Here is a 72,089-nt window from a genome sequence, read left to right as displayed (position 1 = left end):
TTAAAAAGTCAATAAAAGTGTTGCTGAAGCTTGAGTAGACACTGAAAGCGTGTAACACATCGGTACCTATTGGCAACGATCAATGCATACACGTAAACACTGAGTCATCTGCTACCAGTAGGAGTTACCGCCTTTCAGTTTTATGCTGAAAGTGCATCTGAGGTATTGTTGTTTTGCATATTGTTACATGAGCAGGAAACACAAAGAAATTATAACATATAGTATAATATCTCTCTGCTAAATATCAGTGGAGATGGAGTTGATTTTTTTTGTACTCCAAATACATTTTCATGTAAATTCTAAAACCCATTTTATATCTTTACATCTTTCTTCTTTCAGAGTTCCATGAACTTGCCTCCAGATAAACTCCAGCTGTTGAGTCAATACGACAATGAAAAGAAATGGGAATTAGTCTGTGATCAGGTGAGAGCTTTTATTTGTTTTTTATGAGTGACATATGCCATCAAAATGGACACGATTCTTGCAGCGTTGGCTCCACTGGGGGCAGAGTTGATATAAAGTGCGCAAATACACAAAGGGGAGAGTCTTTGCAAACCTTGCAACATAGTTTCTGTGGTGGCAACTGATAGAGGCGTCGGCATGGAAACAGAGAGCGGTTTGTGCTCGTTGTGTTTACTAGAATAACTTCAAATGCAGCTTGCTGGTAAAATATGGTTCTGGATCAGTCATTATTTGGGGTCACTGCTTAAATTAATTCTACTTCAGCATGTGCTGACTCTATCCTCTGTAAAATATTCTCCCACAGGAGCGTTTCCAGGTGAAGAGCCCCCCATCCACTTACCTGACCAAGATCAAAAGCCTCTACCAGGATCAAGGAGGGGTGTCTCGTAGGGTCAGTAGAAAGCATTTTTGTTCTTTCAAATGTATCACCTCCATATGCGTGCATCATGTACCTGCATCAGTGACTTTAACCTCTTCTGCTTTTTTAGTTGAAGAAAAGGATCCAAGATGCCACCCAGGTCCTTAAAAATTTGGAGATATCCCTTCGGACCAATCACATTGGGTGAGCCTGTTTGTTTCATGAGCTTCTGTTTGGTTTATGAGTGTTTAAGGTTTAATGTATTTTATTTTGGTTTTTAGTGCGCCACAAGTATGTTTTCCAGATTTTTATAGCAGTTTCATGCAATCCAACCTGAAAATCTTTATCAATCATTAACGCTAAAAGATGATTTAAGGTGAACTTTAGTGAAACTGCAAACTGTCTGTGCACTTTACCTACATAAACCATTTAGCTGTTTTAGTTTCACTTGATATTTTTCAGCTGCTGATCAACAACTTTGCTGAAGTGGTTCTACACCGCATCAACAGTTATATATAGTTTATATACAACCTTTTACAGAAACAGTACTTAAAGCTTCCATGTATTGTTACATTTGTACATAAAGTGGAAAAGTTGATAAAGCCAGTGCAGAAATAGTCTGGGGTTTGTTTGTTTTTAGCCCTTTGACTTTGTTGCATTTTTTTTTCCTTCATAGTGCAACTTGTCAAAAAAAAATGTAAGATTGCAAAAGAAAATCACCTGACTGTGCTGGATTCCATATTTAGAGTAGGACTGTGTTCTGTTTTCTTTCTAAAGTTACAATCTTTGGCTATAAATCCAGTCTGGGCACAGAATCTATTACATATGGTCACTCCTCATGATTTACTTTTCTTTTTGAAGATGGGCCCAGGAGTTTCTCAATGAACAGAATAAAGGTTTGGATGTTCTGGTGGAGTACCTGTCCTATGCACAAAGTGACAGCTCGTGAGTACTAAGCAGACATGAATGCTATTTTAGAATCTGACTGTGTTTCGAAACGTAATTATTCTATTATAGATTATGTTAAAAAGATGTCTATCTTTACACGTTTAAGGTTTGAGGTTGAGGCTATAGAAAATGGAGGCAGCCTGTCAGACAGAGGAAAATCAGCAGAAAGGTCAATGGAAGACTTGACCAAGAGCTCCAGCAGCCATCAGTCACATGGCATGACCAGAGCAGCTCGTGCACTGACTGTAAGGTAAGAAACTCGAGACTTGAAAGGTTACTGAGGTAACCTTCAGCGATGGTTTCAGAGATGTTGCACCGTTCAAATCCCTTTGAATGAAGAATGAACTTTAAACATAAGCAGCTCTACACACTGTCAAAAAATAGACTCATGCAAAGCAGAAGTGGTGTGAAAACTCCACGAACTTCTGCGGTACTGATAAGTACCACAGTGGTTTCCACTGCTGTGAGAACTGTGCCATGCTACACCTCTCTTTCTTTTAAGAAGTTGTTGATGTATAAATATTTAGGATTGAATTTGAGGAAATCTGTGAGCCCAGAAATAGAAATACTGTCAAATAAAGTGACAGCTCTAACTGATATATAAGTTAGAGCTTATAAGATTATAACTCTACAATATGAAACATAGGTTTAGGTTTAGTAACTTAACCGAAACAGTGCTACAGCACAGCCTCCTCTTAAAAAAGATAACCCTTGACATTCTCATGCTCTCATTCATTCAGATCCCCTCACGTGGTCATCTAACTGTTTGTTAGTTCGTCTTTGATCCTTTATCTTCATTCCATGTTGTGCTACATAGCATCTGTCAAACACAGTTACTGTCCCAAACCCTAGAAGTCAAAGCTACAAGTATCTCACTGCATATCTTACCATATCCTGGCATCGACTTCAAATCATTTGCACATGCAGGAGATTCTCTTCCCTCAAACATGTATTCCAACATGTATTACTGCTTCACAGAATAAGCACCACTCTGGTAAACAAGATGCATAAGAAGTCCCACATAAACAACCAGAGAGATGATGTACATGTGTGCATAATGTGCCTGCGAGCCATCATGAACTATCAGGTAAAGCTTTAGCACACAGTCTAATAAAGTCACTTAATTCCTATGCTGTCTTTAAAATGGATTATCACAGTATATGACATGTTTTCTGGGTTGCTAAAAGAAACAGTTCTTGTTTCTTGCACATTTGATCACATTTACTCTGGAGTGAACAGCTGTTTATATATCTTCCGTCTGCTTTTAGTCTGGTTTTAATTTGGTGATGACTCACCCACGCTGCGTGAATGAGATCACCCTCAGTCTCAACAGCAGGAATCCCAGGTGAGCGCATTTGTCTGCGAGATAAAGTGTGTTAACTGTCTGCATCCACATCTCACCCATCCTCCTCTGTTGTGGCAGGACCAAAGCTCTTGTTTTGGAGCTGCTGGCTGCCGTGTGTCTCGTCCGAGGAGGACACGACATCATTCTCTCTGCCTTTGACAATTTTAAAGAGGTGAAATAAAAAATAATAATTTCTGGCAATTTCCTCATATTGCAAGAGCCCTATTTGACTTTGACTGTTCAGTCATCTAATTATTTCAGACTTCTCCTCTTTCATTGCTCATCTTCTGACTAACAGTCTACTGCTCACATGCACTATGGTCGTAATTTTAGCACATGTCTAGAAGTCATGCATGTTTATGTTTAAGACTGAACTCATGTACCGTACTTAGGTGCAGAATATACTCTCAGTATTAATGTTCTCTGAGGTGGGCTAACACATTATTTTTAATCCTCCCATATTCACAATAATAAAAATACATATTTAGCAAGCTTTTATTTGTTTTGTTTTTTTAGGTGAGCAAAGAAAAGAACCGCTTTGAGAAGCTCATGGAGTACTTCGTCAATGATGACAACAACATTGACTTCATGGTAGGTACCACGGCCACTGGATGCAGGTTCACCAAGAGATCGTGTGCATGAACGACATTTAACTCTCATCGTTTCTACCCAAAGGTTGCCTGCATGCAGTTCATAAACATTGTGGTCCATTCAGTGGAGAACATGAACTTCCGTGTCCATCTACAATATGAGTTCACTCACCTTGGATTAGACAAGTATCTAGAGGTGTGTATATATTTTGTTTAAAGTCCCTCATAAGACCAGGAAAGCTACAGCTAATAGAAATGTATCTTTTGACACTGTATCTAAAATGGGCTGTGTTATTTCCAGATAAACAGATTCAGCTTCATGAGATTTTCTTAGCTGGTGATTCTACATTGGTTTTAGGATTGATAGAGAGAATAGTTGTCTCTCCGTGTTAGTCTGCAGTACAATAAGTGTTAAATGGAAGCACAGATGCTGACCTAGTTAAAAGTTTGGTAGATAACTATTAAGTGATAATGATATACAGCAATTGTATTATATTTTTAGATTCACAAGAGGTCAGTCGCTTAACATCTTGTTAAGTTATTAACAAAGCCAAACAACTTTCATGACAGATACCATGTACTCTCTCTTTACAAGCTAACACCGCATGGAAAATATTAGCATTAACTGCTTTAATTTTACCAGACTAGAAGAAGCAGTGCCAGTTCAGTAGTCGAAGTGATCATTTATTCCTTTGCACTCCAACAGCTGTCCCAGCGGTAGAAAGCTTGTCAGATGTTTTTTCTTGTTTTGCCGATTTTATCATTTATAAACCAGACATAGTTTCTTTTCGGAACTTCATGCTGGTGATGATAAGGGTGCATGAATCATTGTTTGCCATCCAGTTCACTAGACACCTGTCCTTTTACAATCTGCTTCTTTGTTGGCGTTTCCACACCCCCTGGTGTTAACTGGAGGTGACAAAGACTTGCTACACCATCTTGTGGTACAAAAGGGGTATTAGTGCATGCACCAGGCCTATGGAAGTTTAACTTATGTGCACTGTGTTGGAGAAAGAATTCATAGGGGGTTTCTTTGCTTTTAATTTATAATGTCTCTTTCTGACAACTTCAAGCCTATAGTGAGAAAGAAAAATACTTTAAGATAGCACTTAAATATTCAGTTTTCTGATAAATTAACAACTTCAAGTATCCAGATGTTCAATTCTAATGCCCACTTTCTTCCTCTTTTACTCAGCTGTCGCCTCTTCATCCTGAATGACTCTATTTATACTTTTACTCTACTTTTTTGTCACACACTCACTTCCTCACTTCACAGTTAAGGGAAATGTATTCCTTTCTTTGATTTAAAAAAAACAAACAAAGTTTAATTAGTGCTAATATTAAGATAAATGGCATAGTGACATTTTGTTTTCTGCCATTAAGATATTAAATTTAGCCTTAAAACCTCATGTTTCATTCTCATAAATTACATGTTTTTTTTATTAAAACAGAATCATGTTCTGTGATATTTTGTAAGTGATAATTTATTCCTATGATGTACCAATAGTGTGTATCTTTGTGTATTAGACTCTGAAGCTAACAGAGAGCGAGAAGCTGCAGGTCCAGATCCAGGCCTACTTGGACAATGTGTTAGATGTGGGAGCTCTGCTGGAGGATGCTGAGAACAGAGGAGGGGTGCTGGAGCATGTGGACGAATTACAGGAGCACAACGTTCAGGTTGGCATAGAAGAATCTGAGTGAATACACGGAGGCAATGTTGTTGCACATTACGTGAAATCGTGCTGAAGCAGTGTTGCTTGTGTGGTGTTGCAGCTGAGTGCACGGCTTCAGGAGATTGAGAACCAGACAGCAGACAGAATAACTGAACTGGAGACTCAGCTCATGCAAGCCACAAAGGAGGCTGAGCTGCTCAAAGTAAGTGCTGCCTTCGAGTTAGCCAAGGAACATATGTAATCTTTACACAGAGTTGTTTAAATAAGGTTAAAAGCATGTAAAAAAAAAAGAAAAAAGGACTTGAATAAATGTCGAAATTACTTTTTTTTTTTGCCATGGTATGAGCATAACCCTGAGCATGGTAACACCAGGTGGTCTCCCCCCTTTATTTCAAACTACAATATCAACTTAATAACAGCTACAGGAGAAGATGACAAAATGTATCAAATGGTGATCATTTTTTATTTAACAGCAGTATATGGCTGATACTTTATTTTGCCCAGTAGTTATGTCTGGAAAAACCCCATCATTGAATTTGGATTTAGAATAAGTCAAAAGAAAATATGATGGCATAAAACCATATAGCAAACTGTCTTTTGTTTATGTTTTTGTCACCACTTTTTAAGGTTTAATCCAAAAGTATTCAATTAAACTTGACCATGCTACAACTCTGCGCACTTGTCCCTTGTAGGAAAGCCTGCGAGAGTCATGCTCCCAGGTTAGCACTTTGCAGCAGAGGGAAAGAGAGCGTGAGCTGGACAGGGAGAGGGAGAAGGACAGGGAGCGGCTGGGTATCACTGGCCCTCAGGGACCTTCAGAGCTAGAGCAGAAGATCCAGGAGCTGCAGGACAAAGGGCTAATCCGAGTGGGACGCACAGCCTCAGGAGGTCTGGACGTCCAAGTCATGCCTGTCACAGTCGTTGAATACATTCAAAGCCCAGCCCCAGCCAACCAAGCCAGCACTCCAGCCCCCCCGTCATCTAGCATCCCTTCGCCACCGCCACCGCCTCCTCTTCCAGGTGGCTCAGAGCAGACTGTCTCTCCACCTCCACCACCTCCATCTCTACCAGGAGGTCCTGCACCACCACCACCACCCCCTCCTCCTCCACCTCTTTCTGGCTCTGCAGCTGCCCCCCCACCTGCACCTCCTCTCCCTGGCACTGGCCCCCCACCTCCTCCTCCACCCCCTGGAGCTGGCCCCCCACCCCCACCTCCCCCACCTGGTGGTGGACCACCACCGCCTCCTGGAGCACCATCTGCAGACTCTGGTGAGGAGAATCCTGAATACCCCCCCCCCCCCCCCCAAAAAAAGAAACATGATGAAAGAAAAGTGTTAACCATTCCTCTTGTTTTTCTATTTTCTCAGGGGCTAAGAGCAGGAAGCCTATTCAGACCAAGTTCAGGATGCCTCTGTTAAACTGGCAGGCATTAAAACCAAACCAAGTGACAGGCACAGTCTTCAACGAGCTAGATGATGAGCAAGTCTTGGGGGTAAGAATATGCTTTCTGCATCTTTTACATACAGCAGAAATTATATCCTGAAAGAAAATGAAATTCTAATGTGAGCACACTCCCTGGCTCTTTTTTTGTCTACCTCAGGAGTTGAATATGGAAATGTTTGAGGAACATTTCAAAACTAGGGCCCAGGGTAACCCAGCTGACCTGTCCAAGGTTAAGAAGAAGATGACCTCGAAAGCCCCCACCAAGACATCTTTGATTGATGGCAATAAAGCCAAAAATCTGGCCATCACTCTACGCAAGGGGGGAATGAGCCCGGCCGATATCTGCACGGCCATAGAAATGTACGTGCTTACTTTTGCATTATTGACCTTCAGCAGATGTTTTTGCCATAATGGCATATTCTGTTCCTTCCTTCACCCTGCCTCTTACACTGTTTATTGCCTACACTAACTCTAACCCTCGTTTGTACAGGTACGACCAGCAATCTTTGTCCATAGACTTCCTGGAACTGCTCGAACCATTCATACCATCAGATTTTGAGATGAAGCTTCTTGCTAACTATGAGAAAGATGGCCGTCCACTGGATGAGCTGACCAACGAAGACCAATTTATTTTACGCTTTGGGAAGATTCCTCGCCTCAACCAGCGAATAAACACTCTGACTTTCATGGGCAACTTTCCAGACAGCGTCAAACGGCTGCAGCCGGTTAGTCTGTTAATAGCTTTGTAACTTTGGCTGAAAGGGATTATAAACACATACTTACTCACATACATACTTCTTTTTTTTTAAAACTCCGTCCACAGCAACTGAACTCCATCATTTCTGCATCCATGTCTCTCAAGTCTTCAACCAAACTAAAAAAGATCCTAGAGGTAAGTAAAACAGTATGAATGCTAATGAGGCATCTAACTGTAACATTTGGTTCGCTTAACCCATTTATTTCCTTTCAGATTGTTCTTGCATTCGGTAACTACATGAACAGCAGTAAAAGAGGTGCAGCTTGTGGTTTCAGACTGCAGAGTCTGGATCTCGTAAGTAGTGTTTTGTTTTTGTTTTTATTTTATTTTGTTTGCTTTTCAATTTATGGAAGCTCAATGACATTTTTCACCATCTTCATATTTCAGCTGTTGGACACCAAATCCACTGACCGCTCACAGACGTTACTTCATTTCATCACCAATATTATCCAGGAAAAATACCCAGACCTGGTCAACTTCCACACCGAGCTACACTTTGTAGACAAGGCAGGCCTTGGTACATGCACACACTCAGGCTGACCAATCAACCTTCTTTTTAATTTGCTAAAAAGTTTAAACTCACTTGTGTTTCTTTGCCAGTCTCTCTTGACAGCATTCTTCAAGATATCCGCTCTCTAGAGCGAGGAATGGAGATGACCAAAAAGGAGTTCCTGGTGCAGGATGACAGCCCCGTGTTGAAGGAATTCATTAAAACAAATAGCGAACAGTTGGACACTTTAATCAAAGATAGCAAGACAGCACAGGTTTGTCTGAAGTTCTTATCAAGCTCTCAACTCTAAATAATGTCTCATCATATTCTGAAACATATTCATCTACTGTTCTGCGTGCAGGAGGCTTACGGCTCTGTGGTGGAGTACTTCGGAGAGAATCCTAAAACCACGCAGCCCTCAATGTTTTTCCCCATGTTTGGGCGCTTCATAAAGGCCTATAAAGTGAGTTTCTGTGGTAGCGTTCTGATATTTGTAGTTTATAACTCGTGAGCTATATTTTAATCCTCTGTCCCTTGTCTGAATGCAGACGGCACAGCAAGAGATTGAACAGAAGAAGAAAATGGAGAGCGAGAGCCGTGAGGTTAAAGAGTCACCATCTCCAAACAAGGCTGGACCACAAAAGGTAAGAAACTATACATACTGCTAGTGTGCAGTCATCTATAGGTTTTTTTTAAAGCCTATATTAAATAAAATAGTGTAAAATATGAGTCATTCAGAAATGTACTTCAAAATATTCTTTAACTTTGTGATTTCTAAAGGGCCCAATGATGCCTAAGATGCCCCAGATGGACCTGATTGCAGAGCTGAAGAAGAGGCAGGTGAAACCACCAGTACGCGAGGGGAAGGACGGTGCACTGGAGGACATCATCACAGGTACAGTAACATGCTTCTTGCTTGAGAATCATTTTTAGTTTGTCTGCTGCAGTCTTGATGTTTAAATGAAGGGGAAATTCCACCATCACGTTTATGCACGTCTGTCTTTGTTTTTCATTAGATCTGAGGAACTCACCATACAGGCGGGCAGACGGTCGTCGGCCAGCCCAGCGCCAGGACACTTAAGCCAGTTTTTTCTTTTCTTTACAAATTTCCTTTTGTTAAACAATTGTAACTGGAATTACTCATTAAAATTCAAGCAGAAGACAAGTTTTAAACATTCTGTATATACAACTGTGTTACAATTAGCCATATGGCAGTGTGTATTAACGACATATTAGTGTCGTTTTGCTCTGTAAATATAAAGTTGGAAATATTTTAATAATAAACAGTCCATAAACTTTAATTGAAATGTTACAAAACATAACCATTTAAGTATTTCTAATGGATTTGTATTAAACTTGTATTACTGGTATACTGTTACCCATTCAGTAATAAAAAATACTTTGTTTTTAAAAGAAACCATTTTTTAACCATTGTGACCATAGTCTCAGAGGTCTGTGATTACTGGATCTGTCATATAATACAATATTTGATATTAGGTTGAGCAGGCAAGCCATATGCCACAGGACCATTGCAGAGGCTTTGGTCTGAACCCACTCAGGGGCATTTGTTGCCTGTCTTCCCTTTCTCCCAGCTTTCCTGTCATAATAAAGACTAAAAAGCTTCACTTGCTGACAAGTCAGTTTAAAGCAAGATCAGACACTACGACTGTACAAGAGAGCTGCACTTTATTTGACACACAATCACAGCAACTTATGTACAAAAGAAGGCAGGTTCAACTGCCTGCTGTCTTCTCACAGGAAAAACACACACATTTCTCACAGAATATCATGGCATCCACACTGATAAATTAGTATCTCCAGTATCAGTAGGCTTTTAAATTTATGTATCATTATATCATAGATCTATTTTCTGTATTATTTTTGTTCTTATATCACACTACTCTACAAATGGGAGAGTTACTCTGTGGAAAGAGGACACCATCACTGGTGACTTCTCTGGTTGGGGTGCGTTCAAGCATTCCTGACTCCTTTTCGCACTCTCAGCCACTATCATCATTGTCACATAACGTCACAGTAAGACTGAACATGCCCGTGTCACACATACCAAAATAATGTCTCATCCTTCATGTTTGTAAACCTATAACATAGAATCCTTCTCTGCTTTATTCTCACATTTCTGAGAAAACATGTAGACAACATTTTTTTTTTTAAATCACCGTGCGATTGCTTGAGACTATACATGCATTGTTTTGTATATACCTTTGTACCCATCGTCATAGTTTATTATTTAGACATCTTCTTTTGGACATAACAATTTGTTGAACTCGCTAGGAATGACTTGGCCTATTTACAAGTCAATTTTGTTTTTCTACTTTTGATGCCAAGAGTTTGGAACATCCACACATTCATGTAAAAATCTCATATACATACTATAGAATGTAGATTCATTATATTTAAAAAAAAAAGATACAATGGCAAAAGAAAAGATAAAAGGTTAAATTCATAAAACTCCACATAATTTCCTTATTAATCCAACTTTCTGGTTTTTTTACATTTATGGTTTAGCATAACTGCTATGTAAAGCCACTCAGAGGAACAGGTGGAGCAATATAAGCAACAAAAATGAACTTCCACCTGCCTGAATCTGTCTGCGCTGAGGATCCACATTCCTGCCATCCCTGTTCACAGCCAAGCATGACACAGAGATAAATTAAAGCCAAGTAATATTCCTTTTTTTTTCCAAAGCAGCAAGGCCTTGTATGACGCTTTCAGGCCCACAAACTCACAGTTACTACATCTGTTTCCGACCATCTCCAGTATCATTAATGCCAGGTCAATCATCACGACACAGAATGGGGAGAAACGAAAAAACAAAATTAAAAATAAAACAGAAACTGATCGCAGTTACAGAAAAAAGTACCCTTCCCAAAATAAAACAACAGTAGCAAAATAAGCCCAACACACAGGCACCGGTCCAGCCTCTTATATCTTAAAGTGACCTTTCACATAAAGAGGCAAAGGTGTACACGAGCTGGACGAGTATTTTCAGGGAAAAGCTTTTTTTTGTGTGTGTGTGTGTGTGTGTGTTTTCTTTACAAATTAAAATTACATAAAATCTAACTTGGTGTTCGTAAAGAAAAATTTAGAATTTAAAAATGAACTAACTTCAGAGTATATTACAGAGGCTAACTCTTATCTATACAGAGATTTTAAACAAATATAAAAATGTTCTGCATATGAATAAATAATCTCAGTGTGAAATGCAATATCTCTCAATGAATTAAAAAAAGAAAAATCTGTACAAAATGATCACTAATATATAAAACAGAAGATATGATGACATTTTACAGTATATAATTTAATCTAGGCCTATATATATATATTTATATATATATATATATATATATATCACATTTTCTTCACAATTATATTATCATACACAAACATCTCACTTAGATATATTTATATATGTATATTTCTTGTATGTTTCATTTCAAGTTTGAGTTTTTCTGATTGCCAGAGGCATCCACTGTGAGTTTTTTTCGACATGCCCTCTAAACCTCCAGCCATGTTGAAATCACAGCCCGCTAACACTTGTCTTGAAAAAAAAAAAAAAGTCCAGAGAGCACTGTCACGCAATTCTGGGAGGGTTTCATTTCAGACTTTACTTAGGGGAAAGCAGCCAAGCGTGCATGCTTCCTCCCCATTGCTCACCAGACGCAAATGCAGCAAATTTAACTTGGAGAGTTATGGATTTGAGTGTGGAACAGCATGAGTAAGTGAATTTCTTTCATTTGACTTCACTCAATATGAAACCCGGGGCTTGAACCTGCCTGGCAGAGCTACAGAGCACCCAGGGGTGAGACTTAATTCGCTGTGCTGCGAGCTTGCAGTTGTGCACACTGTTAGAGCTGGGGATTGTTTAGTCAAATGCCACTGCTGCAACCTGACACACTGCATTTCAAGTGCCGTTTTCTTTTATCTGCGAAAAATGGGAACAAACCAGCTCTCGCAGCTTCTTCTTTGGGTAAAAGGGTTATTCTGTCATTGCTGCTGATCTACTACTGTAATACAAGATCATTTGGGGGGTTCTGGCAGGAGCAACGTCTTAGAGGCACTGGGAAAAACATGGTTACAGGTCCTTGTAGATAAGCAGGCAGGAGTATGTCAAAGGCAAAGAGCACTGCCTTGGTAAAATTGCAAGAGCGCTAATTATATATTGCACACATTGTTCATAATTGAAGCTTGTCAAACTTTGTTCTTGGATAACATCAGCTGAGCACTTTTGACTTTCAGAGATCCTTCACACCAAAGAATGCAAAGTGAAGAGGGCAGGGAAAGAAGTGCCCTCTGGCTGTCAGACCCTTCCTCTCATCTCTTTGGGTCTTTTATTTCACAAGCGCTCTCAATGGATACAGGACGAGTTAAAGCCGGCCTTATTAAAGTATCCTTCAAACACATGTCCCCAAACTAATCCCCTCTCCTAAAGCTGCCTACTCTTTGACATGAGCCCCTTTTCACATGTTTTAAACCTCAATGCCACAAAGCATCGATTTCACACAGTCATGCTGGAGAACCACTGAGAAGAATCACTTTGTCGGTTACGGTCCATTCAGCTACTTCACATCCCCAGCAGGCTGCCTCAAGGCAAACACGCAGGACAGGCAGCTTCCAAAGAGGTTCCTCGTGCAGGGTTCACACTGACACACCTTTGATGTGCTTGAAAATAATCCCAACTTGAGTTTCTATCATTGAGAAACACTGAAGGCCTTCATTCATAAAAGTTTCATGACTCAAAATGCAGGTAATATAACCAAAGCAATACTTGGAATCTAATGTGTAGCATATCAAATGTATATGCGAATGCTTCATCCTTTGTGCTTGTCATAATTAAAAAGAATTACAAAGTTAATTCTCGTTAATTGGGGATTTTGTGTTTGAGAGTCAACTGTGCTTGCTTTAGATTTCAATACTTTCCTCTCGTGTCGCTCTTGGTTTGTAAGACTCACTTTTAGGCTTTTTGTGTCATCTGCTCGTTTACAGAATGTGTTATATTTTACAATAAGGCCTAAAGTTTGATGTGATTAATTTTGAACTCAAGTATCCCAAGAGAAAGAATCTATCAGTGTAGATCTGGTGAGATCAGATTAATATAGCATAATTTACCAGAGTGCTCTTTATAAGTGGTGAAACAGATGTGACCTACGATGATTATTCACATGAGGTTGGCTGAAAGAAAAAAATAAGTGAGTCTGTGCTGTACAGGTTGCTTTTTCAAGTGTGTGTGTGAGAGAGAGACTGTGTATTTGTGTGTTGTTCATCAGTGTGTGTGCTTAAGTCTTTGGGATGGGTTGTGATGTCAGGCTCTGTAATGCCAGAGCAACCTAGAAGATGCTACTGTGGAAACATCCTGATTGTCATAATTAACTAGTTAATACACACATATGAAAACCAACATTTGAATACAATTCATTGTTTGCACTTTTCCCTTCTGTTTGCGTAACCGTGCCTCTTTGTCGTTTCTTTAAAAAGACTTGTGCTATTTCAGGACTGCTGCCTTCTTTGCATTCTTGTGAATGTGCTGCAGTTTCCAGTTTTCCAATTAGACATCTACTTTAAATGTCCCTAATTGCTGATGCAAGTATTTCGTTTGTAGGGTTGTAAATCTAGATTAAAATGCAAAATTAAATTAAAGCCGACTCCGAGACAGGAGGGGGAGGACAATTGTGTAAGCTCAGTTTGTACAAACAGAGGGGAAAACATAGCACCAGTTTAGAGTTTAAAACAGGCGATTTAAAAAAAGCCACAAATGCCCTTTTAACACTAAACAGCTTGAAACCTCGTTCATCACCATGGCCACCTTCTGATTTTTTGAATTTTTTTTTTTTTGTTTTCCGAGTGGAATCACATTCTGTCAGGTGATGCAGGTAAGTCAAAACATTACTATCCTGAACACACACAACTACTGAACTCACTTGGTGATTATTGCAGCTCTTTTTTCTATATGATCAAAGTCACCATCTAGATATTTCAACTATGCCACTAACAACCCACTGAGAGTATGTATGTGAGAATGGTGCTGTCAGCAAATACAGCCAGACCACATCAGCTTATAGCAGGTAGCTGGTGGGAGGGGAGGCCTGTTTGTGCACTCTCTATCTGGGAAGGTGACAGAATGACTTTGTGGGAGAACTGCAGTAGATCTAAGGTACTGGATCAGAGTAGGACACTTGTCCATGAAGAAAACTGTGACTCCATTTACACTGTGGTAGACTGTGCAATAAAAGGAAGCAGAAAAAACAAGAAAAGAAAAATTAAAAAATCTTATAAGAACTGGAATATAAAGAATATTGTTCCATAATGCAGCTAGTTCATCTTTATGGTTCATGATGTGATGGTTGTGGTTGAGAACTGTATCCAAAGTCCTTATCCTCCTCCTATTCATCACTTGTTGCCAGGGTAAAGGTCCTTTTTCACAGGCTTGTTGCCACCATCCTTGGACCTGTTGAGGCTGGAGCTGTCGAGGCTACGCCTGCTGGGCTTGAGAACTCCAGAGGAGAAGGCAAAGGAACCAAAGGTGGGAGAGGAGGGAGATAGGGATGGAGTCGGGGTGCTTGACGAGGATGAAGAGGAGGAGGTAGCAGTTGGAGTAGGGGAGGAGGATTGGCTGCTGGGCAGGGGCAGGGAGGAGGCTCGCTGCTCACGTAGGAGGCGGTGATGACGAAGGGCGGAGGAAAGCAGCAAGGCCTCAGCGCTCAGGCCGGAAGCAGATAGGCTTGCCAAGAGGGCCTTTGCTTGGCTTGAGGAGGCTGTAAGTGCAGGCATCGCCCCCTCCTGGGGGTACTTCCTCAGACCAGGAACAAATGCTGCCGCAGGAGAGGCCACTCGGCCTGAAAAAATGCCCATTTTGATACCAGAGAGGTATGGCTCAATGCTGCCACTGGTGCTGTAGGTCCCTTTCGCCTTCAGGTAGAATAGGGACACAGAAGACAGGAGGGAGCAGAGGAGGAATGTAAAGAGATGAGGTTTTCAGGGGTCGAAGGGAAAAATCATGAAAAATGAAAGTCTTAAAATTGGTTGTGGTTGGGTACTGTGCCCTGCAGCACCTTCCCTTACTATTACACTCAAACATTTCTGCGCAAGCATGCTTGCACACGCACACACACGCGCTTACACAGACTGGGTGTCAGACCATATATCAGAGTAAACATTGGGGATATGAAAGTAGTTGATAAGGTACAGGGAGCAGATGGTTGTGTGTATCTCTGGAGTCAGGTGAACAGGAGAAGAAGGAAACTGAAGATGCTGGACACGGACAGGTTGCTCACTGCTGCAGGTTTTATAGGTAGGGTATAGGTAGGGTATAGGTAGGGTAGATGGGCAGGCCAGAAGGTGCAGGGCAGCACAGGTTCACACGGGGTGACGGGGTAGGTGAGGTTGCACCGCAGGAACAAGTGTCAGAAGAAACATGTAGTGAAGGGGAGGGGAGTGAAAACAGAACAGGAAAAAAAACACAGGAAATTGTTATTCAGGTTGATATCAGATTGTGTGATGCAAGCCACGACACAGGCTGCCATCTACACGTGATAAACAAAATCACTGATACCACTGAGAAGGTGCAACAGTGAAAGTGGGCAAATGACACTGTTGACCACCTTTATTTTGACACTTGTTTTATTAATGTTGACTCATTAAAAATGTACACATTCACTTTCAGTCCTTTTGTGTAATGCAGAAATGAGACACTAGATGGCACTGTTTCAACAGTAGATTGAGACTTGTGAGCAATACGTTTACAACATGTATTTGTCCGTCTTTGTTAAGCAGACTACATCTGAGAGAACAGTTTCTGTGTTTCATGTGCAAATCCATTTAAAAAAGTAAATACTCATTTTTTAATATATGGCAAAAAATGTATTTTTGTACTTTTCAGATGAAGCAACAGGAGAAAAGTTGATTTCTGTGGCTATAAAAGTTTTATTCTGTTTGTTTTGGGTTTACGGGAATTAGTTCTGCTTGAAAAGACAGCAGGTGTGCTAGTCTAGACTGCACTGCTGGGAGGCTTTCATCTGCTCTGTTGCAGCTCCAGATCCTGGGCTGCCAACCGTTCTCAGAGAGCCGGGCTGTTCCTTCTGCTCAAGGAACTCTTCTCAAGCCTGGTGGACGCATTTTTTCCTGATCTGCGAGTACAGGAGAGCACCCCTTCATCTCACGCACTCAGACCTGCCTGCCAAATGATAACCTCCATGGATAGTCCCCTACTAACCCCAACTCATGCCCAACACCTTTAACTAGCCTGCTTTACTGCCAGAAGTAATAAGTGCCCAAATGGGAAATGGAAATAGGGTTTTGCAGCGTGAAAGTGATTCACATTGTCATGCCTTCCTTGATCTGTGCCAAAGCAAACGGAGAGAAATTGTGGCTTTGAACTGTCTGTTCTTATCCAACACATTGATTTGAAGGATCCTCATGCCTGAAATGGTCTAAGTATGTCTCAGTATAGCTTTATTGAGCAAGCAGCCCGAGTACAGCGGCACGAGGCGCTATCAGAAAAGCTCTGTTAATTTTAACACCTGCAAATACACATAGATAACGCTAGAATTAAATCTAAAAAAGAAACTAATTCTCCAGGGGGAATAAAGCTACATTTTATACTGTGGTAAGGTGTAGCAAGTCCATTACGAAAATCTGACTGGCCAACTTTATCCCTACCCCATAATTCTAATTTATGGTGATTGAAATGCCGCAATGTTCAATCAGTATTTTTTCTTGAAACGGCAGGACCCGCGTTTAACGAAAAAGTGGTCTCGTTTTATCTTAAAAATAATAAACTATCCTTCCAGCTGGCTTTTAGTCATGACGAGTGAATGAACACCAGCTGCCTTTCATGCAATCTGGAGGAAAGTGTCATTGTGCGGTAAAGATATTTAAATGTATTCAGATATTTAGGTCTATTCGTGTAGTAGCTGGAGCAGGGGACAGCAGACCATCAGGAGACTCTGAAGTGCTGTCCTCGTTCCTTTGGTTTGGACCCTATTTAAAATGCCCCAGAAATGTCATTACGGTTTGGCAAGAAGAGACAAAAGAGAACAATCTAAAAACACCAAGGGGAAATGGAAGGAGAGGTAAAAGTTTGGGACCATTTAGGGAGCTACGAACAGCAGATGTTTAAGAGAATAGCCCATTTTACCTTGAGTTCGGTGCCAAGGAGCGAGATCACCCAAGCTGGGCACATCTGATTGTTAAAACAACAATATTTTTTAAAAATTAGCAGTGAGTTTGGTGGTGAAATGTTGATGGGAAGCACTGTGATTAACTGTAGTCATTGCCACATTTTACACAGTTCAAAAATATCAGCTAAACTTTAAGGTTTCATAAAATTAAAGAATACATCATATTTTTGTTTTTGCTTAGCAGCTGCAAGTCGAATTTCTCTTCAGAAAGATAACACGCCAGATGTCACTGAGGGGTTTAAAAAAAGATACCAGGTAAAGTAAAATGTGGATTAGGCAAAAGTTCTTAATTAGCTCTTAAAGGCAGTATGCAAATCAGCCAGCCGCCTTGATAATTTGATGAGATGAGCAGCAGATAATCAGCATGTTTTTTCCTGCCTAGTCTTTGCTCAGCTGTTTCATTATACTGAATTTAAAATGATTTAGTAGATAGATTTTGCCCCATCCATCTTTAAACTAAATTATCAGGTTCTGCACCATTTTCATTTGACATAAAAAGATTTCAAAAATATGTATAGAGTTAATGATGCAAGGACATTCAGACAGACAGATAAGTATCACTAGTATAGCCTTAATGCAATTATTCACCAATTTGAACTCTTCTTTTATATTTTTGTTGCTGTTATATCAGACCTTTTACAGTAAACACAGTCTGACAGCAAGTAGAGCAAAAACTGTGTTGCACTGATATCCATCCATCTATTTTCTTCTGTATACATAGAACCTAAGAAACCAAGGGGAGAACATGCAATCGCTACACAGAACGGGCAGTGGAACCCTAGAACCTTCTTGCTGTGAGGCAACAATGCTAACCACTGCACCACCATGCTGCCTTGTTTACTGATTACATTATTACAATGACAAAAATACAAAAAACCCCAAAACACTTTCAAGTAGCTGTTTTTTAAGCAATGAAATTTGGTTGAGAGTTATTTTGTTATGGTTGTAAACTACGCGAGGTACACTACACTGTACATGCAAAAAATCCATATGCAATTTTTCCACATTGCAGCATGAACTGGTAATGGTAACCTCACTTATAGGGATTGTCACAGTGCATAACAAGAGCAAGGGGTCACAACAAAGATAAAAAGTCCATTTTTGTGCTAAATTTCCCCCTGGCAGCTTCCTCCCACGGTCTAAAACAAGCAGGTTAATAAGTGTTTCTAAATTGGCCAAAGGTGTAAATATTAATGGCTGTCTGTCGCTCTGTGTTAGCTTTCAAGTAGACTGGTGACATGTTCAGGGACTACATCACCTCTCTCCCGATGACAGCTGAGAGAGGCTCCAACACCCCTGCAACCCTGAACTGCATGAAGAAAATAGACGGAAGAATAGATGGAAATTTTGGCTCTGCTAGGTAGATGAAGAAGAATGCTCGACAATGTTTATGAAGGAAACCGAGCAGATAGGGAGGTAAGAGTGCAGATGTATGCACAACTTTCACGATAGAGCTACTTTGTGACCAGTAGTAGAGGTCCAGATTACAAGTAGCCAGTGTTTATTTCCTCAATGATTGTTAACTGTGCATCAAAACTGTTGTCAAACTGCCAGTTTGCACATTTACGCAAGCCCGTTTGTAAATGTTCATCCATGAGGATCGCCACCATTAATGAATATTAGGATATTTAGGACAAGTATCTGACCAACTAACCTCTTTAGCCTTAAAGCAGCTAACAAACTATGGCAGCATTTTTAAAAATGGAGGCCTACCAACATTTTAACATCAATTTAATAAAGTGGCCAATTATTATATCAAGTGCACTTTTGCATTGAATAATTGTTTTTCACTTGTCTTTATACAACACCTGGAAATGTACAAAGGGACTAGTAGTCCCTCATCGTTAAAAATAATACAAAATAGAGTTATTGGCTGTTATAGCGCCTACCACAGCTGACTCTTTATTCTCCTACACTAAACCAGCTGGTTATTTGTTCCTCTTTGTTATTCATCACACAGTTGTGGTATGCTGCTACCCTTAACTGCTTGGCACCGACTTCCCACGCCGACAATTAGCTTTGAGTGTCCACCGTCCCTCGGAGGATAGCGCTTTCACTCGTACAGCATCTTTTCACAATGACTGTTTTGAAGTTTGTGGACAAAGAGACTGTGCTGCCTGTGAGTGTCATATTGAAATAATGGGATTAATTTTGCTTTCATTACACAAGTGTAGGCATCCACTCAGCTTCCAAATCTCGGGGAATGAGCGAGACTGACAGAGGAAGAGTGAAACGGAGAAAGGGCCAGCATGCATAAATTGCAGAGTAGAGAAAGCGGAAAGGGGAAGAAAAAGACATAAAGAAGAGGAAACCTGAAAGACTTTATGGTGGAAAGAGAACTGCCCTCTTCATAATGAATAATCGGTGATTGCCAGTGACTCAAGGGGTGATTATTACATGGCTCTGTAGAGATTCTTCTCAATCTTCTCTCAGTATGAGGCAACCAAACCCCTCCATGTCTCAAGTCTCTGGCTGTCTGCCTAACGCATTCATTTTTCAATCTTTAAGACTGAATTTGTGTCTGAATGCTCTGTCAAATTCTGTGGGTTATGAAGGTTTAGGTGCACTTCACTGCTTCGGTTATTTTTCAAATTACATTGACATTAAGCCTTTTTCCCCTCCTGTGCACCGGCATGCTGTAAAAATCTTCTCTTGGCTTTACTTGACCGACATGCTCCAACAGTTCAATTTCTTTGCCTCTAGAGGCCATCTAGCATCCTTATGTCCAGTCTTTTGCTGTACTTTAAACCTCTAAAATGCCAGCATATTAGAGACTGAAAAAAGAATGAAAAGCCAGCTGTCAGGCATATGCATAACAACAAATACTTAGAGAGAGAGTTTATGAAGTTTTATAAATTAAACTCAAGCGCTTTTAAGAGTTTCTTCATACCCAATTTTCTGTCAGAGTTCAGAAAAAAACAGAAGTGAAGACCTGTTAAAGATGCAAGCACGCCCATAATGCTAATACATAACAACACTTTAATAGGTTTAAATTATATAATTAGAAGCCACTTAAGACTTTCAGACATGAAACACTGCTTAGGTAATTAAAGTGCTAATCCTTCATCACTCTAACCTGTGTGACATGCATCTCTCTGTGGGACAGTGCCTGCAGAAAATCCTTTGATCCAATTGAGCATTCCTGTGATGATGAGCCTGTCACAATAATGTGACATTAAAAGGTTTATGGCAAAACTGGCTTTGAATTCAATTCATCGCTTCTGCTGTCTGCTAAGTTTGCATCTTGAATGTTACACAGACTGTAATACACAGAGGGCGAGGAATGTATCACGCTGAAAAGTGACAGTGGTTCTGCGGGGCACAGAAAGGATCCAGTGGCAGTGAAGAGTGGTAGTTAAGGCCCATTTAATCTTGATCTGGTGCAGAGTGGATTACGTGAATGGATGCACACACACTTGCTTTCGAGAAAATAACTCTGAACGAAGGCTTGCTGAAGTTGTTGGGGAGGTGGCGTAAACATTAACGCAAAATATGTCTCTATTTGAGGAAGAAAGCAATTATATTTGCTTAAATACAGAACAAAATCAATACTATCCTTTCTATCTTGATTTTTGGTAGGCCCAGATTTTTGCACTCCAAAAAATATTTATGCCCAAAATGCTGATATGACTACATAAGTATAATGTAAAAGAGGAAATTTAACAGAATCTGGTCAAATTAAATGTACTTTATTGGTATACATTCAGTATATATGGCATTTTCCCCTAATAATTACATACTTCAATAAATAAACCTTTGATTTTATATATTTCAGTTGCATTTTACTAAGAATGATAGTTTCATATTTCTCTTTGAACCTCTGACAGTTTCAACTGCAGTGACTCTGTGGGCATAAAGGCAGTACGATTCAATAATGATCATTATTGTAATTTTCATGTTTTTTATATCTCAATTTTGTTATATGCCTTCATTAAGTGCTTAAGATGGTTATACCTAAAAGCTAACTTGTCCATCTTAGGGATCATGCACAGACTCTGCCAGATCAAGTGCGTTTTGGCCTCAACAGCGCAAAACAAAGGCAAATTGTACCTGTTGCTGGCCCTGGACCTTCATGAAGTCCTCTCTTTTGCCACTTTTAGTCTTTTCTGTGCTGTTTTGTTGCAGGTGCTTCAGTTTGGAGGCAGCCGAGGAGTGGAGAAACTTCCCGCTACCTGAAATAGTTCCTCCCTAAGAATAGAATAAACAAGAGAAGAACAGAGGAGAACCATTAATAACACTTTGTCACACATCAGATGTCTGTAGATTTCACTTCCCCTCTACAGTGTATTCGATTTAAGCCTCAGACACACATCTACTTACTACAGAGTTTGAGTCCAGCCTTTATCAAGTCTTTCTCTTGAGACTAATAAGGTTTTTAAGACCTCAGCTTATAGTTGGTATAAAATGGAACTATCCACTTCACAGAGTTTCACTATCTATCAGCAGAAGATGACAAAGACCAGAATATAGAAATGCGGCATCAAAACTGACGTTGCGTAGCTTAGCCTCACCACAGGATCCACGAGGCAGCGTGCTTAATGATCTTTCCTGCTGAGTTACTCTATTGACTCTCTCTAATACACAGGAAAACAAATACACATCCAGTCAAATTTCCATCCAACTGTGCCTCATCTGCACACAGAGACATTAGCTAAAAGGAAAACTAACAAAAGATTAACCCTAATATCAAATAGTCAGTTACCCCTACTACATTAAATCAGAGAAGAAAGACTTGTAACCACCTTCCTTCTGCGCCAAATCCTTTAACAAGAAGCAGAATTTTAAAATTAGATCATAAAATTTGCAAGTAAACTTGCTGTTTGATGTGCTAATTAAAAACTAAACTCTAATGGGTTCTGAAAGTAGATTTCTCGTCAGTGTGAATTTGGTAAGTGTGCCAGCAAATGTTGGACAAGAGTTGGAAGAAGGGTCATGTTGAAATGATGAACGTGGTTGAAGTTGGAGTGATGAAATAATGTGTGAAGACTCTGTAATCCGCAGCCGTGCCCATGGGAGTGCTTTCTGGCTCTACATCAGAGGGCTAAAACTCACCATGACAGTGTGACTGTCAAATATTGCAGCCCTGCCCTGAGTGGTAGGCTACAATCAGAGTAACAGGGAGTGCTACGCAAGCTGTCAAGACCTCTCAGACGAGTGGCAGCTGACACAGGAATGCTTTTGATAATTACTAATCTTTTGTTGTGTAGCGGTCAGCTGGAGGTGAGCTAAAGCCAGGCCACTGACAACATCTGGTAATAGAGTTCAGCACATAGTCAGTACATATTAATGTGAAGTATATTAGACATGATACTAGCCTTTGGTAAGAAATCTTTTGTTTTTTAAACTTATTAGATCGAATTTGCTCTTTGTAGTTTTACCTCGTTATTTGAAAGCAGCTAAACAGTTTAAATGTCTGTTTATGTCCTTATGATTAAACATTTTGGGTCAGCTGTTTACAAGCGTTGTAAATTTATGTGGATGGATGAATACGCACTTAATCAAAACAATGTCGCAAAAGTGCTGCATCTGCATTTGTCAGTGGCTCTTTTATCTGTGACGCATGTCTGAATAGCTCCCCGAGAAAGGATTTCTCACATCTGTTTAGGGCAGAAGTTGCTGTAAATGTGTTACTCTTCATTCCTTGCATTGAAATGATTTGAAAGGGCAGCAATTAAATTGAGCTCATTAAAAAGCCTCGTCCTGTTTATTGCGCTTGAGGTGTTCATATGGGGAACTTCTACTGTGTTTGGTCTTTTAAAGTGAACATTCACAGAATAGAAATATTAGGCTCCATGTAAGCATAGCCACTCTGCCATTCTGACTTGTCACAGCAGGGCATTTAAGTAGGCCAACATGAACAATACCAGGACCTGGCCTATGTACAGATTCTTAAACTCATTAATAATGTGTCTGTTTAGCTTGCAATGACACGTCAAAACAGCTGCTGCAAAAAGAACATAATTTACAACAAAATGATGCTGGATGATGGAAGATACAGCTTAATGTAAATATGTCCTCGCGCTACCTTTTAATAAAGTACAACCGCAGTTGTACTGCTTTGTGCTTAAGACGATTAGTGAGGAAAAGAAAGTTGGATTTCAGGGCAGAACTAAGATAAGAAATTAAATGAATTAGATCGTACTAACCAGTAAAGAGCAGAAAAGGAGAAGAGGAAAATGCATTTATTTTTTATTGCCTCTTGGTGTAACAAAAGGCAAAATTAGCTAGACTCAGACAGATAGGAGATACCGGGACAGATCAATAAAAAACAATTAACAACTCTGAGCTCAGCAGGAGAGCAGCCCCAGCACTAATCACAGAACAGACAAGTAGGTAGGAAGTCTGCTGTCTGTCCCCTCTGCACGGTTTCGATTTCAAATACAGTCGCATGCCGATTTAATCAGGGAGCAGACATCAGAAGCTGGAAAGTGAATTTCCAACTGCCATCCACAGAGAAGAAGTGAAGAAAAAAAGAGGATGCTGCTTCAGAGCAGGAATGGACACAGGAGGTGTAAGCAAAAACCTGGATTGATGATGGACTCGAGGCGGATGGCTTGGGTGGGAGTGGCGGCTTCTTCGCCTCAGTTGGACTACCAGTCGTCGGTACAGGGCTACTGTTGATGATTGTCTGACTGTAGAGCTGCTCTCTAGTAGCATGACCACTGATCTCTATCAATGTGTTTTCCAGCTCTCGAATAGTCTCCTCCAAGCTGTCCAGCCTCTTGTAGGTGGTGCGTCGGACATCTTCTGTCATTCTCCTCTGAGTGTCCGCAGACCTAATTGACCCATTAGAGTTAAGAGTACTGCTTACTGAGCTCAGCTCAGGCATTAACCTAATTTCAGGTTTGTGGTGAAATGTCAGCATGCTAGCCCCTGTCTCTATGCCGCTTCTGAGAGCCTCAGCTAGAGGCATCTGCTGGTCTGGGGCATGGGAGAATTTTAATTCGAATGATGCCACAAGGGAATACAGTAGTTCGTAGGCCTCTTTGACAGTTTTTTGTACCCTGAAGAGCACTAGCAGAGGCCGGTGACTCAGCTGAGTTTCAGACAGTTCCTTAGTCTGCGGTGAGATGATTAGAGTGTGAAGAACATCTCCTTTAGTCTCACTGAGCTCTTGGGCTTCAAGAGGAGACACCACTCTCATGCCCAGATCTGTCACCAGCAGGGCAACTTCCTGTTTGAATTCACTATCCGAACACTGTTCTCGCTGTGGAGGACTTTCAAATCCCCCTGAATGCTTTCCCCTTGAAATTATAGTCTTGCCGACTGAATGATGACCAGTCCAATCTTGTGATTGAGTCCCCTCCACAAGGTCATTCCCCAAATCTCTGACAGGATCCTCTGAGTTTGTGAGCGAAGCAGGACAGCAATCTGTCAACACGATGTGGGGGACAGGAGACATGTGCCCTGCCTATAAATGAAGAAAGCACTTGAGTTTTCAATTTAAACACACTCCAAGCACAAACTTCAAGTGAGATTACAAACCATGGCATTAAAAACACCCAAGCACATCAGAGAGCATGAAAGAAATATTATCACATTGTATCTAATACCTTTGTAGTAGGGGTGCAACGATACTCGTATTGATATTGAACCGTTCGATACAGTGCTTTCGGTTCGGTACGCATATGTATCGAACAATACAAAATTTGTAATTTATTTTATCAACTTTCCTTCTGACGATGCTGTCTGTGTTGAGCGCTCAGTGAATCTGCGTTCGACTACTCCGCCTAGGCTGCACTGTCGAGCAGAAGGAAGAGCGCAGGGCAAGCTAGCGAGACAGAAGTTAAGCTCTCCTTGCAACATGGCAAATTGAACCTCCCCCACCCTCATTCAGATCTGGCGTTTGGAATTATTTTGGTTTTCATGTGATGTATGACCCTGAAGGTAAGCGCGTCATGGACTAAAGTAAAACAGTATGTTGGATGTGCCACGCAATGCTCAATTACATGGGTGGGAACTAGTGTGTTAGCGCAGTTAGCTCGTTAACGTGTTGGCCGTCTAGCCCCACGCAGGGGTAGCTCGTTAACGGAGATTTGCCGTGTTGTGGCGTTAACGTCATTTCAACGAGATTAACGCTGACAGCACTAGTGGGAACACAACGAATATGACTGCACATTTACGCCGACATCATCCTAGTGCAAAGACAAGTGGAAGCAGACAAAAACAACAAGCATGCATGCTACAAACTTTACCCGAGTCATTTAGACAGCCGTTAGCACATGATTCTCCTTATGGGGACCTGATATGTTTAATATTGTGGCGAGCTCAGACAAGGAGGAGACGGAGATATCGTTTGGTCTTGCTTCCCGTGAGCTAGCCAGGGAGCACAGCCGTTTATTGACATCTGCAGAAGAACACTGCCGCTAGCTAACTGCTCAGCGCGGCAACCGCACAGCAACAAAAACACACAGAGCGCCCTCTGACCCCGGAAAGACACATCGTGGCAGCGAGAAGGCGTCACCCGTCACTATGGCAACATAAACAAAACATAACTGTACAAACAGAACCCCGAACAGCGCTGACCCACTGCATAGCCCCCACCTAAGGGGTCAGTCGTCCCCGACGACCCCATTACCCCACACAAAGTCCTGCAAATGTCCAGGTGCCTTCTTTTGGCGCACCGGCCGGTCACGACCGGCGGGGGAAAAGTCACTCGGGTCAGAACATGGGGTGCCACCATCATCCCACTTCTGACACCAATGTGGCGAGCTCAGACAACGAGGAGACGGAGGTGTCGTTTGGTCTTGCTTCCCGTGAGCTAGCCAGGGAGCACAGCCGTTTATTGACATCTGCAGAAGAACACTGCCGCTAGCTAACTACTCAGGGGCCCGTTCTTCGTACGTCGCTTACTACATCCAAGATCAAATCATCGCGCTAACCGTGAGCTCGCTAATCCGGTTCCCCGAACACACCTGCTGTTGACGATTACTACAGCTGGACGCAGTAATGTGACATCACTGGGTGTCGTAAAAGGGGCTACGCATCGATAGTAGAAACATTGATCGGCAACCCTCTGATTGGTCGGCGAAAATGTCGAAGGAGTGCGCTCGGCTCGGTATTTTTCGGCAGCAGAGCAAGAACTCCTGAGTGAGGGATTTCAGGAGTTTCAGAGTTTAATCAGAACGCAAGGGAACACTGCAAAGGCTGCAAAAGCAAGGAGAGAGGGCTGGCAGAAAGTTGCTGACAAATTAAACTCGTAAGTAATTTAATAATAATAATAATAATATATTGGATTTATATAGCGCTTTTCAAGGCACCCAAAGCGCTTTACAATGCCACTATTCATTCACTCTCACATTCACACACTGGTGGAGGCAGCTACGGTTGTAGCCACAGCTGCCCTGGGGCAGACTGACAGAAGCGAGGCTGCCATATCGCGCCATCGGCCCCTCTGGCCAACACCAGTAGGCGGTAGGGTAGATTTATTATATTACACTATATTATCCAATATTATATTACATTATATTATATTGTTATATTATATCCTCTTTCACATTAGAGCCACAACAGGACCCACTAGAACATGGGAACAAGTAAAAGTGAAATATAAGAATATTCTATAGAATGGTAATATTTATCACTTATATTGCTTTTAGTCTCTTGGAAAGAGACCCTGAAATAATCTGTTTGTTTGTTTATAACAGCAACCAAGAAAAGGGCAGAGCAAAAAAAGACAGGTGGTGGTCCTGCACCCCCTCGTCAACAAGTTGGTTAAGTAAATAATATCCTCACGGGAAAATCGATATCTCTCAATGAGCACACTGTCGCGCTGAGCTAAAGGATCCTGTCTGTCCCGCAATATATGCTGAATTCTGAGGACTCTCCTTATCAATCTTGCACCTTCCGCAATGGGTTGCTCGCGTATACGGACAGGACATGGCTGCGACAGGCTTCCCAAATCCACCTTGGCTTTTATAGCCGTGGTCTCTCATCTTGATTACACGAAGTAATTTACAATTACTACTCTGAAATATGAATTACATCTGTAATAATCACATACATGTAATAGAATGTTAATAGTACATTTCCCTTTTTTAGGAAATGACCTGTATGTATCTGTGTGAAATCAATAAAAGGATCAAGTGCTGCATTATCTTTAGTTACATTGATGTTATTTATTTATCGCTGTTGCTTTCGTATGATGACGCGGACATACCTGCGTGGCCGCGATCTAATCCTGTTTACATAAAGTAAACCTGCTCCCGAGCAGGTTTACGCTTACGGCTCTGTTGCTATGACAGCAAGTCCCGGATGAGCTTCGGGGAACCGACTGATCCAGGATCAGCGAAATCGTCAACAATCTAATCCGGCTAACCTACTTAGCGAGGTACGAAGAACGGGCCCCAGCGCGGCAACCGCACAGCAACAACAACAACAACACACAGGGCGCCCTCTGACCCCGGAAGGACACACCGTCGCAGCGAGAGGGCGTCACCCGTCACTATGGCAACATAAACAAAACATAACTGTACAAACAGAACCCCGAACAGCCCTGACCCGCTACAATATGCTGCTGAGAATATAGCCCAGAAGAAGCGTATAGTATAGCTTTTATTTTGGAATGAGCCATTTCTCTGTAATAAACTCTCTTTTCCAAAGATGAGTGATTCCTCAATCAGATACAGGTGTTACCGCGCCAGATCCGCGGCCCCGAACCGTAGTAAGGAAACCTCTGGCAGTTACTTGAAGGTTCCGTAACTGACTCATAGCCGGCAACAGCTTACTATACAGGTCAACTCTGCTAGCAAAAAGATCGAAGGAGGCGTAGGAAACTGCTTCACCGAACTTTATTTCTTCTCTAAGGCATGAACACCGCGTACAGTGGGCTGAAACAGTTTACTCACAGCGAGCATCGCCGACACAACTCTGGCTGTCGAGGGAGTTATTATATTCCTTTTATTTATTTTCTTTTCGTCTCTTCTGTAGCTAACCGTTACTTACACACCAGGCAGTCCCGACACACATCCCGAATACATTTCCCATCAGGCTTCATCCTTAAAGGGCCATGCCTGTAACACAGGGTTTGCAAAATCGCTAGCCCCGGGACGTCGGGCTAGCGATTTTTCCAGTCGGGCTACCAAAATCTATCTCTGCCCTGCCCGTCGGGCTATTGTAGGAAGGAAAAATATATGTCAATGCTTTTGCATTCTTTCGGAAATGTAGCTGGGTAATTATGTCATTGGCATCGGTGAGCCACTGTCAATATGTGACATATTGAAATCGCGTTTGAATTTGCGCTTGTTTTTTTGCTTTCACTTTGTAAATGTCCAGGTGCCTTCTTTTGGCGCACCGGCCGGTCACGACCGGCGGGGGAAAAGTCACTCGGGTCAGAACATGGGGTGTCACCATCATCCCACTTCTGACACCAATGTGGCGAGCTCAGACAACGAGGAGACGGAGGTGTCCTTTGGTCTTGCTTCCCATGAGCTAGCCAGGGAGCACAGCCGTTTATTGACATCTGCAGAAGAACACTGCCGCTAGCTAACTGCTCACCGCGGCAACCGCACAGCAACAACAACAACAACACACAGGGCGCCCTCTGACCCCGGAAGGACACACCGTCGCAGCGAGAGGGCGTCACCCGTCACTATGGCAACATAAACAAAACATAACTGTACAAACAGAACCCCGAACAGCCCTGACCCGCTACAATATGCTGCTGAGAATATAGCCCAGAAGAAGCGTATAGTATAGCTTTTATTTTGGAAAGAGCCATTTCTCTGTAATAAACTCTCTTTTCCAAAGATGAGTGATTCCTCAATCAGATTATATTTATTTTTTTAATTACTTTTGTTTCAGCAACATTAAATTTAAAAACTGTACTTTTGAGTTAAAATATATATTTATAATTTTAATAAATGACAAATTAAAAAGGCATGAACATTTTTTTGTATCGAAAAAATATCGAACCGTGACACCAAAGTATCGAACCGAACCGTGAATTTTGTGTATCGTTGCACCCCTACTTTGTAGATAATGCTACCAGGATGCTCAGTGTATATTCTTTACATACTGACTCTCACGCACAAAAAAACACAATATTATTAATAAGTGCAAATACCTGTTAAGGACTGATGACTTTTATAAACATCTCTAAAAAGTTGTGTAACAGGTATAAATGGAAAGGATTAGAAAGATTGTTAATGAACATACTCAAACTGAATCAAATTACTCACTGTCAGACAAACCTGACTCTTTCAGTTATTGCTTTGGGTTTGCAGCGCATTATTGGCAGAAACCTCTGTATAGCTCCTGCCCAGAAACACTAGACAAAAGACAGCCTATAACCCCAGTTCCGAAAAAGTGTGGATGCTTTGTAAAATGGAAATAAAACCAGAAAGCAATGATTTGCAATTCATAAAACCAATGTATTTTTCTCAAAATTATTTAACCTGAAATAAAAAGGTGCAAGAAAAGCCAGAAAGAGCATCTTAGAGATGCAGACCTTCTCAGAAACAAAGGAGGGCTGAGGTTTGCCAATCTACATAAACCTGGATCTAAAAAATGTGGAACATGTTCCTGAAAATAAAATGAAAGTCTTTATATAGCTCAGCCTTTACAGTATATCATCAAAGGATTTAGACAACCTGGAGAAATCTCTGTGCACAAGGCCAAAAATCAATATTGGATGCCCTCAGGTGGCATTCTCTGTGAATACAGTTCGCTGTGTTATCCACAGCAAACAAGCGGAAACTCTATGATGCAAAGAAGAAGCCAAATGTGAACATGCTCCAAAAGAAAATGCCACTATCGTTTGGCCTAAGCTAATTTAAAATCGACTGAGGCAAAGTAGAAAACTGTTCTGTGGTCAAACAAATCGAAATTTGAAATTGGATTTGGAGAACATGGTGCCGGATCCTCTGGACTAAAGAAAAGAGAAATCATCTGGCTTGTTATCAGAGTTTTGTTCAAAAGCCTGCATCTCCGATGGTATAATGGTGCATTATTGCCATGGATTCAGCAGTTTGCACATCTGGAAAGTGTAATACTGATTTTTAACGCACCAATACTACTTATTGTGCTCTATTCAGTTTGAGCACTTAAAGCATTTTCTTACATGCCTCATTCCACACATATACATGTGCTTTTATCTAAGCCTAAACACTTTTTACCTAATGTTCACACACTCTTACTTTGATACTGCATTTATTTCAACAGTAAGGCTCATAGAGTCCGTGTGCTGAACTTGCCTGCTTGCAGTTCAGATATTGTACAAATACCACAAAGAAGACCCATGGCATCAATATTCAAGCAACCAGTCTACTCAGTTCCCACATATATAAGCTTACATAGTTGCAAACATTGCCCTGTCCCAACTTCTGAGACATGTTGCTGCCATCAAATTCCAAATTCCTTTTTATTTTTACCTTAAAGTTTTAGTTTTTATTTGCATTTTATACAGTGTCCCAAGTTTTTGGAACTGGTGTTGTAGTTAATAATTCTTGTGTGTGGTAGCAGGTGTAGAAGTAAAGAGATGGAAACTTAATAGGTAGATAACTCAGGGTAAGCCAAAGGGTTACCTCACAGCCTGAGGCCTCAGGGGGCCACAGGTCCAGTCTGGATGGGTGTAAACTTTTTATACTGCATGGGCTAACTAGCAGGGAAAGGGGAGCTGGCATAGAGAGCCTGTGTGGGGCTCTCTCAAATAGCTGAGGAGGAAAAAAGAAAGTTACAAACTGTCATTATCTGCAAAATAAAAACACAGCAGCAGCTGAATGATCGAACTCAATTACTGTTGAGTCTTTACTCTATTCAGTTTCAGCAGGTCATCTCTAACACAGTCCAAGCAGCTATCAGGATCCATCTGTCTGGCTGTGATCTGTGAGCCCTGGGTGATGATGTGTGTGAGTGAGCAGTATGTGATCTTTGGGCTCTCACAGTGCCAGGGGCTGGGGACATATGGCACCTGCTGCTTGAACATGTGGTAATGAGGGTGAGCATATCTGAACAGACATTGTCTGCCTGTGTGCACACAAAGACTTGCTCCAAATTGTGGACGTAACATGAATACTAAAAACATTCCTTTTGTTTTTTTTTAATGAACAACGGACTATTGGGGATATTATTAACCTTGTGTTTTCTTTACCTCCAATTCGGCAGCAATTTTCTCCCCCTCTCCCTCCTCTTTGTCTTCAGAAGCCAGTGTGGGAGGTGTTGATGACGGACGAGGGTTTTCGGACACGGTCCTCCTCAGTTTTATGTGAGGTTTCTGTCCCTCTGTCTCTTCAGATTCAGCCTTCTAGGGCCACAAGAACAAAAAGGGGTAAGAACTTGTCCAAAGCTGGTGTGAGAAGCTTGCAATTTTGTCTTAAATATATCAATAGGGGAATTTTAATATGATGACTTGTAGATTTGAGAATTAAAACACTGGAATTGTTAAATGCACTATTTTTTTCAGTTACCTTTATGCTTTTTCCAGGAATTAGTGGCTCCCCACTGCGAGTGGTCACACCGGGAGATGAGGGGAAACTGCGTCTAGGCGGTGGAGGTGGAGGGGACTTGGAGGGTTTCTCTGTGCGATACCGAGGTACTGTCAGCTCATCTGAAAACACAGTAACATGTCATTAGAAAGAATTATTACATTATTAACACAACACATTTAAAAACAATATCATGCCAATAAATCCAATTCAGCTTATGTATGGAGGAGTAAAGGTGAGGCTTTTAAAAATATGATCACTGTATCAACTGTAAAGCTTGGTGGTGGTAGCATCATGCTCTGGAGCTGTTTTGCTTCCAGTGGTACCAGCACATTGCACAAATCCACAGCTAGAGACAACTGGGTGTTCCAACAGGACGATGACCTCAAACGTGCATCAAAACTGGTTTTGTAGTGGATAAAACATTAAGCTTCTGGAATGGCTTTCCCAAATCTCTAAACTCAAAGAAATGGAAATTGAAAATTTTAAGCCAGGTCTGTGGCAAGAAAAAAAACAAACATTTGAAATAAACTCTATCAGTTCTACCAAGAGGTGTTCAGCTCCTGTGTTCACTGAGATATTCAACATCTCTTTATCTCAGTCGGTGATCCCCACATGCTTCAAAGAGTCCATCATTGTTCCTGTCCCGAAGAAATCCCACCCTGCTTCTCTCAATGACTATCGCCCTGTAGCCCTCACCTCAGTAGTGATGAAGTGCTTTGAACGCCTGGTCAGAGACTTCATCATTTCTTCACTACCAGACACACTGGACCCACTACAGTTCGCTTACCGTCCAAATCGTTCCACAGACGATGCCATCTCTCATCTCCTCCACACATCACTTACTCACTTGGACACTAGAAGGGGGAATTATGTTAAAATGCTCTTCATAGACTACAGCTCTGCATTTAACACCATAATTCCCTCCACACTCACCACCAAGCTGGAGCATCTGGGACTCAGCTCATCTATGTGTCAGTGGATCTCCAACTTCCTAACTGGCAGACCACAGGCAGTAAGGATGGGCGGACATGTCTCAGCCTCCACCACTCTCAGCACTGGAGCCCCCCAGGGGTGTGTTCTGAGCCCCCTGCTGTACTCTTTGTACACATATGACTGTGTGGCCACTACCAGCTCCACCGCCATCATCAAGTTTGCTGACGACACCGTCGTGGTGGGCCTGATCTCTGATAACAACGAGACGGCCTACCTGAAGGAGATTAGGAATCTGGAGAACTGGTGCCAGAGGAACAACCTCCTTCTAAACGTCAGTAAGACAAAGGAGCTGATAGTGGACTTCAGCACTAAGCAGGAGAGGAACTACCAGACCCCCGTCATCAACGAGTGCCCAGTGGAGAGAGTGGACAGCTTCAAATACCTCGGAGTTCACATCACGCAGGACCTGTCATGGTCCTGTCACATCAACACCGTGGTGAAAAAGGCCCGTCAGCGTCTCTACCACCTCAGACGCTTGAGAGACTTCCAACTGCCCTCCAAGGTGCTCAGGAACTTTTACTCGTGCACCATAGAGAGCATCCTGGCGGGAAACATCTTAACCTGGTTCGGGAACAGCACCATGCAGGACAGACGAGCTCTACAGAGGGTTGTGCGGTCAGCTGAGCGCACCATCCGCTCCGAGCTCCCTGACCTGCACTCAATCTACAGCAGGCAGTGCTGGACCAAGGCCAGGAAGATCGTGAAGGACCTCAGCCATCCCAACAACAGACTGTTCTCTCTGTTGAGGTCAGGAAAGCGATTCCGCTCCCTGAAGACCAACACAGAGAGACTGAGGAGGAGCTTCTTCCCGCAGGCGATACGGTCTCTCAATCACACCACCACACAGTACTGACCCACACATATGGTTCTTACACACACACTGGACTTTCTGGACTTTGTTTTTGCACAACACTGGTCACTATATTCTTCATTTCCGGTTAATACTTGTACAGCTGCTGTTATTGTGTATATATTTATTTATATTTAGATTTCTTCATACATTCTTATATAGTTCTATATTGTGTATTTTGTTGTACAGTTATTTTATTTTCAACTTTAATTTATATATTTTATCTTATTCTTCCCAGTTAAATTTACCCTTCATTCTAATTTGTGTTGTACAGTTATTTCATTTTTAACCTTAATTTATATTTTATTCCTTCCTAGTTAAATTTACCCTTTTTAATTTTTCATATTTATTTCCTATCTTATTCATAGCCTTTCCTTTTTTGTTTTCTTTAGGTCACGAGCAGTTGTCCAAGCATTTCACTACATATCGTACTGTGTATGACTGTGTACGTGACAAATAAAATTTGAATTTGAAATTTGAAATTTGAAGAGGGATGGCCAAATATCCAGCCAGAATTACACCATATGGTATGCTTTACATACTTGTTGATGGCTACAACAAGCATAAAGTTGAACTGCAACTTTTAACCTTTAAAAGGAAAATTAACAAGTATTAGTGGAGTGTTTGTATATAACTGAGTATGTATATTTAATTCTGACCCTGTGTGAGGGTCAAAATACATTCAAATTAAATTCTTTAAGTCATTAAAGATGTATACTCTTCAATCAATCAACCCTGGAAAAAGAACAGTTTAAAGAAACAATTAAAAGCCCCAAATTACTATAATGTAAGCACAACCGTATGTTTTTAACATGCAGTTTAATAAACCGATTACATAACAGGGATTGTTTATTGAAGAATTAAAAATTAGATTCATTTAAAAAAAAAAATGGATGCCATGAAACAAAACTCTGATCTATCATACTAATGCAGCCTGAGCCTCATCTCACCAGAGCCACGCCTGGACCCTCCCTCTTTCCCAGAAAGCTTGTGCTGGGGCTTGTTGGCACGGTGGTCTGGGGTCGCTGCCCCACTCTGGGGGGTCTGTGTTGATGGTGTGTTGGAGGAGGGCTTAATCTGCTTGGCAGCAAAATCCAAATCTGGAATAGCCTTCATTAGTTCAGCCTGGGTCTCTTCCAACAAACGGTTGATGTCCTGAGCACTGTACTGGGTTAGACTGGCCCGCTTCTCCTCCCAGTCCCGCTCTGCTGCCTGTGAAGTTGAGAGGTGGATGTGAGCAGTGTATGAACACAAAACTATAGTCATGCCTCACTGGTTTATTGGTTTGCATCACAAAGTATTTACAGCAGATGGTGAAAAACACGTAAATAAACAACAGAAATAATCCCTACCAGTCGGACCTCCATGGACAAAGCTTTGTCAGCAGCAGCACGACGCTCAAGCTCTTCCAGAGCTTTGCCCTTGTGGGGAACAGGAGGATGATTATCCTTGTGAAGGCCGGATGGGTTGCCATGTCCACGGCTGAGGCTGGTGTGAGGGCTCCAATTGGACAAGCTGTTGCCTCCCCCGAGATCATTGATGGTGAGCGGTGGGCTGGTGGGGATTTCAAAGTCTGCAAACTTTCGCAAGTCCTCGTTGTGCTTGGATGATGAACTAGTGAAGTCTTCTTGCTTCTTCCATACTCCCTCATTTGCTTGTCTAGCAAGACAGAAGAAGAATTAATTAATCAACATTTTTAAATGTAACACAAACAACAAACATGTATTATACAGATCTCGAAATGAAAAAGAATTGCAAATGCTAAAAAAAGACCCCAAACACTAAATGCTGAAGGATAAAAACTTCCACTGCTGCTGAATGCATTTGCCAACTTACTGCTACCCAAAAGATGAAAGAAAAGAGCAACATTAGATGAGCTCTTTTATCACTGAGATTAATTAAGCCTGAGAGTGAGGCGCTTTTTGGACACAGGGCTGATTAGGAGATAGACAATGGCATGCTGAAGGAAAAAGTCCTTCAACGTCCTCTAGTCTATACTAACCGCAAAATTAAAACTGTTACTCATGTGACTAAAAAGGACATTCATCAGTGTGACATTCAATAATGCCAATTAAGTACAACAATACTGGAAGCTTGACTACACACTTAAATACTGCTTTTCTTCACACTTGATGGATTTAAATCACTTCTATATCTCTTAATGAACTCAGAACTCTGACTTAAAACAGCAAATGTTTAAGCATGAAAGTTTCTGATCTGGATCAACAACATTATCTAATAAATTTTCTTGGTCAAAGGCCTCTCTCACTGCCTCATTTATGAAAATCCATAATGTTCTGCTGACACACCAGCACATAGGGGTGAAAACATTATGCCTTTGGCAGAGGTGCAAATGGAAAAACTGGGCTGACTGGAATTGATTACAAGTGGATACAGGTCAGTCAGTGTTCGGCATATTTAACAGCTTTCAGATCATACTTAAGAGCTTAAGAATTTACTGGACAAGTGCTTCCTTGTCAGTATTTAAAGGATTATTAAAATCTCAAACTCAGTGTAAAGACAGCTATTAGACTTTAATGTTGTTTTTTTACTGGAATACAAACAACCAAGTAGGTATTGTTGTGCTAGGTCATACTTGCGCATGGTAGCAAGGGTATCAGTTATAGTCTTGCATCGTTTTAACAGGGCATCAAGTCTGTGTGGCTCTTCCTTCAGGAACTTGACAGCTTCCACCTCCACCCGGAGCACCACCCGCATCTTGCTCTGCAGACCTGGAAATTGATCTTTAGGGGAAAGCAACAGATTAATACAGGGAGCCAACTGTGATCACACAAAAAATATCTATTACATTTGTCCAAAATGTTTTGTGGTAGGCAACCATAACCTTTTTCAATTTAGGTAAATGGTCACTGAGTTCATTGAGACAATGAGTAATCTGAGGGTGATTAAGTGCTACAGATTGGCTGTTCATGACTACAAGTTAGTCAGTGCATTGATGAGTAACTAGGGCGTTATAAATGGTCTGCCAGCATAAAGGGCTGTGTTTTCCTTTTTGCGCCAGTGTACAGTGAATCCACCAGAATGACTCACTTTTCAGCTCCGTGAGTGTTTCTCCCAGCTTTCTCAGAAGAGTGGCCTTCTCCTCCAGCTCCTGCACTGTCACCAGCTTGTGGTTGACAGACGACTCCTTCTGGATCTCCTCCACCGACTTCTCCAGGTCGCTGAGATGGAACAGACAGAAGGCTGAACACCAGGGATTCCTCCACCACACTTAGATTCGACTGAATATTTATCTCAAAATCGTGATATTCATGTTTCAGCCATGCTTTTGCCAATAAACTGTCTCTCAATCAACTGGGAACTAGATCAACAGTTTGGGCAAGCTGAACTGGACGAGGTACAGATTAGTTTTCGAAAGTTTCATGCAGCAACTGAAGTAAGAAACTTTTAAAATAGCTATATAATATGATGCCTTCAAGAAAACGTAAACTACGCAAATATAAATTCGTTAAGCGCTAATGTTGAGTTGATCTAGTCTGGTCCTCAAGACATATGATGAATAAAAATTCAGTGTATAATTAATCAAAATAATTGGCTGCCACTAGCCAGGAAAAGTACCAGACATCGATTAGCAGGGATCATCTAACAGTTCAACTAATTATTCTAAAATCCAAGTGCAGAAACGAGTGACATTCAATAAGTCTTCTTCGACTCACAGAGCGATCCAGCAAATTTCCACATACAAGACTGAAGCAGGTTATCTGATTATTAAATCTCAAGGTAGCTCTTTGCTCTCATTTTGCAGTCAGTTTAATTAGTTGTTGGACAGTCGTGTAACTCAGATCTTAATAAGCATCTTGCTCTGTGCCGGGCTTAATTATAGCGACAGCTTTATCCTATCAGTGTGTCGTAAAAGAGACATGAATTTTGCTATGTCTGATATAATTATAAAATACAAGTTAAAACGCATCTTAAACTACACAAATGTCAACCAGTATTCACCTACAGCACAGATTGCATTCATAGATTCTTCTATATTTGGAAACCCCCTTTTTTTTTTAATTATCACTGGTTTCTATCATCAAGCGTGTACTGCTCAACAACTGTTATACACTGCACTGCCAAGAAACAAATCGTGTACTGTAACTGACTGGAGTTGCTGAATGATGAGCTCCTCCTCGTTGAGATATTTGAGTCTTTCTTCCTCCACCAGGAGGCGCTGCCTCTGGAGAGGATCCTCCTGTTTCCTCAGGGCATCAGTCACACGCACGTTCAGCTCCGCCTCTGTCCGCTTCAGCAGCGTTCGCACTGAATCCTGGTTCTCTAGCTGCATGAAAAAAAAGCCACACGTTAAAAAACAACATCACAGAAATACACGTACACTCAGCAAATATTTGGAAATTAGCTGTGGGAATGTTAGCCTTCTTGGTCTTTGGAGCATTGCTTGCTGGCGTTATGAAAGCTGCTATTTCATTTATCACAAAATACTATCGCATTAAGGAGGAGAACTGGAGCTGACTAAGGCTTTACAATGAAAACTTCAGTGATTTGCAACAACTGCACACCTTTTTCTACCTTGTCCTTGAGGGGTCAGGTTCTCTGGCATCTTTACTCCATGACCTTCCACATGAGAAGAACACTTAACTCTGTCCTTTAATGTATATTAATTTTCCAGTCAATATTAGTGAGTTTTAGCCTTCATGATGTAATGAACAATATGTTCTTAAAACCACTCTGAGATGCAGCCAATACTTCACTTTCTGCTGTCTGTATTTGCATTAGCATGTGCACACAATATTGTTCTAAACACAGAGGGCTGAAATACCCTGAGGAAAATGAAACAGATGCACCAAGCATGAACTCCACTTGCTTTCAGTGTTATGAAAGGAATATTCTACAGGACTATGCATGTAACACAACTCCCCAAGATGAAATCACCCAGTAAGCAAGAAAAAATGAATAATTGATTATTCTTTTGTTCCAGGAAGTAAAGCAAGACAACAATATCGCTAACATTTATAATTACCCAGTATTCCCTGATATACTGCCAGCAGCAGTGATGTAGATGCATGAGTCCAAAAGCAAGGAGTACAGTAACACATTAAAGAAAAATGTTTAATGCATCAAGAGAAATAGCATGCTCTGCTGCCTCTGTCTTGCTCAGTTGCCTGTCTCTACTTTACCCTCTTGCATAATTCATTCACATGTAAAATTAAAGCTGTTGGCCATCGGCACGGGCGGCAATATAGGCCCAGGTGCAGAGGTCACACTTGGGCACACTGACACGCAAACAGCAAACTGTTCTCTCTTCGGTGCATCACAACCATTGGTGTTTGGCTCGCCATCTCACTGTTTCGCTAGTTGAAAGCAGCCTTGCAACTGCTCTTACGGAACAAATAAAAGCACCACATGCCTATCATCTCTCACTTCCATTACTCAATTTTTCACTCCTTTTCCTGCAAGAAACTTCACTCCTCTGAAAGTGAGAGCATTTATCTCATCTCTGTCTAATTCCTCCTGCAGTAACCATGGCACCACTTCAAGCGGAGATAAATGAAACTCAGACAGAAAGGACTTAATTTCCACATTTTGGTTAACTCTTCTTGTGGCTTTCTGTCTAATTCTGCATCTATCTCGACAGGTCTAAGGAGCGAAACGGAAAAGGATGCTCCAAACAAATGCTACTAGCACATCATTCACGCTGATCAAGATAATGCCAGTTCGCTTCAGTAAAAAATGGGTTTATCTCAACCCAGAAACAGTGTCCTGGTTTCTCTAAATAATCTACTCAGCATGCTGTCAACACTCTTCCTAAGGACTACTTCTTCAGTAGAAACTTGTTAATAACAACTGCTCACAAGACTGTGTAATATGCAGAGTCATCAGTAAAGTGTCTCAGGCGAGGCATGCTGCTGCTGATTTTTTTAGAGCGTACATTTGCAAAGCCTTGAGCAACACATACAAATACAAATAACCATTTGCATGTTATTAGGGTAGAGGTGGGGGTGTTAATAATTGTTCACCTTTTACAATTTGTTTTGATGAGTTATACCACTGTCACAGTGAATTTACATTTCAAAATATCGCATTAATATCAGATGTCTGTTTCTTTTTATCCTTATTACATATTTATATGCATTTGTTTTTCTGCTGTGCAATAACAACAATATAACTAACAAAAAAGATGAAAGAAAACATTATTTTCCTCCATAGGGAGGAGGACTAGATGTGTCCAGATAAATTTTATGTAGTTCTTACATAGTGGGATTCATTACACAACCACAGAGAGCTCGGTTCACAAACACAGAGTGCCATTGGCAGCTACGATAATCATTTAGATGAGACAGGAAACATTAAATATAAACTCGAATATCAAAGGTATATTTAGGAAAACAAACGGTGTTCGTAGAGCTAGACAATAACCAGTTTTCTAATCTGAAAGGACAAACCAATTAAAAACATTTAATCGTGGATATTAAATACCTGGATCTTGCGTAGCTGGTTGAGCTGTTTGCGCAGGTCGCTGGCGTTTTGCTGCAGACCGTGAAGATGGAGCTGCATCTGCAAGCGACCAACGCTGTTCACCTGGATTGAGTTAGAAGGTGGCGGCGGCATCAGAGCTAGAGGTGCCGACGGTGTATTTGCTGCCAATCACAGAGCAGGAAACGGGGGTCACCGGGAGGTCGTTGGGAAACAAAGCGGTTAGTTTGTTGGGTTATGCTCCGGTGAGAGTTGCAGCCAGCCAGCATCACACAGTAAAACAATAACACAAATACACACTTGCCATAAAGGCCAAAAAAATTACATATACAGAAACTCTGGGCGCACACACACAGAGGATATAGTGTGTGAATACAAAAAAGTCCCATATTCACAAAACTCTAATTGCCCAGTGGGAGAAATATGAGCTCATGCTATTAGTAACCCATAGAGAAGTGCAATTAGTCTATTCAGCAGTGACACACAGGGATAACCATGCTCTTATCTGAACATAGGCCTTTGTGAGTATGGTCATTGACCCACCAGATATTCTACCACATATTCACACACCCTCACAAAAGAGTTTTCCACTGTGTGCCAGAACAAACCTCTGAAATTCGCAAAGGAATAACCAAGCAGAAATTTAAAAAGTAGAGACAGACAGAACGAGGGGAGTCTGCGTTCTGGGAAACCAACCAGGAGATAAATAGGAGAATATACACTGCCAGCTACCCAGCAACACCACACACCCATACAGAGGTCAGGGAGCAATGAGAAATGTCTGGAAGGAGTAAAAGGGTGATAGAGTAGGAGATGGAAACTACCTTTCTTCTTCTGTCGTCCGGCTGGAATATAGAAAGAGTGAGCCAGTTACCAAGAAATTAATGAGTAGCAGAGAGACAAAGAGGGAGAGGAAAGTTTAGATTTACAGAATGGTGATCCCGGAGAACATTTTATTGACTATAGCAGAGACAATGGCTGTGATGATGGCATAAGTCTTATGGCAGTGATCCAATGCATGAGGAAGCTTCAAAGACAACAGGGTTATAAAATTATGGAGAGACAGGAATGACTGTACAGTATCAAAGGGATGCATCCAGTGTACCTATCGGGGTACAAAAGCTGAAAAGCTCCTGTCAGTATTTAACAAATTCTATGATTAAATATTTATTTCTTATATAGAATATCTGATATTTTGAAAAATACCTTTGAACACAAAATTGAATTTACATGCCGCCAGCAGAGACAGTCACAAGTGAAGGAATAAACCTTCCAAAGACTTCAAAGCTGTCTTATTTCCTCTTTCTGGAGGTTATGTTTACAATTTGGCATCTCAGTTTATTTAACACATTTCACGACCTGTCACCAGGTATATTTTTCAATCTCTGACAGATCCGTCTAGCATTTCGCCTCTGCTTTCCTGTATTTGTACTTAGCAATGCAAAAAAAACTTTGCGGTACAATCTCAAAAGAACCAAAGAGTAATTTTCTCATCTGACCGAGCTTTAACAATTCTATTAACCCGATTTGATGCTTGATTTGATGCTTAATTTTGATTATCAAATGATATATTAGACATTTTAAATTAAACTCTTCCACTTAAGAAGCGACAGAAAAGCAAAGACAGTCAAAGAGAAAAAGAAAAAAGAACTATGAAGGAGGTGGAAATGTAATGTCTCAGAGAGTGTCCAAAGAGACTTTAACACTGAACTCACTTGGTTCAATTAAAATAAACACTGGCAAGTTTTCCTGCGTAATGCAGTTAGTTTTGGATAGCTAGAAGAAAAACTGTCCATGAGAATTATTATGACTTCATAAGCTAAATCTGCTGTTAGATTTGCAATGCTTATAATAAAAAATGCACAGCCAGTGTAGGATCGCTATTTACGATACATGGAAGTATTACCATATAACCTATCATACCACTGATTTATTAAAGATATTTCATCTGACTCAGTGTATTATGCACTATATTTGGCCCATTAACATGTCAATATACATTCCCACTAGAGCAAAAATGAAATAAAATTCTTTGAATTCTGCTTGGGACAGGACACTATTACTGTTTATGTAGATAAACATGTTTAAGTTCCAGGGTCAGACTGTATAACTACATATTCACATGCAGTTTGATAGCTAACACATTGTTTGAACAATGCTGGAGTAGAACTAAAAGTTCCAAACAAACAATTACCAATGCTACATTTCTTAACTTAACCTCTTATCCGCCCTCTTGTAAGAAAGTTACCAAGTTGGCATATATTAGTCTTAAACCAGGAAGTCACCGCCATTGCTAGTTTGTGTACATTCGGGTGCGTGCACAGGGAGCAGGGAAATCGAGCCATAAAAGTATTCTAAACAGCACAGGAAAGGAAGTGCTTAGTAACGGTTGGGTTCACAGGTAACAATTACGCTGCTTTACTCACTTCCAGTGGCGGAGCCATCACTGTTGGTTTCGGTCTTCTCGCTGGAAGAGAAAGGTAATGGCCGTGAAAACTCCGTCCCTTGGTCTGGAGGGCAGCCCGCCATCATGCAGAGACGCAGCAGGCCACATCTGAGGATCAACGGCCACAGGGCAAGGCAATTACAGTGCTAACACTAGAAGCACCAGTGCTGGATACTATCAGACTGATTACATTAACAAGTTGTCACCTTTTTAATGAAGTCTACTGCATATGTGAGAGTAAAGTGCCCTGATAACAATGGTCAGTGTAAGGAATCAAAATCTACTGAAAGACTCTAGGAGATGTCTGTATTTATCAGTGCACTGATCAGCATTGTGCCCTGTGGCTAATGTTTAGTGCTCTGAATTTGTGCTGTGCTCACACAAGGTAATGCACCACTTCACAGCTATGGAGCTTCTAATGGCTCTCATAATAGATAATAATCCTGTCGATCATCCTGTTTTTGTGTCCAAACTAATGCTGTATCTGTGACTTTCAGAGGGTTAATGGGCTGTAATGGAGAGTCTTACGTGCTGTCACTGTCTGGTGCTCTGGTCAGCACACTCTGGACGAGGCCAGTCAGACTGGCTATCTGCTTCTCCATGGCCTCCATACGCTCCAGGCGATGATCCCTGCGAAAATAACAAACAGCACATCTGTGAAACAAAACCCTGAACTCAACACAAACGAAGAGCTGAAAAAACACTTGGAATTCTTTGCAGACAGAAAAATATTTGTTCTTAGGGGTGTGAAATATGCAAATTTGAATAGAAGATTGTTAAACATGAATTAATAATATCTGTAAAATTTTATCAGGCAGAGAAAATATGTAACTTTGAGGGTTTTGTTTTTGTTTGTTTGCTTTTTTCCCCTGATGCACACTGCATCAGAAGATACAATAAAATACATGAATAAAAACAGGAAAACATTCACACTGATTCTTACTGACCTGCTACTGTCAGAATCTTGCCCAGATAACGAAGACCCAAAACCAGATGTGGTGCGGCTGCCCTCTCCAGGTCCAGCTGTTATACACAGAGGATCAGAACTGGAGCTGGGCCTGGATTTCGGGCTCTCCACAAACACAGAAGAAGAGGCAGAGTCCTTGCGGAAACTCTGTCTGACAGGTGAGGCTCTGGGTGTGCTGGAATAAGAGTCCCTGTCCCTCAGCTGCATGTCAGGGATTTTCTGTGGGGATGACGGTGGCATGCGAAATCCCATGCCCAGAGTGGCAGAAGAGTATGTGTCTGAGTATAGTGAACCTCCAGGCTTGTAGAGCGAGTCTTCCAGGTCTCCCTGGAGAGCAGCAGCTGAGTAGGTGCTGAGGGAGCGCACAGAGCCACGTCGGTACAGGCCAGCGGAAACAGGGAAGCTAAAGGGGTCTCCGATCGCAGCTAATGACTGGGTGGAAGCGATGCTGAGGCGGCCTTCGTGCATCAAGCTGTAGGGATCGGCATATAGCCCCTCATTTTTCATCAGTGCCATGTTTTTAGCAGAAACCTCTTCATCAGGCTTGACATCGCGGCGCTCCAGGATGGCACTAGGTGAAGGGGAAAGACCGGCGTTGGCACCATGGCCGGCTGAGGGATGGTGTGGGTGTCGGGGCTGATCATGTTGGGGATGGGATCCACCGAAGGATGGAGCACGGCCCCCGCTGTAGGAGAGGCGTGAGCGAGAAGGAGACCCAGAGGATGCTGAGGCGGTGGAGGAAGGAAGGGTATTTAGGCGGCGAGTTGGGGAGGAGTCGCGGGAAGAGTAGACCATTTCCCTCTGAAATGAACAAAGAGGGATGAGAGTTACCATGGAGACCAACAGATGAGTGTGCTGTGATTCCCATGCTTATAATGACTATGGCTATGACTTGGATCTGGCTGACACCAGACAAGGTGTCAGGATCTGCAGATGCCAAAATACGATGATAAATTTGTTAAACAACGAGACAAATTATTGGTCCAATGGAAGAGATCAGAGATGCTGCCTGTGATTTTGTTTATTAGACTAATGATAAAAGGAATAAAATTGATTGTGTCTATTCTAAATGGAAAGAATCTGCGAGGCAAAACAAGACCATGTAGTCTTAAATCTGTATCTTTATCTACAGCAGGATGATAACATGATGCAAAAGCTCATTCAACCTGAAAAGCTCTGAACGTTTCTTCACTGAGCTCTTCTTCCCTGCATTTTGTCTAGTATATTATTGTTAAACATGCCCCAGTGCTATCTTTAACTTCACCTCTGGCTGTGTTCCCCTGCTGCTAATTTACTCCTGTTGTGATTTTTCTAATTTCTGAACCTTTTAACTGTCAAATAGTCTGCTTTTCCTAGTCGCATATCTACTTTTCTAACTTAAGTCATTCCTGTTTTCATTCATTCTCAGCATCATAGCAAACAGTTTATTGCAGAGAATATATTAGACAAAGACAGAGTAATCTGTGATGTTTAGCCTTTGTAACCAGGGATAAATTTATTTATATACACTGAAAAACCATGGCATTAAAACTAAGCCAAACCCTGTATTCCCTGACCAGTTGACAAGTGGTTTCTGATTTTCAGTGGAAGAAACTGGATGTACCAAGAATCGCAAACACTAACTAACCACTGAGAGGTACTGAAACTTTAAAAAGTGCAGTAAAAACTACCTCCAGCCTGCAAGATTGGGGCTTTAGCAATAGATTTCACAGTGACTGTGAACAACCACTGGCAACCACTAAGGAATACTTATTTTTCCTAATCAACTGTTGCCAACTGGTTGCCAGGTGGTCACCAGCTGGTCTTTAGGCCTATGTGGATACTTGTTGATGTTTTTGTGGTGTACACATACTCGTTGGCCACCCCTTCCCCTCTTTTTCCATGTCAACTTCTTGTATAAAATGTTTACGTAAACAAGCACAGTACATGCACTGAAATCATTTTTCATTCTCTGTTTGCATGGTTAACAAGAGTTGTATTCTTAGTATTTTGTGAATAATGCAGATTGTAAGCAGAGTTTTGTATAAAAAAAAAACTAAAAAAAGATCTCCCTCAGGCTCCCTTGATCTTTACTGAAGCAGAAATAGCTTTGAATGTTAAAATATGCTCATTTCACACAGGAACATTGTTCTCTGGTGTCTGCACAGCAACAGATGGCCTACTTGAAGATAAGAAAATACATTTCCAGGAGGAATACCTGTTAAATTACTAAACTGAATATACTGTAATAGCCTGTAATAGTCAAAGTAACCACTAAAATAATAAAAATAATAAAACAAGGCACTATTACCTTACCAAAAAGGCACCCAATTATAGTTTTCATTGACAGTTCAGTTGTCAAACTTGCCAGAGATCAGACAAGAATTTTGTTCTGTGAAATAGCAGAAAACAGGCTGGCCTTTTCACCTCCCAGCTCCATTCTGCTTACCCTCAAGTCCCCGTTGGCCAGGTGTGCGGCAGCGGGATAAGAAGCATAGATGGGTTCTTTGCGGTAAATCTTGATGATGCTGCGATCCTGAATGTCTCTGACATCCTCCAGCTCGTAGAAGACATTACGGGCCTCGTCCTTGATCAGGATGGCTGTGTTGGGTGACTTCAGCATACCTGCTGTCAACTTCTGAGGGAACATGTGCACGATGAGAGCATGCAGCGTATCCAGGCTGGTGAGCTCATGGGTGATGTGCACCCGACGCGTCTCATCTCCATATTGCAGAAACAGCACGCCTAATAGAAAGCGATGAAGGAGAAGGTGGCTGAGTCAGAAGATGCTGGCTTTAGTGGATGGAGAGAACTAGCAGAGACATTTTGTTGGCTGCAGCTGAAATGATACAAATGTTCTGACTCTTGAGATACGAAATCTAGATAACTTTTCTCATCAGATGTCAACATGATTAATGGCTAAATGAGTACCAAACCCACTCTTATTTTCTTAATGTTAGATTAGGATTGTGAGAGCTAGTTGAGAATTCACAGATAATGCACAAAGATGCATGCACAGGCTGAATTTTTTGCAAGGTTTTCTTTTTGAGTATTAGTTGCCCCACCTATGAATAATTAAACTCCAAAACATCCCAACTTCATAAAAAGCTTTCAGCAGATTCTGCAACGATCATATAAATAAAGATGTGTTTGACGCCTGACTAACCTGAAAATTCATCTTCATACACCATGGGACAAACAAAAAGTCATACACCATGGGACAAACAAAAAAGAACAAACAAAGCAAAGAAAGACCAAGAGTTAAAAGTCAGGCAAAATTAAGTGTCAGTTAATACTGCAGACAAGTTGGGAAGAGAAGAAAACAAAGACAGTAGTTAGTGTAGAGACAGGGGAGACAGGCAAGCCTGGTGTGCCACTTTTGCTTGAACTTCTTATTCAGGAATGCCCTAATCAGGTATAGCTCTTTAATTTTACACCCACTTCTTTTACCTGCGCAAGGTAACTCCACACCTTGCTCTTCATGAATCTGCACCACCTTCACATTAATCCTCTCTACACTCCCAAGGCCCTTTTAATATAAAACTGTCCTCGAATGTTCTGCTTGCACACAAGGATATACTTAATCCAGTACAGTATGAACTCTGTTACAGTTAAATGAAATGTCACTAAAATACCTATCCTAAGAAAAAATTATCTATGTTTTTTTGTTGCATTCTAAAAACTACAAGACATTTTTGAGCTCACAGGGAGCGTACTGCATCGACACTGAAAAACAAAGTCATACTTTATCAGGTTTGAGTGTTCTGTACATTTTTATAGCAGGTCAATTAGACTAAAGACTGTAAATTCGGTGTGAATAAAACACAATTCCTTCAATTCCTTGTAAGCACAGTGGTTCCCTTCACCAGCTACATGAGGTAAAGAGAAAGCTGCCTTGAGTCCAGCTGGTATGCAGTGATTTTAACCTGGAGATCGTAGCTTATTCTGGCTGGCTGAGCGGGACAGCGGCAGACTCTGGCGAAATCGGTTCATCCGGTTAAACCCAATGGGGATGTCGGCTTCTGACATAGTCTCCAAGGATTCAGCGGAGGCAAAAGAGAGCTTGGCAGCCTGGTCGGCAAGACCAGACTGGGTAGACTGGGAGTGGCGTGGACTGCGGCTCTACAGAGAGAAAAGGGACAGATTAATTCACTGTGAAGTGAAACTGAAGTGGAAAGAATGGATTGGACGGGGCTAGTGGTGTAAGAACAACTCGAAAACAGAAAGCAGGCACACAGTGAGACACCACACAATGAAACACCTAACAAGATTATTGAAGCCCTGACAATGGTTAAGCTAGCAGCCATTTACAAAGAATTACTGGCGTCACAGTCTCTGACATTAGTTGAATGGTGCAGCAACAAAACATTATATAGCTGTACTCAGTTGGCACAGAATGCCAGGACATCAGCCTTTATGAATCACTTGTAAGGAGACGTATTAAGCAGAAACTCAGAAAAAGTTAGTGAGACTTTGCACACCTCCCACACGCTCTCATACAAACTTGTCCGTTTGCAGCTACGAACTTTAAATGAATGCTTGTGGGATGGGAGGAGAAGCTCATGCAAATCCCAGGCTGTCACTGTGGGTTTATCCTGCTGGTCTATGCCCAGGCGTCTCTCACTGAAAGACTGTTAGCGCAGCTGGGGCTGAGCTCACTGAACTGTCTCTCTGATCCCCCACCACTGCAGAGTCTCCTCCAGCTCAGAGGCTGCTGTAATGAGCTCCCAGAATGCTGTCTGCTCATTGTTTGGACGGCAAAAGCAAATGCATCTTTGGCCACAGCACAGGAGCCATTCCTGTCTCATCCTCCTTGAACCACGAGCACAACAGTCGTTCTGCTCGCTTAGAACAGTCCTTTCTAAGAATTTCCCTGTCTTCCTTTCGCTGCCTAAGTCAAGCAGCAGCATGGATCTACTGCTCCTTCCATTAATGTGGTATTTAATTAATGGGATACTGACAGAAGCAATATGGAGGGCCATATCTGCGCTCATTAAGTCTCAGCAGTGGATTGTTTGAATTCATTCATAAACACACAGCACTGCACAGAATACACAACCACTGTACATCCATTTATGGTTTTGTTAATTGGGTAATAAGCCAGGAAAGCATGCTGAACAAGAAATGAAAGATGCAAACAGAGAATACTTTCAATATGGATTTTTTTTTCAAAATAATCAATTAACTACTTAATCAGTAAAATGAAAAAATAGCAGGGAAGAAATCCATCTCAATATCCCAGACAGAGAATTTCAAAAGGGTGGGTTTTGTTTTTACCAAAAGGCAGCATGTGACAATATACTGTCACAGTGGGCAAAATGAATGTAGCACAAGATTAATTTTTTTTAGCCTTGCAGGTGGCACAGTTCAATGGATGGCAATGTCACCCTGTCAGATAGTCGATCGACCACCTCGGTGCATACTCAGCTTTTAGATCGATTGCTACAGAATTTTGCACCGACGATCATAGTTCAATTTGTCCAACACTTCCAAGTGAACACCAGCCTAGCTTTAGCTTTAGTAGATATCCTTAATATGTAGATGCAAATGATAATAAACGTTGCAGTACTCATGCAACTCAATGAGATAAATCTTTTTTACTTATTAAACTTCTGGGAATCGAGTAATTATTCCAGTAGGAAATGGAATAACCAAACAGCAATATATGGGACCTTATATCATGTTAGGTACTGCAGTCATTGGTAATTTGGTCTTTTAATTAGCTGCTGCATGCATTCACGTGTATGTTTACAAGACGAGTTACAAACCTGCAGCAAGACTAAAAATCCCAACGACCATTTTTTACAATGTAACCTTACATTCCTTTTGCCGCCATCATACATAATTCAATCACGCAATCATACACAGTGAACCAAACCAGTGATGGTAGCGGCAGACAGTGTCTGAGCGCACTGAGAAACTGCGATGCTGACAGATAACCCACACCATGTTTTCTAATAGGGTCATTTATCTAAGCTGTGACCACACCGAGGAACACAGCCAACAGCATCACAGAGGAGGAGGAGGAGCCCACACTGTAGCTTGCCTCATTCTGGCCAGACCATCCTACATAGGGACATTAAGGGGTGAGGAGGGTTGGGGGATCAAAATAAACCCTGGAGATTTTATTTACGTTTCCACTGTTTTAGGAAGCAAAAGTTGTGATTGAAATGTTGAAACGTGCTTTCGGTGTTATACAAGCTGTTTGATGTGAGTCTTCTGCTTAACTAAGAAGCTATGATTAGCAGACTGGCAACACTGGTGAACAGTCATCCCAGCTCTGAGGTAACAGCAGTATAATTCTTGGGCTTCGTGCACTTGCCAGACTACTATGTAGGCTGGAGTTATTTATACATGACCTTACGTCAAAATAGGCAAAATAACCAGTTGTAATTTTTACACTTTACAGGCTAAACAGTAAAAAGGTTACTTACTGAGCTAAAAGGTACTGATTTGTAGATTTTTGTTACTTTTTAGAATGAACCAGCGTAGTGAGGTGTGCTACTGATAGTGATGTTTTCATATATACTTTACATACATGAGACGGATAGCAATCTTCTCAACTAACTCTAGCATATTTCCTAACTATTACATTTTTTAATGTTAATTTTTGCTAGACTATTTGTAGACTACACTTGACGTTCTAAATGCCAATAAAGAAGGAGGATGATAAAAAGCAGTTTTTGGACTCTGTGCTTAACAAATTCAGGTGTTTAGCCAACACAGAACAGGTGCTGAACCAGCCGTCTAAATGAAATATTACTCAGTAAAAGTAACACCCAGGAGCTGATTTGGCAAAGAAATGCAGCTTTTTCTATGAATGGGAATATGAGCAACTCTGAACTACAGCTTGACTCATTCTAGCTGTCCTTGTTAGAATATAATTTTAAAGCGAAATAACCCACTGAGCTTTCTAGGAAATGGAAATGGGAGAGTATGATCCTGTATGTCTGAACTAGCTTTCCTGTCATCTTTTTAAACCCAAATTTACCTCCTTATTCACCCTGTATTCTCTCCGCAACTCCTTTCAACATGCTGCAAAAACAAGACAATGAAATCCCCATGTATGACTGGGTATAAGATTACTGCCGCTGTTGTTACATGTGGTTTTACTCAGATCGTCTTATTACAACAGTCCCCAAACATTGACTTCCATATTGGTGGTTTATGTGATATGTAAACTGAAAATGTCTCACTGCGGTAATTTTGCATTGTAAATAATATATGTGAATGCACCATCTGGTCATGCATCTGGTGCTGCTAGAAATGCCAGCGTTACATCACGGTGTTCACAGCCTTTGAGGAAAACTGGTTTTACCTCCTCATTTTTCCTCCACACCCTCCCACCGTCCACCCCCTTCCCTACACCTCAACCTTTTCTTTTAGACTTTTTCCAACAGCACTCAATTACTGTTGCAATCTCCACACTGCTATAAGGGCATTGCAGAAGAGAGGAACAAGAGGAGAACAGGATGATCTTACATGTGAATAGAGTGGAAAGTGGGACAAGGCAACCTAAGGCTACAAACTGCATTAAACTCATTGCAACCTCCCACCATGTCTTTTCTTGTTTCTTGCTTGTAGACACTAGCATGCGTGCATACACACAGACACACACACACAATGGTCTACTCTGCTTTAAGGTCAAAAGCCTTGTAGCCTTGGTATATGGCTTTCTATGTTTGGGGGAGCATTTCTCATCAAACTCCATCTTGTACTTCAGGGTCGTCTTATTTAGACTGCAAACTAGTTGTCAGATTTTTTATCTCTTCTTCAATAAAAATGGTGAACTTCACTTCAGCCACAGAATGTTTTAATCAGGCATATTGTAATTATACTTCTGGGGCGATCAAAAATTGAATGCATCTGCAAAGTTATCTCTCTGTGAAGATTACATTTAATTTAAACCCTGAACTTGTTTTCTGATATTGTGCTCAGTTTGAGGTGGTTGATGCCTGATTAACTAACTGCCTGAAGGTTCAGTGATCTGGCCATAAAAGTGAAGTGAGCTTGTTTTAAAAATTCTGGAGTATATTTTGAACTTGAACTCTCTGTGTCCTTATATATTCCTATTTTCCTCTTGCTCATAACATAACATGTAGAATGTGAATAAATATGAACCGTGTGATGCACAAGCTTAAGTTAAGAGGAGTTCATGTGCGAGGTGTCGGCATTGGCTACGATACAGCTGAGCATCCAACAAGACAAGAAAATGGCTGAACACTGCTGTAACAGTCTAAAACCAGAGGCTGGCTTATTACATGATGGTTGCTGCCAGCCTCTTTCTAATCTTTTCTGCAAGAGCAGTAATTCTCCTCTTAAGTGACATTAAATTCTGTTGGATTTGAAAATTACTATATATAAAAATGCCAAACACAGCTTGATGTGAGTGAAGCCTTTGGTTCCCGAGGTGTAAAATCTTTAAATTGCAAACCTCACACCTTGTCCACATCTCATACTTTTTTCCCCCCACCAGCTTATTTTGTTCGCCCCTCCTAATAATATCTTTATCTTCCCTGGATGCTTCTGTGTGTCTTAGCCTCCAGTGATATGTCCTCATTTCCCACCTTTTATCCCCTGTCACTCATGTGTCCTCCTTTAATTCTTACTCGACTGCTTTGTGTGAACATATCTGCTTCCCCCTCAGTCTCTGAGGCCAAAGCCACATCCAGGTACATCTCTCGTGTTGTTTCTGTCTACATCTTGAGCATTTTTAATGTTTTTCCTCCACCTACAACCTGGCTCTTTTCCCACACAAAAAAAAGTTCACAGCTCTCACTTTTAGAAAATGGAGAGAAAACAGCCCCCTAAATCGATCCATCTCTCACATCCATTTGGCTCTACTTGCTTTTTTCCGTTATTATAGCTTTTCATCTTTTCACACAGTCCCCCAATACTCTCAGAGTCCTTTCTCTTTAGAATACCAGGAATCATCAATGCATGGAACAAAATGCTTTGTAAAATTGCTATAAATTGTAAGTTGTTGCAATAGGTTTGCTTATAAAAGATAGTGATAATAACGCAGTGTTCCTCAAGACACCATATTATAACTGAGAGTGTTAGGTGGGTTTCTGGCCGAGAGAAACAGCAGTTTTGAAACTTTGACAGTTTCATTTCAGGGATATGTTCAGTCATGCATCACCCACAACTTGTTAATTAGACTTAAAAATGTGTCTATATTTAGCATGCTACAATCCAATAAGATCCCTGGAAAACATATTTATGCCAAAGATGAAACCATGAGTGTATGCAGTCCTTATACTACTTCCATTTGGGGGTTTAATTTGAGCAGGGAGGGTAATTCAGGGAGAATTAGCCTTAGATTAGAGATGATAGCATGAGGGAGCAGGACATGGCTTTCAGAAGCTCTAGTGCAAAATGGAGAAAATTGAACAAGATGAGGCGCCGACATACAGTAAAAGATGTCAACAACAGCCTCTGTGTTAAAATCTAAATATATGATATCTTTAGATTTATGATCACTTGGAGTATTTTGCTTATTTCATTTGACACTATATTAATGCTGCTGCATCTCTGGAACAAATCAATAAATTCTCTCTTTCTCACTACTGTGTTATTAAAACAACCTAATTTAGTGCAAAGCTGCAAAACAACAATACGTGAATAACAAAAAAGCAACTTGCACTAATAAATGCAAAGAAATGAAAACAATCTCTAGTAAATCACTGATAAAGAAAATGTTAATCATGAACTACTTTGACTAAAGAAGAGTTGATTAATTTTAGTTTTTTTCTAAAGCTTTTCTTCTAAACACTTCACAGTTTGTATAACGCAGCTTTCAGTTTCTCATTAACGGTTGGAAAAAAACTAAACATCCCTAAAGGTCAACTTGACTTTGGGGAATACCGATGAGCATGTCATGGCCTTCATTGCTAATCAAGAACCCACATTTTCAAATGCAAATATAATTATTAGTTTCAATTATTATTATTTTGACATCATTTTAACATTTTCATTGGGAATGAGCAGGATGGATAAGATTAGAAATGAGTATATCAGAGGGCTAGCTCAGGTTGACATGATTTGCACATGTGCAGAGGAGAGATAGTGGATATGTTGGGTAACAAATGGATAAAGGATGTTGAATGTGGAGCTTCCAAGCAGGAAAAGAGGAAGATTCATGGATATAGTGAAGGAGGACAAAGGGTTGGAGGCAGATGAATAGCATTCTCAGTATTTCTGCAGAAAATCTTTCAGTCTTGTTATTTCATTTCTCAAAAGTCATAATTGGTTCAATTGATTGTTTCAAATGCTATTTTTCTTCCTCAAACACCCCCGAGCTTTGGCAGCCCACCTGTATGTCCTGCAGAGTTCAAAATCGTTTACTTGTGTGGCACATTTATGTGACAGACAGAACTCTAAATTCATGTTATTCAGAATAAATTAGTTGTGGGAATAGGGGATAAATTGCTTACCCTTCCCCAAGGGTCAGGGCATTTAGCCATTGATATTTAGTGACATTTCCACCTGGTCCAAATGATGCTGAGAGCACAGACTGAGGTCAGAGTACAACTCAGACAAGCCCTGGGCTCTTCCCTCACACATATCAATACCTTCTTTAACCTCTTCTATTTAGATAGTACAACTCCCTGCCTACCACTATGATCTATAAAGTCAGAAAGTGATACACACAACCTTGCATGCAAGCCAGCAATTCAGCGTAAGTGATTTATACAGTCAATATCACTGCCTGTTCTCCAGTGTATATAACCCATGTTTTTCCTTTATAAACCTGTGGATAAAATACATTTAGCATCTTTAGCCATGACTCAAGCTTCTGTGCTAATGCCAAAGCATTATTTCAGTAATGCTTGAGTAGCACATCTGAAATGCATTCTTAATGTCTCACTCAGTAATATGTCAGCAGTGTCACATGGCTGCTATCCATTAATGCCAGCTGACTGAGGTATCATAAATCCAGAGAGATTCATCTTCTGCAGATTAAATGGAGCGGGAGAAGTTTAAGCTGTTGCCACCCCCTGACACCTCTGCCACCACACACACACACACACACACACACACACACACCCATAAAGAGACAAAAGTCTCACACACATGCACACACACAGTGCACAGAGAGCCAAGAGATGTCAAGCGAGTTGGATACTGAAGCCAAAGTAGCATGGAGATAGGCTAGTGATGCCTGAGGGTTGAAAGTGATGCCACAGCACAAAGCACACATAGACACATTCAAATGGACACACTAACACACACAACGGACAGGAAAAATGACAAACACACAGGGACACTTGAACTAGCAGCACTGACCTTAAAGCTCCAGTAGTTGGGCTGTTGCTGTGAAGTTTCAGGAAGGGAGACAGAGAGAATAGTTAGATATTTATGTCTCTGCTTATAGCTTAAGTTAAATATAAACAGAATATTGCGCAGAGCAAAGTAAACTAGTTACAAGACAGAGTCACGCTGCAGGCCACAAAAAGTTTTGCATTTTCCTCCAGAAAGCGTCATTTGAACTCATTAATATTACTGACAGCCTCATCTAATAGGGCTCTCTGAAGTATTAAATGATTGGTGTTAATGCAAGTGGTCTCTGTGTTTTGCAAGCACTGGGTTCCAGCGTACCTAAAACAAGATTGCGTTGTTGGCTGTAACTGGTGAAGGTGAGGAAATGAAAAGAGTGAAATCGAATCAAGCAAGCAACCCACTCTGTAGCGGCAACGCTGGCCTCTCTCCCAGACTTCACCACCACAGGCAACCGAGCACTCTGCCTCCCGCTTGCCGTCTCCTGTCTCATCCATTCCCAATCCACCAGCTGCGCTCTTTTCATCAGAACCTCGAAATCTCACCTGCTTATTTTCGCCAGTGCATGCTGTATTTCTCATCTGTCCATTTGCCCTTCCTGCTGCTCTGCCACATACTAAAAGGCGCTCGCATTTTGGCAGAGGTCTCTGGCTTTCTATAAAGCCATAATTACCCCACAGTCAAATCCAGGCCAATCCACTGATGGCTCCAAAATACCTTAAACTGACATGGAAATTAAAAAAAAAAAAGATTGCAAAAGTCCATGAATTTTAATTCTAATCCAAACTGTTATTCTTGTTCTTATTCTTATCTGCAGGCAATTTTCAGTCCATTCAGTCCCTGTTCTCCAGAACCCACATTAGTCTCCTGGCAGATGAATTTTTTTCTTTTTCTTTTTTTTTTAAGCGACAAGTTTTGATTTATGATAGTTGGTGGTTTTTCATTACCCGCCTCCCATTCTAATACAGTCTCAACAAAAGCCAGATTATTTCTGTAAACACGAGAATCAGGGCCAGTGATTACTAACTTATTGCAACCCAAGCTTTCACTTAGTGTTCCCTCACTCTTTTTCAGCTCAGGTGTTTCTGTCACTCCATTTCCTTCCGTCTTCTCTTTTCGTATCGAGATGCAACTGTTTGCTTGGCCTTGACACAGAATGAAGTGCTATAATTAAATTAATACAAAGCAGTAAAGTTTCCTGGGCAAGAAGGTAGCAGCAGTAAACTACTGTGTGCTGAAACCCCCTTTGCAGCTCTTTTCAGTCAGTATACAAGGTGTTTTATGGCTCTGATGAAAACAGGAGAGGAAAACTTTAAATGTTTTGTAGCTACTTTACATAAATGAACAGATAATTATTTTATATTATCAGTTTTGAATTAAAGTGTGAATCTTGAACGCCACACCAACAAAAAGAATTAAAAAAAAATAAAAATCACAAATGCACTAAAAAGACAATAAATGCTTTTTGCTTCTAGAGCTATTCTACTAAAATTTTATTATTCTAATGATGAATTATTATTATTTTTCCCAGTACTTTGACTTTTTGCATCAATAGCACACATGATGGCTCGATGGTGTAGCGGTTCACGCCATCTAACAAGCAAAAGATCCCATCCCAGGAGGAGACAAATCCTTTTGAGGGTGTGTCAGGAAGTGCATCCAGCGTAAAAAAAAATCTGCCAAATCAAACGTGCCGAGTGGGTCCCTTGTGAATAAAGGAGCAGCTGGAAGCAGCCACATCTACAGCACTCACGGAAATCATGTCTATATGGTTACCTAAAAATAAAAAGTTGCCAGAATAGCAAAATTTAATTGATTTTTTTTAGACAGAAGATACTGTATATACACACAAACAGGCTGGAGAGGGGGGAGCTAAATATCAAAATACATTTCCATGTTTCCCTGATATCTACGCTGCACTGATTGTACACTTCTCTTGAATAATAAAAGTCCATTTAATATGTTTTGGAAGTATTTTGAGACTTTTGCAACATATTTTAAATCTTGCTTTTCCTGACGTCTGGCAGGAGGTTCAGGCTGCTGAGGTCCCGATAGACTCAATAGACTCAAGGACAGCTTTTACAACAGGGCAATGGCCCTAATCAGTGCAAACAGCTGACCTGATTGACTACCTCCCTGGACTTTTTTTGGGGGGGGAACAACAATAACAATAATAATATTTATAAAAAAACAACGTGCAACAATAATTAAATCAAAAAGTTATGTTTATCTGTGGTGATTTTAATATTGACCTGTTGAATCCAAAAAAGCATAAAATGACCTACGAATTCCTAAACACTATGTACAGTTTGAGTTTACATCCTAAAATAACCAGGCCTAGCAGAATTACACCACATTGTGCCACCTTACTTGACAATATTTTCACTAACAATATGGAAAACAACATTGTGAGCGGAATATTAATTAATGACATCAGTGATCACCTACCAGTTTTTGCAGTTTATGACACTAATTATAAGAAAAATCAGCATGAAGAACAACTGAGATACAGACGTGTAAGGACAGAAGAAACTATGACTGCATTTAAGAACGATCTATTAAATCAGGACTGGGACAAGGTGTACAAAGAAGCTGATATTGATATTGCATATGGCATATTTTTAAGAATATTCATGGAGTTGTACGATAAAAACTGTCCAACAATAAAATACAACAGAAAGCACAAATATTCAGATAGACCATGGCTCACTAAGGGTTTACAAAATGCATGTAAAAAGAAAAATACACTCTATAGGGAATACCTAAAACAAAGAACAAAAGAAGCTGAAAATAAATATAAAAAATACAAAAATAAGTTGACCAATATTATACGTGTATGTAGAAAGGAGTATTATAGTAAAATATTGAACAACAATAAACATAATATGAAAGGAATATGGGATGTTTTAAACGGTATCATTAAAAATAATTCTGGACAACAAAGTTATCCACAATACTTTATCGATAATGGCAATATTATGGAAAACACTGCTGATAAGGTCAACAGCTTTAATCATTATTTTGTAAATATTGGACCAAAACTGGCAGAACAAATTCCTGAGTCACTGCCATCAGTAGAATGTAGTGAAAACCTGATTGATAGGAACCCTAACTCAATGTTCCTCACATCAGTGGAGGAAAAAGAAATAATTGACATTGTACACATGTGTAAATATAAAACATCCACTGATTGTAATGATATTGACATGAAAATCGTCAAGAAGGTCATTGAAGGAATTGTAGGACCTCTAACATATATTTGCAACTTATCATTTCAGACGGGAAAAGTGCCAAACAAAATGAAAATAGCTAAAGTTGTGCCGCTGTATAAAACCGGGGATAGACGCCACTTCACAAATTACAGGCCTGTTTCTTTACTACCACAATTCTCCAAAATCCTAGAAAACCTGTTTAATAAACGATTAGACAAATTCTTAGATAAATATAAATTACTCTCTGACAGTCAATATGGATTCAGATCAAAAAGATCAACATCTCTGGCATTAATCGAATCAATTGAGGAGATTACGAATGCTATAGATCAGAAACAGTATGCAGCTGGAGTATTTCTGGATCTCAAGAAAGCATTCGACACAATCAATCATGACATATTAATTAATAAACTGGAACGGTATGGGATTAGGGGGGTTGTACTGCAATGGGTGAAAAATTATTTAAGTGACCGGAAACAATTTGTGAAGCTGGGTGTCCATTCCTCATCATGCTTGGACATTGCTTGTGGTGTTCCACAAGGCTCTGTACTGGGTCCAAAATTATTTATTATTTATATAAATGATATTTGTAAGGCATCTGATATATTAAAATTAGTATTATTTGCAGATGACACAAATATTTTTTGTTCTGGGGAGAATCTAAAGGAGCTGCTGGATACAATTACTTCAGAAATGTGCAAAATTAAAAAATGGTTTAACAGGAACAAACTATCGCTAAATCTAAGTAAAACTAAAATTATCTTATTTGGGAATTCCCTTAGAAATGCACAAGTGCAGATTCATGTAGATGGTGTGGAAATTGAAAGAGTACTTGAACATAAGTTTCTTGGTGTGATTATAGATGATAAATTAAACTGGAAGTCTCATATAAATCATATACATAACAAAATTTCAAGAAGTGTCTCAATCTTGAGTAAAGTAAAACACATTCTGGACCACAAATCACTCCACATTCTCTATTGTTCCCTGATTGCACCGTATTTGAATTACTGTGCAGAGGTTTGGGGCAATACTTACAAATGTTCGCTATCATCAATCTTTATATTACAAAAAAGGGCCATAAGGATAATCCATAAAACTGGTTACAGAGATCATACAAATCCACTATTCTTAAAATCAAAAATTCTAAAATTCACAGATCTGGTTCATTTTCTCACAGCACAAATTATATATAAAGCAATAAATAACCTGCTTCCTGACAATATTCTAAAAATGTTTTCTAAAAGGGAACGGGGATACAATTTGAGGGGGGAATTAAATTTAAAACATCCTCGTATCCGTACAACATTAAAAAGTTTTTGCATCTCTGTGTGTGGAGTGAAGCTGTGGAACAGACTAAGTAAAGATATGAAGCAATGTCCAAGCATGGCGCAGTTTAAAAAGCGGTTTAAGGATATGGTTTTTACAGGGTACAGGGAAAAGGTAGAGATTTGATAGGGTGTTCTTGTCTAATATTTTCATGTGTGTGCGCATGCACGGGTTTGTTGGTATGGGTATATATGTATGTGTATATGTATGTATGTATATGTATGTATATATGTGTATATATATATATATATGTGTATGTGTGTGTATGTATGTGTGTATGTATGTATATATATATATATATATATATATAAAATTGTAGGTTGTGTATCCTTCAGGTGTTAATGGGGTTATTGAAAATGTGTATATGTGCGTATGTGTGTATATACGTAGGTATGGATAGATAGAAACATATATGTGTATATATTAAAAAAAAAAAAAAAAAAAAAAAAAAAAAAATTACACATAACATATAATGTAATTACAAGGAGGTATTTCTGTAGTCTATTGATACTAGATAGTGGAAAAGGGGTGGGATTAAATAAGCTTATGCTTCTTCCTGCTCCTTTTTGAACATGGACGTTATTTGGAGTTGTGGTTGCTCGTTTTCCTTTTGTTTGCTTTGTTCATTTGTCTCTTTTAATTCTATTTTTTTTTTATACTTTTTCAACATGTTCAAAATAAAGATTCAATCAATCAATCAATGTGCAATAATAACAGTGTGCAATACACAAAGACTTATTCTTCATTTTATTACTAAGTTAAGTTACTGTGATGTGTTGTGTTGTGTTGCATATAGTGCCAACGTGCGACAGTTTTCCAAGTTCATCATACTATTGTACTATGTATGACTGTACAATGACAATAAAGAGTTATCTTATCTTATCTTTAAATCAGCATGTAGTTTGGACTCAGCATTAGTCTTGGGATCGACTGCACCAACCTACCAGAACATCCCAAAAAGGGAAAAATATCCATAGCTCAGAATATCTGCGCCATTCATTACAAATCTGTGTTTTGTTATATATGATAGACAACAGCTTTAGAAGGCTGCTCTAAAATTATTCAGGTTTCGTGAAGTGGCTGCTGTCTTTGAGTTCATCTGTGCTTGTCTCTTCTTTTTTTATACTGCATCTCCACTATATAAACAAAACCTGCTTGGAGCTTACACAGTATACAATACAAAAATGGTTTAATAATCCTGTGATATGGGCCGAACAACAGTAACAAACTAACCACCTAAAAAATGAAAGACTGAAACCTTTAAATCTCACTCAAAGCATTGTGTGCCATTTTGTTATTTTATTCTCCAAGTAATGTTTTGCTAGTGTAGAGTGGAGTTGTTCTAAGTATAATTTTAAATGTGTATGACTGTGCTTAGGCTCACTGGCTCTGAGACAAGTGGGACGCAAATTTATATGGCGCTTAATCTCTACCCACGCTTCTTTTTCCCCGTGGTATATAAATTTCTACCAACATGTCAAAGCAGTTGCTAGAGAAAATGACTCTTTGGTGTGATGTCCCCTGCCAAACTCTAATGCCTTATATTGTTGCTGTCCATAGAAAACCACTCATCTTCAAAGTCCACAGGATTAAATTAACCAACATTGGTGATAATAAAGAGAAAACTCTTTGTGGATGATTTTAAAAAGTTCTCGTTGTTCACAGGAACACACTGGATTTGTAAATCATCTGGTCAAAAAGCAGACTCTCAGTTAGAGATTGAAGGTCAGTGATAAAGTGGGTCGCTTTTGGGGATATGCCAATACACAATCCTTCAGGACTGGACTTAAACTGACCTTCAATACCTGATCATGAGTCCATCATTTATTAACTGTAGCCACTGAGTTTTGTCCTTGACAATTTGTCGAACTGACAGGAGCTCAGGGGCAGCACCGGTGCATCATAAACAATTGCTGTTCATTTGTTCTGACAACCTTAATGATTTTATTTTCCCACAAAGCTGAATGACTCAGAGGCTTGGCTTTAATGGTGCAGAAGTGATTTGTGGTCTTGTGTGTCTGTCTCTTCCCAGTGTTTCTCTGTTTGTTGCTTTAATGAGGCTAACTCACACTAAAGTAAACACATTTTTATTGTTCTTTAACCGTTGCTCTGCTCTGACAGCTGCAGATACACTTCACTTGGACTTTGATTTGCAAATATTCGAATGTGAATGTGAGAGAGAGCAAACTGGAGAGGGCTTATTTCAATGTAGATTATTTCTCTTTAGCAGTTCTCCATGCAGGCAATAATCACTGCCATTAAAGAACATCTTCTGGGAAGAAATCATATTCAACACCTTAGCCTATAGTGCCAGTCGTTATCACTCTAATCCCAGATGAACAGATGACAGAGTAACTCTTGACTGTAGCTCTGCTACTTAGCTCAAATCTACACATTGTCATTTTTTAACTTCCACTTGAATTAAATAGGCTGCAAGCCCCACTTAGACAAAATTACTGATAGATGTTTGAACTTAGGGCTGGAGGGTTAAATGCATTTTTCACTGCAAAGTTAAGACATCTATATATTTACGCATAAGCTTGTGTTTGTGCACTTACTGGGGTTAACCACAGAAATCTAACAGAAGGACTTAGTCTCGCAGAGTGGAGCGCTGCATTACCTGACCTGCATGTAAAACAGGCTGCACTCGCTCCACCCCTCCTCCACCTCTGTCTCTTTCTCATGTCGTCATCCTCTCTGCACCCCCGCCCCCCTCAAATCAACCCTTCTTACTCTTTCTCCCTCGATCCTCCTCCAGTCCGGTGTTGTGTCTAAACATCACAGCAGCTTCTCAGTCTCTCTCTCTTAAAAACGCACACATTAATCAGCAAATTACTGCTCAAACAGAGACACAAAGGACGCTGTGAACAGCTTATACATCAGCCCCCGTGTAGCTTGCTTTGTGAGCATATGCACGCCGTCTATACAACCACAACAAGCACAACAGGTATGCACTCTAATCCCAGCGAGCACATGCCCTCCCAGAAACACACAAACACACAAACTCTCTGCGGCAGCCTCCAGTTTCCAGTCTCATCTCACCTGCAGTGCACCTGTGCCTGTCCACCACTCCAGTCATCCCAGGCTGTTCGTCAGGTACAGTGAATCCTCATCGTGCTTTCGCCTGTCTCTCCCTCCCTGAGCTTCTCTTACCCACCTCCCTCTCTTTCACTCAATCTCCCTCTCTCGCTGTCTCGCTCTACAGTTGCACATGCGGCGGAAACTCTTTATTTAATTCATTACAACACCAGCCGATTAACTCCTTCGCAGATGGGTGGCTGGGTCCTGCTGGTGCTGGCTAATTGAGCAGTGGGCTGCTTCACAGGCTGCTGCGCTCCTCTCCAGCTCCTCCTCCCACCCTCCCTCCTTCCTTGCTGTCCATGCTCTGCAAAAACCACAAGATGACAAGAAATCCTGGGCTCTGCTGCTTCCTTGCCTGAGTGAACATGCCCTGTCACCTATGGATCTGTCCACTCCACAGGCTGACACTTAATTTGAGAAAAACACCTACCTTGAGCTTATTATTCCCCTGTCTCTTCTGGATTCATTGCACAATTCATCCCTCTCTACACAACCTGACCTTTGCAATGCGATATCCCCACCTACCATACATGGGAGAGGTTACCAAGGCAACTACGGACTCCACCTGCCGTTCAACCACCCTCCCGCTCGCTCGCTCACTCCGTCACTCTCTTTGATTCTTTCCCTTCGCCCCTGATGTGCTTTTCTTGTCACATCATTACACTAAATCTACCCGGTTTTAACACAGCAGCTGCACTGGAACACAGAGAGCATGTTTCTGCGTAGTGTGTGTGAGACAGAGAGCCATGAAACTGGTCAAAGCATGAAGCACATTTAGAAAGGGGAAAACAAAAAGCGAGGAGAGCAGAGGAGAAAGATTATTTCGATGTGTCCGCACCTTAGCAGAACCCCTGCTCTGGTCTGAACCCCTCTTCTGAAGGCGGCACCATGCTGAGTAGCATCCTGTTGCAGCACCTCCGGCTCGGTTCTTTGATCTTTGTATTTTTTTAATCAGGGTTTCAACATTTTGTGCTAATTTGAGAGGACATCTCTCATCTTTAACTCTATGTAAAGTTTTGCTACTTCTTCAAGAAGTAAAACAAAACAAAGCATTTTATAATGACACCTGTTACACCTACAAAACTACCTGACGCACCTCTTTCACGTCTTTTCTATCTAGGTCGGTGTCAAACTGCGTGCTCGTTTCACTGTTGATATCACCAGCAAGATGCTTGTTTTTTTTACCATTTAATAATCCATTTAACTCCACCTAAGTAATGGGGCATTCTGTGTGTACAGACAGCATGGTTTTTTTTTTGTTTTGTTTTTTGGTGATGTCACCCACTGAGAAAACAGTAGTATGTCCTGAATTAAAAGCAGCACCTGCCAAAAAAGCACCATAAATGGAGTAAAACCCTGCAAGCTGGTTCAAGGCAAGCAACTTGAGCTGCGCTACGTCATACAAACGTAACATGACTCACGTCCTGCTGTCGTATATCAATAACACTGTCCCCATTTGATGGTGTATTTATACTTTTCTCTCCCTATAACAAATCAGTGCTGCTGGAGCCCTGCACCCACCTGTTGGCTCCCCTATCACTCCCAAATTTCTGCGCGTGTGATATTTGTGGGGGAAGAGATGTTCTCTGGGCTAAGATACCAAATTCTAGCTCTGCTGCTGTAATAAATTAGTCATTTCAAGCTTGAGTTGTCTTTTGGAAGTATCTCTGGAAATGGCAACAAAGTGAAAAATAGAAACAGTCGCAAGTACATTAACTAATAAATTAATATTAATTACTTGTTCTCTTGCAGATCGCTCTGATGTACCCCTCATGCTGGCGTGGGAGGGTGAGGGCGACGGTGGGTTGTGGTGAGGGCTGTGGTGTGGATGCTGAAGCTGCTGCTGCTGCTGCTGCTGCTGTTGTTGGTACTTGCTCTTCAGGTGATCCATGAAGGCGTCCCTCTTGCGTTCCATGTCAGCTTTGTGCAGGTTGGTCAGGGCCTCCAGGCTCTGCGCCGCACTGACTGTGTGCCGGTGCTCAGACGTATGCACCAGACCAACATTGGAGAAGCGCCGAGCATTGTTCCCCAGCGTCCGGTATTCCCGTGGATATTCCAGGTCATCTCTTGAGATCATGTGACCGCCAACACGCTCGGGATCTAAGAGACGAGGAAAGGGAGGACAAAGGAAAGGGAGAAAGGGAGGAAAGAAGGGTGGGAAGTATGCAGGAGAGAGGTGAATCATCACCCACACAAGCATGCAGAAAGATTTTAAGGTGGAGACGTACATACACACAGCAGGCACACATAGGTGGAAACAAATGAAGCAGAGAAGGAGAGTGGAAATATAAGGTACAAGAGAGAGCAAGAGAGAAAGAGAGAGAGAAATGGGATGGGATGTTAGACTATTTGCCACCAGGACAGAGCAGTTCCTTGCAGAATTATTGATTTCAAATGCTGAGGGAGGAAAATTAGAAAAGTAAAATGCTTCTGCGGTACATCAAAGGAAGAAGCTCAAACTGAATTTGTTTTGCTGGATATTCCATTGTGATATGCCTGCTTGTCATCTTAAGTGGCTTTCATTGTTTTCTTGGAGAAACAGTGAAAAACAAACTACTGAAAATTGAGGTGATTGAAAGTCACATGGGAACATGAAGAGAACAGCATTTTCATTTCTCTCACTGTTCTTGTCCTTCCTCACCAACTCCTGTCGATCTGTGTGAGCATGCCCTCCATCCCATAACCCCGTGAGACATTTTCTCTACATATTCTTACTGTCTCTGCTGAAAGGTACTGATCCGGCTGTCCATTTTTAAGGAGGTGCTTCAAACTGACAGCCCTTGGCCTTTTGTCAGCTCTCTAACTGACAGACAACACAGCCCAAGGTGGAAGGAAAGAAAAGGACAGAAAAGGAGACAGTTGGAAGAAGACAGTGCGATTACACACATACACACACACACACACACACACACACACACACACACACACACACACACACACACACACACACACACACACACACACACACACAAATAATTGTGTGACTTGAATCATGAATGAATGATGGTGCGATAAAGAGCAGAGAACCTTTCAACCAGTAAGTTACCTTGCTTAGGAAAACAGGCCCCAGCGTTGGCTAGAAGAGAAACATGCCAAAGGTTAATATATGTGTTTGTGCACAGATGTGCAACCAAACACACCAGAACACATGACCATCAGAAAAGGGCTATCAAGAAATGATAGCACTTCGTCTGAATTACGATAAGTTAATGCATTATATATGCATTGTGATGTATTCATAAGGGTTCACATATGGTGAAATGGCTTTCTATGAATGCTAATAGTGTCTGACGGTAACTTGCAGAATGGTGAATGACTACAATCATGAATTTTACACAGAAATAATGTTTCCTAAAACTCCAACACATTTAACTCTAACAAAATATTAAACGTCAGCAGGTAGACAAGCATTTTTCTTTTCAACTCGATAATAAAAACTAATATTATTTAAAGTAAAAGCATGAAAAGTGCTGAGGCTTAATAGGGCTGAATGAAGTGCACCATATGTACATTAAATTCACATCAGCAACATTAGCACGAGCTGAACAAGTGAGCAGCGGAGGGAGGCTCCTCGGGGCAGAAGCAACAAATGGACTGTTAATGAACGCACAAGTGACGAGAAAGCCGGCCAGATGGAGGCTCCGACGCTCTCTGGTGGAGAAACCTTAACACAGAAGGAGTCTGTTAAGAGCCGAAGGTCTGTGATCACTCCATGGCAGCTGCAATCAAACCGTGCACTCATTGTGAACCCATTTCTCACTCTCTTCGTTCGCCGAAAGATTCTGCACTTAAATGTGAACTGCTGTCTCAACACCCCGCCCTACCACCCCGCACGTTATGAAGTGCTGATAAACTGAACAGGCAAAAGGCAAAATGGACTGACCTCCGAGCTAATAGCATTAGCATTGAGCTCTCCACTGCACACCAAGGCTGACGGCCATACTCATTTGGCCCCCTCTCAGTTTCCCAGATCTCTGGTTTACACCTCATTAGGCTGGAGCTTATTGTGCATCAGCTAACAAGGACCTGACTCAAGGGCCCCATTACAATGGCTGGCAAAGCTGTGCCTATGTAGTATGGCTTATTATGCAACTGAGTAGCAGCGTTGACAGTGAAAAGCTGAGTACACTAGGCTGCCTATAGACAGGCATAAAACTAAGAAGAGAACGAAACATCAGCAAACATTTATAGTACAGCCAAGAGTTTTATAGAGTCCTATAGACTGACTGTGAAACTTTTCACAGTGAATACCCCCTCAAAAAACATTTGGCTCTTCGAGTGCCATCATTACAGCCAGTATTAAAATACAGTAGATATATAGTATATCTACTATAATTAGATATATAGTAATAGTATTTTTACTTGAAGTTAAGACAACACATGGGAAAACGTTTTAAGGGTAACGAGGGCTAAATCTACAGCAAAATACAAGCACTGGTGGCAAGCCCTTATTAACTGTTAGCTAAATAATTCAAACCTCTTAACAACAATAATGCATCAGTGCTGGTTAATGCCTGGAAAAAACATTTAGGACATTATCACTACACGGTTGTTCTCTAGAATGATGGCGTAAGCAACTAAACTGGCCTGTATATGATTTTCTTTCTTTCTCCTGGAAATTAAGTTTAAAAAGTGGGGATAATTTTATGATACTCCTTTGCTAGGCATGTTTTCACGTCTGATTATCAAGAATCTGTCAACTACAGAGGAGTTTCCTTAGGCTTATGTATCTCAGGGAAACAAGATGAGTGTAGAAATGTTTCCTATCTTCAAAATGAGTTCAACAGATGTCAGATAATTGGAAATTCTTTAATATCAGGTCTGTATTCAGACCAATATGCTATGTGGCTGTGCATATGTTTTAGTAAGATTTTATGTCATAGCAGAAGTCAAATGGCTTGCAAACGTCAGCCAAAATGAATAACTCAGTATTTCTTTGTAACACTCGTTTCAAATCCAACCCAAAAACTTTCCAAACTGCAGTTTGTGGATATTCTTTGCAAAGCTGTACACAAAGCCCTCCATCTTAAAAACAGCGGGAGTAAAAGTTGTGTGGGCAGGAGCGTAAGAATAGAAAATGGAAACAGGTTATTCATCTTTACTTTCGTCATTCTCAGCCAATATATTTCCACATAAGCTGGCAGACAATAACCCTGACAGCCAAAACAATCTGTAAAAGCCCACGCAATGGCAGCATCATTTAAACACACATAAAAAGACGGGTTGGGGGAGGATTTCTAGTGTACACTATATAACAAGAAAGCACTTTCTGTCACAAAGTCTGGGTCTGCAGCGCACCAAATTGCAACTACAAAGCGCCTCCGGGAAAAGTTGCAGGATGTTGGTCAGCTAAAAAACAGAGGACTTGAATGACAACAGGAGCCTGCAATGAGAACTGATAAGATCTGTGAGCCCAATGAGGCCTGAGCTGCATTACCAAGATAGAGGCCACAGTCAAGTGCATTAACCTGTCTAAATAAAAAGAGCCTGCTGCGGCAAGCTCAGAGAGATAACACAAGACAAACAGAGGAGAAGAAATTACAATCCTGGAAAAATAGATACTATAATACAGTCCAAAAAATCCCAACAAAAAACAACTAACAACAAATGCAGCCTGATTGCACAGTCCAACTCCAGTGATGTTTCTCCCGGTTTATGCAAAATGCATGAAGTCTGAAACCATCTTCCATCAGTGAAGATTTTTCTACAAATTACAGATTATGCATAAAAAGAAAGTTGCTTAAAAAACAGGGCTCATACTAGTCATTTCCCCCCCATAATTACCTCATCCTCCTTAACGTTTCTCATCTATCTTTAAATGTAGGCAATTTCAGTTTCTGATGAGGTATTTGCCAAACCACCCACAAAAACTATTAAGAGACATACATGCATAATATTAATCTCTATCACTACAACCAAATTCTGGACTGTATACGAAAACGTGTTCTTACAGCCACCCACTGAGCTGGAGTTTCAGCTCAGGAAGAGAACTTGCTACTCATCATATGCAAAGACATATGGTATGGAGAATCAGGAGAAGGGGTTTGGATTCGCTTTTTGCTGGATTTGGAAGAGGCAGCCTGTGCAGCTTTATATTTTCGGGATGTTAAACATGTGGGTCAGAGAGAGCAGGGGGTGTATGAGAAGTTTTAAGTCCCACAGCATGATAAGAGAGCTGCAAGGTGCAAATAATCAGAGCTCTGGATTCCTTAATAGCTAAATCTAATTTCACAGGCACTTCAAAACACTTGAGTCTGCACATATTGTGCCATATGCAGGTGCAATTTAAGGCTTCTGAATAAGCATTGTTTGAGAGGATACAAATATGAATAAACATTCTTTTGACATAAAAAAAAACCATGATGCTTGCAGTTAAACAGTATTTTGGAGATGCAGTTATTGATAAATGTGGAGCATTTCTCCTTTAATCAATAATCATTTGGTCTGCACAATGTCAGAAAAAAATGAATATTTCTGTTATCATTTCCAACAGTTAAAGGTGATATCTTTAGTTTTCGAAAGTACTCTGGTGAAACACTAAAGAAGCTAAAATGCTATCATCTAGCTAAACAAGTTAATCAGTAACTAACTGAGGGATTGCTTGTCTACTTATTTAGGTGGCAGTAAGAAACAGGAGGAAAGAAAGCTATTTTTCCTATCTGTGAAATGTGAAATAGTTAAAGTATGAAGTATTTTCTAAGTTACTTTGTGTCTGAAAACTCTGGCACATGCTTTTTTCTAGTGTTTTTCAATAGTCTCGACTGTGCATTATCAGACAGCAAGAAGCAGAAGTGGCAAGAGGGAATAAATTAACGAGTAAGTGTAGCAGTAGCTAAGAAAAACTCAATCGTCTCTTCTAATTGGCCCTCTGGCCCTGTTGTTGCTATCAAAAATATTTTTTATAAGTGAAACTTCTTTTGATTTTTGAAGTAAGTATTTATTTTTATAACTCAATGTCCTCCCTATGCAGACGGTTGGGAAAACAAGGCGAGCACTTCCCTGTAAAGGCAATCTAATTTACTGCTACCAAGGCAAAGCTCTTTGCGGAATGCCGGCTGCGGCAGGACAGACTAGTTGATTATTAAACCTGTGAAAAAGTGGGGAAGATGTAAAATTAAGCAGAAGTAGGTAAAAAACTGCAAATTGCAAATCCGGCTCGTCTGTTGAGGCTAAAGGCAAAAGGAAATTTGCAAAGCCTAAAGCTGTTAGCAATTTTAACTCGGTGCACTCCAGTGGGAACACTTAAAACAAACAACCAGAAGGAAAGAAGGGCATGTCAGGATTAACTATAACCTCATGAAAACCCAACAATCAGGACATTATAAACCCTGCAGGTCACAACTCAAGAAAGAGGCTATATCTCCATAATGAATAAGCCGTAAAAAGAGTACTGTGAGCTGCATTATCAAAGATAGAACAAGGGTGGTTAAAAGTCAGGTAAGGTTAAGATGAGGTAAAATGCAGTCGCTACTGATTTTCCAACTGCAACAAGTGACTTGTGTCACAGTGATTGCAAGCTGTCACACATCTTGAAATCTACCGTAGCTGATATGAAGGCAACCATTTGAGTTTCATTGAATACAGCGCCAAAAAATGACTATGAACTTGTAAAAATAACCCCCCCCTTCTCTCTTCTCTTGCTCTCTCACTGTTTGCGTCTGCTATACACTTAGAGCGATCAGGCTCCGGGTTAAAACACACACACACACATATAACCCAGCAGGCATGTGCTATTCAGTTTTTTCTCTCCATTAAGGTAATCTCTAAAAGCTCAGAGGCACTGCTGTGCCAGGAGAGGAGAGTTAAAAGGGGTGAAAGTGACGGCTGGGCAGAGAGAGCAAGCCATCAGGAGAAGGTCAGCCTGCCTGTCTGAGCTGCTGGATGGAATAACAGGCCAAGGCAATCATAAGGCTCCAGACAGCCTCACATATAACTGACAGAGACAACTGTAATCTGTTGCGCCACACAAAGCGATGGGGGGGACGCCTACTTGATCATTAAAACATGTACAATACAAAGCAACACGCCCATCTTTTCACCTTTTGCCCTCCACTGTCTATCTATTATCTGTGCCTCTCTCCCACCCACAAACCCAGCAGCCTCTAACTTTGTTTCTGTGTCAAACTTGGGAATACTACAGAGGCAGCCAAGTTAAAATTGCAGCAGTAATGTGGATCCAGCAAAACACCTGTTAATACACAAAGGCACACAATCGAGCAATTAGAGCACGCTACGGCTCCTCTGAAACATCTCCGGGGCCGTCTGTGGCTGCAAACGACAAATGTGTGTGTACTCAACTGGAGGATGAATGCGAGAGATGGAATATAAGTGTGACAAAGACATTCTGGAAGGGGAGGAGAGACCTGGGGAGAAACAGGTGGTGGTAGCTAGCGTATTGCATCTCTTTGTTTCACTTATCGTTCTGGTAAAAGCTGGCTGTCTTTTTTTTTTCTTTCAAAAATAACAGCAGTCCAGCAGCAGGTGAGAAAGCCTCTTAATTACAGCCTGTTGTCGAACCCGGTCAGGCAGCATGGTATTGCCACTGGGTGTGAGGAAGACACTCCAAACACACTACATTACATCAGTGCTGCTACATTTACCTCACTGGGGAGCTCTACAATAGGTTGCCAGATGGAGACAGGCAGGCGTGTTAGAGTTAAGAGAGAGCTGATGAAAAATACGTTTGGCGAGAGATACTTCAAAGAGCTGCAACCTAACCTCGAATCTCAACAGTGTTTTAGCTCATTTACAACAGCCAAACAACAATTTTAAGTAAATCCACCACACAGTATGTCTGGTTGCAGTTACAAAGTTTGATTTAAAGTGTGTACATCACCAAAACGATCCTTAAACTTATCCTTATAGGCCATAAAGAGACACTTTGGGAAAAGATTTTCTACTTCTTATCAAACCAGAGTGCGATTAGAAAATTACATATTTTAATTCCAGTGAATCAAATCTGTAAATTAAGGAGTAAATAGCAACCCTATACCAATGAGTCCAGTCAACACGGACTGTGATTGAACTTGTTATAAAAATCCCCCGGCTGCACTGCTGCCAAATGAAGCAAATGAAATCCTACAACCATTTTAGTCACAGCAGTATGAGGCCGCCTCTTCACTGAATGTGCCACGCTCAGTAACCTTCGAAGGGTCCAAACCACCGGAGAGGAGATAGAGATACATATAAAAACTAACAGTGAAATGAAATTGATAATATTATGGTGACAACTGATAGTCTGGGTTTAGAGACACATTACATCTCGAGTAGAACGCTAGAAAAAAACAACAATAAAAAAACCCAAAGAGGACATTGTACACTCTCAGTATGAATGACAGAGATGCCCGAGTCATCATAACATCTTAAACAAGCTGCTGCTGACAATACAACCTCTGGCAGGGCAATGTAATGAGATTGGCCCGTTGCCACATATACAGTGTATAAACACTGGGCACAATCAGCTGCACACACATAGCAGAGCTTGGCACAAACTGGTAGATGGTGTAGAAATCTGCAGACCACCTTTTAAAGTATCTGCATGGGTCCATCCTGTAAATGATGATGCATTATTATAACTAATAAGATTCCTCATTGATCGCTGTTGCAAATGTGTCTTCCTGACTGATCCTGCCCACATGGAGATCAGAGTACAGTTTCAGTAACAGAGGAGTAAATGGTTCAGGTAAGTTTCTTCAGACATCAGGAATGTGGACTCCAGTTGAAACGCTAAAATCCAGGTCTATTTTCTTTTCTACTGATTTAAGGAGGAGTGTTAATGTATAACCACAATGACCTGACTCTACTGTATGCAGAGAGCAAACAACA

The 72,089-nt window shown here is 40.8% G+C and overlaps 2 protein-coding genes across 2 annotated transcripts in view; one reads left to right on the top strand and one right to left on the bottom strand.

Moving 5' to 3' along the window:
* The window catches only part of fmnl1a (formin-like 1a), a 13,019-nt gene extending 3,549 nt beyond the window's left edge, over positions 1-9,470 (top strand). Inside the window, exons 2-25 of the mRNA XM_085404415.1 lie at positions 340-423; positions 767-853; positions 951-1,024; positions 1,682-1,765; positions 1,875-2,018; positions 2,747-2,855; positions 3,037-3,113; positions 3,192-3,285; positions 3,630-3,704; positions 3,789-3,899; positions 5,231-5,380; positions 5,477-5,578; positions 6,069-6,645; positions 6,744-6,868; positions 6,977-7,179; positions 7,310-7,544; positions 7,643-7,711; positions 7,790-7,870; positions 7,964-8,093; positions 8,177-8,340; positions 8,428-8,529; positions 8,615-8,710; positions 8,847-8,961; positions 9,083-9,470. Coding sequence (XP_085260541.1) covers positions 340-423; positions 767-853; positions 951-1,024; positions 1,682-1,765; positions 1,875-2,018; positions 2,747-2,855; positions 3,037-3,113; positions 3,192-3,285; positions 3,630-3,704; positions 3,789-3,899; positions 5,231-5,380; positions 5,477-5,578; positions 6,069-6,645; positions 6,744-6,868; positions 6,977-7,179; positions 7,310-7,544; positions 7,643-7,711; positions 7,790-7,870; positions 7,964-8,093; positions 8,177-8,340; positions 8,428-8,529; positions 8,615-8,710; positions 8,847-8,961; positions 9,083-9,147 — 3,153 coding nt within the window. The 3' untranslated portion in view covers positions 9,148-9,470. The remainder of the gene's footprint in view (positions 1-339; positions 424-766; positions 854-950; positions 1,025-1,681; positions 1,766-1,874; positions 2,019-2,746; positions 2,856-3,036; positions 3,114-3,191; positions 3,286-3,629; positions 3,705-3,788; positions 3,900-5,230; positions 5,381-5,476; positions 5,579-6,068; positions 6,646-6,743; positions 6,869-6,976; positions 7,180-7,309; positions 7,545-7,642; positions 7,712-7,789; positions 7,871-7,963; positions 8,094-8,176; positions 8,341-8,427; positions 8,530-8,614; positions 8,711-8,846; positions 8,962-9,082) is intronic.
* Positions 9,471-14,334: 4,864 nt separating this feature from the next.
* Positions 14,335-66,205, bottom strand: srcin1a (SRC kinase signaling inhibitor 1a). Its single transcript, XM_085405361.1, has 22 exons — positions 66,190-66,205; positions 65,311-65,340; positions 64,003-64,364; positions 54,652-54,678; positions 47,289-47,484; positions 45,812-46,107; positions 43,364-44,184; positions 42,945-43,046; positions 42,397-42,524; positions 40,795-40,815; positions 39,974-40,134; positions 37,642-37,817; positions 36,581-36,711; positions 36,126-36,273; positions 34,882-35,188; positions 34,480-34,741; positions 31,666-31,805; positions 31,350-31,502; positions 30,784-30,912; positions 23,784-24,671; positions 21,311-21,448; positions 14,335-14,990 (listed from the first exon to the last, which is right to left on the bottom strand). The coding sequence occupies exons 1-22, from the start codon at positions 66,203-66,205 to the stop codon at positions 14,472-14,474; spliced, it is 5,151 nt and encodes a 1,716-aa protein (XP_085261487.1). The 3' UTR covers positions 14,335-14,471.
* Between the last annotated feature and the right edge of the window lie 5,884 nt (positions 66,206-72,089).

Source organism: Rhamphochromis longiceps, linkage group LG4, assembly GCF_057381845.1.
Source record: "Rhamphochromis longiceps isolate RC_006_pf linkage group LG4, R_longiceps_female_GT1.1, whole genome shotgun sequence".
Classification (NCBI taxonomy): domain Eukaryota; kingdom Metazoa; phylum Chordata; class Actinopteri; order Cichliformes; family Cichlidae; genus Rhamphochromis; species Rhamphochromis longiceps.
Note: the sequence above shows the minus strand (reverse complement) of the source record. Positions and strands in the feature narration are given on the sequence as shown.

What these genes read in the sequence shown, in the direction of transcription:
- srcin1a (XM_085405361.1), bottom strand. An exon ending in AACACTCACGGAGCTGAAAA is followed by an intron (nt 36,274 to 36,580) that starts GTGAGTCATTCT and finishes TTTCCCCTAAAG; the next exon opens with ATCAATTTCCAGGTCTGCAG. An exon ending in CGAGTCCATCATCAATCCAG is followed by an intron (nt 21,449 to 23,783) that starts GTTTTTGCTTAC and finishes TTCTATTCTTAG; the next exon opens with GGAGGAACTATTTCAGGTAG.